Raw genomic sequence first — 72,089 nt, forward strand, 5'->3', positions numbered from 1 at the left:
AAAAGGATAAAAGTGTGGTTGGGCCAAACAGAAGAATTTCAAAGAGTTAATTTAAGGAAGAGACTTTTGGACTGTTTTAAAGAGTTATTGGGAAAAAGGGATTTAAAATAAAAATCCCAGGAAGTTTGGCTGGTTTAAAAGACATCTTCAGGCTTGCAAAAGGCAGGAACAACGGGGAGGCGGGGTGGGCCCCCGAAGTTTGGATATTGGACTGTCTAGGAATGTCCAGGGCCGCCCCAGTTTTACATAAGGACGATGAAGCCTGTTTATCCCACCAAGAAGTCGCAGAGCCAGGTATCGAGTAAACAGGACATGTCCCCAGCCATACAAAGGAAAGAACATTAGCCCTACAGGTTACCACAAACAAACCACAGTCCAAAGTCAATTAAAGAGATTGACAAACTGTAGTGTCCGCGTATCAATAACACACGGACTGCAGGAGAACGATAATAACAGGTGTTTACTGAACAGAGGGTATGCTGGAACTGAAAGTACAGAAGCCTGCTACGGCTTTATATACAGGTGTGGTCACTGCCGGTACTACAGTATAAAAGCAGTTCTCTCTTAAAGGTACATACACAACAATTCCTCCCCTTTTAGATAAACAGTACATAACATTCATTTAACAATTAAATAATAATTAATTACAATTACAATTTTCTCTGTACTATATACATCAACTGAAGTATTCATTTATAAATTCAGTCTTTGAGGAGGCTTCCTGATCCTGTCTGGATAGCGCCTTTCTCGAGTATCCTGTTCTTGCGGCGGAGTCGATTCTGGCTCATTGTCATTGGTTGGTTCGTCAGTTTCCAATACCACTGATTCTGAGGTAGACGCAATCTGTACTTTGGGTTCATCACCAGGTGCGCATGCTCATGGTATGGGTTTGACTTGTTCCTGTGACTCTAGAATCTGGTCAGCATGGCGTCTCACGGTGCCCTCTCCAACGTCCACTGTGTACATTAGTGGTCCCTGCTGTGTGCATATCATTCCTGGCTGCCATTTTTCTGTTCGGTAGTCGCGGGCCAAGACTGGTTGCCCTATCTTGAAGCTCCTGGTTGGCTTCTCATTGATGTGCTGGAATTGCTTATCCTCAACATCTCGTCTTATGTTTGGTTTGAGCAAATCCAGGCGACATCTTAACCTTCAGTTAAAGAACATTATGGCTGGAGCTTGGTTGGTGACTGCATGTGTTGCATTCCGGTAAGCAAACAAGAAATTATCCACCTTGTGTTGTAGTGGTATGTCGTCATTATACATCACCTTTATTGCTTTTTTAAAGGTCTGAACAAAACTCTCAGCCAATCCATTTGTGGCTGGATGATATGGGGCAGATGTGTAATGTTTTACCCCATTATTCCTCAAAAACCTCTGGAAATCCTCGGACACAAACTGTGGCCCATTGTCGGAGCAAATCTGTTCTGGCAAGCCATTCCTGGCGAAGATGGTCCGTAGGACTGCAATAGTTTTCTCCATGGTGGTGGAGGATATTTTGATGACCTCTGGCCATTTCGAATGTGCATCCACGGCGATTAAAAACATTGAGTCCATAAATGGACCAGCAAAATCAAAGTGTACCCGTTGCCATGGAGATGAGGGCCACTCCCATGGGTGTAGCGGGGCCTGTGGTGGAGCGTTTTGGACTTTCTGGCATCCTGTGCATCTCTTGGTCATATCCTCAATTTCTTTATCGATTCCCGGCCACCACACAAACGCCCTGGCTAGGCTCTTCATTTTTACCCCTCCCAGATGACCCTCATGAAGCTCATTGAGCACTCTATCTCTCAACTTGGGTGGAATTACCACTCGGGATCCACACATCAAGGTCCCCCGGCACACTGACAGCTGTTCTCTCCTTGGCGAGAATGCTGGCTACAGTGAGTCGCCATGTGCTGGCCATCCCTTCACCGTCAAATCATAGACCCGAGAGAGTGTCGGGTCATTTCAGGTTTCCTTCTCTATACTTGAGTTTGTAACAGGTAGACATTCGACTATGGTCAAATGGAATATCTCAACAGGGTCCACGGCAGGTGCTTCTTCCACCGTAGGCAACGGTAGGCGCGACAGCCCATCAGCGTTTCCATGCTGTTTCGTACCCTTGTACTCTATGTCGTATTGATGTGCCCCTAGAAAAAGGGACCATCTTTGCAGCCGTTGCACCGTCATCACCGGAACGCCTTTCTTTGGGTTAAAAATGGAGACCAGAGGCTGATGATCAGTCAGTAGGGTGAATTTCTGCCCGTGCAGATAGTGATTGAACTTCTTCACCCCCCACACCAGGCTGAGGGCCTCCCTGTCAATCTGGGCATAGTTACGCTCGGCTGAGGTTAACGAGCGCGACGCAAAGGCTATTGGCCTCTCTGAACCGTCAAGGAATTTGTGTGACAGCACTGCTCCAATGCCGTAGGGAGACGCATCACATGCCAACCGAATCGGTAGTGTTGGATTGTAGTGGGCCAATACTTCTTTTGAAGTGATTAGGCAGTTACATTTCTGAAAGGCACGCTTACACTCATCACTCCATTTCCATGCTACTCCAGTTTGCAGCAGGGCGTTCAGTGGGTGCAGAATTGTAGGTAAATTTGGCAAGAACTTATGGTAGTAGTTCACCAACCTGAGGAACGACCTCAGTTGCGACACATTTTCCGGTGCTGGAGCCTTGACTGCTGCCTCAATCTTGTCTGGGGACTTATGTAACCCCTCCTCATCAATCATGTGGCCACAATACGAGATTTGTCTCCTGAAAAACTCGCATTTGGGGTGGCTGGCTCGTAGCCCATATTCTTGTAATCTAGTGAGCACCTGCTCCAGGTTGGCAAGGTGTTCACTGTCATTTTCGCCCGTAACCAGGATGTCGTCCAAATAACACTGGGTCCCCGGGATCCCTTGCAGGACTTGTTCCATCGCCCTCTGCCAAATAGCCGGAGCTGATGCTACCCCGAATACCAGTCGGTTGTACTGGTAAAGACCTTTGTGAGTGTTTATCGTGAGGTATTTTCTAGATGCTTCTTCTACCTCCATTTGTAGATACGCTTGGGCCAGATCAATCTTCGTAAAGCATTTCCCTCCAGATAGTGAGGTGAAAATATCTTCTATCCGTGGAAGTGGATATTGTACTGTGTGCAGGACTGGGTTCACAGTTACCTTAAAGTCCCCACAGATGCGAACCTTCTTCGGCTCCCCAGGCGTGCTGCTCAATGATTTCTTCATTACAGGAACAATGGGTGTGGCCCACTCGCTCCAGTCCACCTTGGACAGCACACCCGAATGCTCCAGACTCTCCAGCTCTGCTTCAACGGCTGGGCGGATCGCGTACGGTATCGGTCTGGCCTTAAAAAATTTTGGGTTTGCGTTATCGTCAATTTTTATCGTTGCCGTTACTCCTTTTAGAGTCCCAAGTCCTTGTTGGAACACCTCTTTCGCGTCAGTTAGAATTTTTGACAGTCGTCCAAGTGTGACATCGTCATCCTTTTTGTCAGCCACAGTTAGCGCCTGAATGGAATGCCAATCCAATTGTATTTTTCAGATCCATTCACTTCCCAATAATGGTGGTCCTCCATCTTGTAGTATATATAGATACAGTTTCTGTGTTTCCTTGCCGTTGTATTTAACGGGCACCCTTATTTTTCCTCTGGGGTAGACTTTTTGCCCCGTATATGTCTTCAATACAATGGACGTGTCCTTCAAGGGTATGCGTGAGAATAGCCGCTCATAGTCTCGTCAATTCATGACAGTTAGGGCTGATCCTGTGTCCAATTCCATCTTTACTTGGGACCCTGCTATCATGAGGGTGAACCAAATGGTTCGGTGATCCTCCTTTGCGATCACGTTGTGTAACTTTAGACAACTTAGTCTCCTGCTCCCGGAGTCATTATCACTCTCCTGATCTTCTGAACTACTGTCTGTCATTTTTTTTACTTTCTTGTACTTTTCCTTAGTAGTTCTTTTAGTGTTGGTTTTCTTTCCCGACCTGCAGACTCTTGCTACGTGTCCCACTTTTCCACATTGCCTGCATACTTTGTCCTTAAACCAGCAGTCCTTCTGGTCATGGGTTGTTCTGCTGCAGCGATAGCACTTTTCTGCTCCATATGCCATTTCATTGGTGCTATATTCTTGTGGTTTCCGTTGTATTTCCGCAGCTCCCCGTGCTGCTGCTTCGTAGGATACTGCCACGCTGAAAGCCTGTTCTAGCGTCAGGTCCTTTTCCGAAAGTAGTCGTTTCTGGGTTCCTTCACTCTGGAGCCCGCAGACAAACTTATCCCTTAAGGTATCTGCCAGTCCTGCTCTGAACTGGCAGTGCTTCGATAACTTGCATAGTTCCGTAAGATAGTCAGCATTGCTCTCATCTTTGTGCTGGTTTCTTTTATGGAACTTGAATCTTTCTGCTATCAACAGCGGTGTAGGGTTTAGATGTTCCTGTAAGATATTGACAATCTCTTCAAGCTTTTCTCCATTGGTTTAGCTGGGATAATTAAATTCCGCAATAGGCCATACGTTCTCGCGCCCATCAAATTTAATAATACCGACACCTTCTTTCCATCAGCCACCTCATTTGCCTTGCAGTACACTTCAATTCTTTCCACATACTTGGTCCAGTCTTCTATTTCGTTGTCGAAAGCAGTGATACTGCCACTCTTCGGCATCTTGGGTGGTTTAAAATGGCGCCTCCCGCGCTTTTCCTTCTTCCCCTTGCTGCCAATGCTGCTGCTAGCTTTCTAAAGAGTAATGGCGGCACCCCGTGGCTTCGGCACATCTCTCTTTTCCTTCCCCTCGTTTTATTTTCTCTAACGCTGCCCGGCTCTTGAGCACCGACCGCGCCCTGTGCGCTCCACCCTCTCTCTCTCTTTTCCTTCCCGACGACGCTGCACGGCCCCTTTGCAGAGCCGCTCGATCGAGCTCAAGCCCGCCGCAGTCCGGAAGGGTCAGCGCACTACCTGCTACCAGCACGATTTGCTGGAACACCTTGACTGGGGAGCCAAGCCCAGCTCTCCACAGCCTCCCCTGCGATTCTCTGAACTCCGATGGATCACTGGGCGGTTGCCCGCGGTCGACGCCCGTTACTCTGACTTCGACCTCCAAGAAGCTTCTTTTCAGGGATGGATCCCCGTGAGGTGATGCAGTACTGCAGGTGAGTTCGAACCTGCTCATCGCCAGTGTAGTGTCCGCGTATCAATAACACACGGACTGCAGGAGAACGATAATAACAGGTGTTTACTGAACAGAGGGTATGCTGGAACTGAAAGTACAGAAACCTGCTACGGCTTTATATACAGGTGTGGTCACTGCCGGTACTACAGTATAAAAGCAGTTCTCTCTTAAAGGTACATACACAACACAAACATTTTGCATTTTAAACTGGTTTCAAGGCAATCCCGAAACCAGTTAAAGGCCGATTAAGTCTAGATGAGCCATCCCCTAAACTCGTTAAGTTTGGATGGGCATCCCCGAAGCTCGTTAAAGTTTTAAAAGACATTAAAAATAACGAGCCCCCCAAATTTAACAAAGGAAACCGAGATTTGGCGGTCAGATAAGCCAGGCCCCAAATTAGTATAATTGAGGCCTGCCTTTTCAGTACAGTTCGGCAGTACAGTTCGGAACACAGACAGCAGAGACAGTGAGACAGTTCAAATGGACAGCCAGTCCGAGTTCAAGTTCAGCCAACCAGCTAAAGAGAGAGACCATCATCGGAGACTCGAAGGAAGAAAGAAGAAACAGAGATCGCGGCAACCAAAGGCCTACAGAAACCAACAACCGCCAATATTACCACCAACCAGGTAATATTGGGCCACCGCGACCAACAAGGAACCAACCGCCAAAAATCTCACGAACCAAAGACTTGTTTCCACTCTACAGGCTAGTCTGACTTACCCCTGGGTAAGATTTGGACACAAAAGACTCTAAAACTAGCCCTAACCAAAGAAAATTGGCTACTTACCCGATAGATCCAACAGCGCGACTAACCGCATCAGCGGACCAAACCCAACAGAAGACCCAACGCAGGTGCAGTCTTCTACCACGTCCAAGGTACGGTAGGCCCCAACCACCACAACTAAAGAGAACCCCGAAATCGTGAACCTCTACAGTCTGTCAAGAAAGTCATTTTGGTGAGCATTTCCTGGTCCTCTGGATTCCAGCCTAGCTAGTGTAGTGGGGTTGGGAGGGTAAGGGGTTTTGTATATTGTAATTCTCCCTCGCTTATTCCGTGTGTTCCCCACCCTTTTAAAGTGTAAGTATTATTGTATTGTATATTTTCCTGTCTCAAAATAAAGATTTGAATTCTTTTTGACTAACCCAGGTGTCTGTTGCAAGTTTATTATGACCCCCAAATAAGTCCAAAGTCTAGAACAAAAGGGAGTGGGAGTGATTCAAACCACTCAAAGGAGTCAGAGGTGAAGCTGACAAACAACGCCCACACCGCCACCCCTTATATATCCCCTTTAAAGCCTGCCGGGCGCCTGATCCACCACATGCAAATGGGGTTGGGGGGCATGGCTAACCTCTTTGACCCATTTCTCCCAAATTCTGCCCAAATAATTACCACCACTATATAAGTGGCAGTAAGAGCTGCAGTAAGCTATGCCTGAGGCAGATATCACTTTGAGGAGCTATTTTGAGTACTGCTCCTGAAGATTGGTGCTACTTTATCCGCATATTGGTCTCTTTAGTACTTATAGTACTGCTCTTCTGAGCAGGCGAGATCCTTCTTTAAATATGTAGATCAGGTTCCAATGATGTCATCAGGGCAACTGCAATTTTAACCGGATGCCTGCATGCAAAAGCCATTGCAGTTTCCGCGCAAAGCCTACCTAGCAGGAGGAGGAGCTGGGCACCAAAGGGGCCTAAAAAGGTATGAGGATTTATTTTACTTTCCTTGAGGCCCTCCCGAACCACCTCCCAACCAGTTACTTGAGTGCTGGGGACTTCGGGCAGGAAACTGATGGCGCCTATGCAGGGAGTGAAAATCACCCAGGCCTCATGCTTCCGAGATCAGCACAGTTTGCTGTCCGCCTCAGCCCCTGCCTGCATGACTCTCGTCCCGAGTTAAAATTGGGAGTTTTAATCTTATTAAAGGTCACATTTTTGTTATAAATACACTGGTGAGAATCCAAGGGGCAAGTTACCAAATATTCAAATTAAATACTGCTCTGTGTCCTCCTGGTGAATACAGTCTAACTTATCCGGTTAGACCTCCCAGACATCTAAGCTGGGGCATGGGAAAGTAAGCTGTGAGGAGGACGCAAGGGAGGAAAATTCAGTATCGCCCCGTTTGGGGGGCCATTATCGGCCGTGTGCAAAATTTAGCGCCTGGCACTAATTATCGCCTCCGACAGCAAACTTGGCTTTTATCGCGCCTGGAGGTGATTGGAGCGCTAAATCAGGCGCTTCACACCTGTCTTAAGGCACAAAGGCCGAGGAGCGAGGCGCTACCTCAGAGCGTTGGCGAAGCAAGGAAGGGCAAATCAAAATAAACCTGCAAAGTGCTGCTCAGTATTCAAAACTCCTACACACAGCGTTGAATCTCTCCAGAAGTCTCTCTCTCTCTCTCAGACTGCGTGGTGCAAAAATGTCACCAACAAAAAAAGGCAGGAAGCGGTCACCTTTAAATAGCGCTCCCCTAGTCCCTTTCTGACAGCATAACGCTCCCCTTAACCTGTCATTGCTAGCGGCAGGCGGTAAGAGAGGGTCGCCACTCAATATTCGGTCCGGGGCACTAACAGGGCATTGCGCACTCGACTGACGTCACGATCTGCCGACGCAAGAGATCGTGGCAGTAGTGTTTAGCGCCGCCGCAAAATGTCTAGTTAATTTTGCGAGCGGCGCAAACATCGCCGCGTACCGGGCGCTAGATGCTTTGCGTCCCAATTGGCGCCCTTGTAAGGTGCTAACGGGAGGCACAAACTGTTAGATCCGTGGTTCAGTGGATAAATAATTACACGGATGCTGTACATAAACAAATAATAGGTCTTTACTGGAGGAGGGCAATCTCTAGACTGGAGTACAGAGGCATGCGCACAGCTTATATGCCGGTGTGGTTACTGCCGGTACTACAGTATACAGGAGCTGTAAAAAGTAGTTCTGACTTAAAGCACATACACTACAATTCCTCCCTTTTTAGATTAATAATACCCCCTTAATATTCAAATAACAATTACATTTTTACATGTACATTCAATAACAAAAGTCCATTTATAGATTCAGTCTTTGGGGCGGCTTCCTGACCCTTTCGGGATAGCGCCTTTCCAGAGGTTCTTGTTCTTGGTGCAGAGGCGATTCTGACCCCCTTTCATCGGGTAGTTCATCGGGTTCCACTGCTACTGGGTCTGAAGTAGATGCTACCGGTATGTCGGGTTCATCCCCAGGCACTCGAGACATGGGGTTGACGCCTTCCTGTGATGCTAAGATCTGGTCGACGTGGCGTCTCACAATGTTCTCCCCGACATCCACTGTGTACATTAATGGCCCTTGCCTTGTACATATTGTTCCGGGTTGCCACTTCTCTGTTCGATGGTCCCGGGCCAAGACTGGTTGCCCTACATTGAAGCTTCTTGTCGGCTTCTCGTTGATGTGCTGGAATTGTTTGTCCTCAACATTTCTTCGCACATTTGGTCTGAGCAAGTTCAGACGAGATCTCAACCTCGGTTAAAGAACATCATGGCCGGGGTCTGGTTGGTAACTGCATGTGTCGCGTTTCGGTAGGCTAATAAGAAATTGTCCATCTTATGCTGTAGTGGAATTTCCTCGTCGCACATGGCCTTTATCGCCTTCTTAAAGGTTTGTACGAACCTCTCAGCCAATCCATTGGTGGCTGGGTGATACGGGGCGGATGTGTAATGCCTTACCCCATTCCTTTTCATGAATTTTTGGAACTCATCGGACACAAACTGTGGTCCATTATCAGAGCAGATCTGCTCTGGCAACCCGTTTCTGGCAAATATGGTCCGTAGGACTGCAATCGTTTTCTCTGTAGTGGTTGAAGACATCTTTATCACCTCAGGCCACTTTGAATGAGCATCCACTGTTATTAAGAACATTGAGTCCATGAATGGACCAGCGAAATCAATGTGCACCCGTTGCCATGGAGAGGAGGGCCACTCCCATGGGTGTAGAGGGGCATGTGGTGGTGCATTTTGGACCTTCTGGCATCCTAAGCAGCTCTTTGTTAGGTCTTTGATTTGTTGATTGATTCCTGGCCACCACACATAAGCCCTAGCAAGGCTTTTCATTTTCACTCCCCCCAGATGACCTTCATGTAGCTCATTTAGCACTCTCTCCCTTAACTTGGGTGGAATCACCACTCTGGATCCACACATCACTGTCCCCTGGCATACTGACAGCTGTTCTCTTCTGGATGAGAATGCTGGCAACAGTGAGTCGCCATATGTTGGCCATCCCCTCACCGTCAATTCATATACCCGTGACAGCGTCGGATCATTGCGGGTCTCCTTCTCTATATCCGCGTTTGTTACTGGCAATCGTTCAATTATCGACGAATAAAATATCTCGATAGTGTCCACTGCTGGTGCTTCCTCCACCGTAGGCAGTGGCAGGTGCGATAGCCCATCAGCGTTCCCATGCTGTCTCGTGCCTTTATATTCTATTTCATATTGATTCGCCCCTAGAAACAGGGACCATCTTTGTAACCGCTGTGCAGTCATTACTGGCACGCCCTTCTTAGGATTAAAGATGGAGACAAGTGGTTGGTGGTCAGTCAGCAAGGTGAACTTCTGTCCATGCAGATAGTGGTTGAATTTTTTTACTCCCCATACTAGGCTGAGGGCGTCCCTGTCAATCTGGGCGTAGTTGCGCTCGGCTGAGGTTAGTGACCGAGACGCAAAGGCCTCTCCAAACCGTCCGGGAGTTTGTGCGACAGCACCGCTCCAATGCCGTAGGGTGATGCATCACATGCCAAACGAGTTGGTAGTGCTGGGTTGAAATTGGCCAACACCGCTTTTGATGTGATCAATTCTTTACACTTCTGGAAAGCTCGTCTACGTTCGTCATCCCACTTCCATGGTACCCCTGTTTGCAGTAGGGTGTTCAGCGGGTGTAATACCGTAGACAAATTTGGTAAGAACTTGTGGTAATTGTTTACCAGCCCGAGGAACGACCTCAGTTGTGACACATTTTCCGGTGCTGGAGCCTTGACTACTGCCTCAATCTTGTCAGGGGACTTATGTAACCCCTCTTCATCGATGACGTGGCCGCAATACGAGATCTGTTTCTGGAAAAACTCGCACTTGTGGCGATTAGCTCGTAGCCCATATTCCTTTAATCTGGCGAGCACCTTCTCCAAGTTAGCGAGGTGATCACCGTCATTTTCGCCCGTGACCAAGATGTCGTCCAAATAACACTGGGTCCCTGGAATCCCTTGCAGGACCTGATCCATCGCCCTTTTCCAGATAGCCGGAGCCGAGGCTACTCCAAACACCAGCCGGTTGTATTGATAGAGAGCTTTATGGGTGTTGATCGTAAGGTAATGTTTCGAAGCTTCTTCTACCTCCATTTGCAAGTACGCCTGGGCTAGATCAATTTTTGTGAAGCGTTTACCACCAGATAGCGAGGCGAAAATATCCTCAATTCGTGGAAGCGGATATTGCACCGTGTGAAGGACTGGGTTCACTGTCACCTTAAAATCCCCACAGATGCGGACCTTCTTTGGTTCCCCAGGCATATTAATCAACGACCTCTTCATTACAGGAATGATGGGTGTAGCCCACTCGCTCCAGTCCACTTTGGACAGTACTCCTGAACGTTCCAACCCTTCCAGCTCTGCTTCAACCGCTGGTCTGATCCCATAAGGCACTGGTCTGGCCTTCAGAAACTTAGGGCTTGCATTATCCTCTATTTTAATTGTTGCTGTTATTCCTTTTAATGTTCCTAGTCCCTCCTGGAACACTTCTTTTGCGTCAGTTAGCATTTTTGACAGTCGTCCAGGTGTGACGTCGTCATCCTTTTTGGCCTCCACCTTCAGTGCCTGTATGGAATGCCAATCTAAATGTATCTTCCGGATCCATTCACATCCTAGCAGTGGTGGTCTTCCATTTGGCAATACATATATATCTATTTTAGGTATTTCCTGACATTTATATGTCACTTTCACCCCTATTTTTCCTTTGGGGTAGACTTTTTGCCCCGTATACGTCTTCAAGACAATCTCTGTAGCTTTCAAGGGTATGTGTGAAAATAGCCGCTTGTAGTCTCTTTGATTTATGACTGTTAGAGCTGACCCTGTGTCCAATTCCATTTCCACTTGGACTCCGTCTATCTTGAGTGTAACCCAGATAGTCTGGTGATCCTCCATTTTGGTTACATTATGTAGTTTCAGACAACCCAGCTCCTTGCTTCCGGAGTCTGTGTCACTTTTCTGTTCATCTGAACCACTGTCCATCACCTGGTGTACCTTTTTGTACTTCTCCTGTGGAGATTTCTTACTGTTGGTTTTCTTCCCAGACCTGCAGACTCTTGCTATGTGTCCTGCTTTCCCACACTGTCTGCACACTTGGTCCTTGAACCAATAATCTTTCTGGTCATGTGTTGTTCTGCCGCAGAGATAGCACTTCCCTGTTCCATAGGTCATTTCGTTGGTGCCATATTCTTGCGGTCTCCGTTGTATCTCTGCAGCGCCCCTTGCGGCTGCTTCATGTGATACTGCCATACTGAAAGCTTTGTCCAGCATAAGGTCCTTTTCTGATAGAAGCCGTTTCTGGGTTCCTTCACTTTGTAGCCCACACACAAACTTGTCCCTTAACGTGTCTGCTAGTTCCGCTCCAAACTGGCAGTATTTCGATAGCTTGCGCAGTTCCGTTAGGTACTCAGCATTGCTTTCGTCTTTGTGTTGGTTCCTTTTATGGAACTTAAATCGTTCTGCTATCAGCAGCGGTGTGGGGTTTAAGTGGTCCTGTAGGATTTCTACTATGCTTTCAAAATTCTTGTTTACCGGCTTCTCTGGGGTTATTAGATTTCGCAGTAACCCATAAGTTTTTGCACCCATGGAATTTAACAGAACCAGTGCTTTATTAGCATCTGGCACTTCATTCGCCCTGCAGTACACCTCAATATGTTCCACATATATCGCCCAATCTTCGACTTCATTGTCGAACGTAGAGATACTGCCACTCTTCGGCATCCTTGGTTGTGCGTTAACTATCACCAATGGCGCCTCCCGCGCTTCCCCTTCTTCTCCGCTGGCACAAAATGGCATCTCACGCGCTTTCCTTCCTTCCTGCGCTCGCCCGTCTTCTCCACTGCGGCTTCGCAAAATGGCGTTTCCCGCGCTCTTCCTTCTTCTCCGCGGCTCAATGGCACCTCCCGCGCTCTCCCTGCTTCTCCGCGGCTCAATGGCGTCTCCCGCGCTCTCCCTGCTTCTCCGCGGCTCAATGGCATCTCCCCTTGCTTCGCCCCGCGGACGCTGATCAGCCTGTGATCCCTGGCTGTGCTCTGCGCGTTCTTCTCTTGATATTTGTCGACGCCGCTCAGTCTAGAATTCGGCTGTTTCTTACCCTCTCTTGCCCCGGTTTTTTGCAGTATTTTTCCTCGACGCCGCTCGGTGATCAACCCCCGGCTGCGCCCTGCTCTCTTCACCCTTTTTCTTACCCCGCCGACGCTGCCCGGCTCTCTCTCTCTGCCGTCGGTCGGCTCCGGCCGCCGCTGCTCGGGAAGGGTCTGCTCTGGACCTGTCGTCGGTCTCTTACTGCTCGTTGTGGCTGGGGAACCAAGCCCGGCTCTCCACAGCCTCCCCAGCGAAGTTGGATCTCTGCCTGACTGCTGGGCGGTTGCTCGCGGTCGACGCCCGTGTTCCTGGACTCGACTATTTATTTATTTATTTTTGTTTAATGTTGCAGGTAGATTCGCATCAACACTCGTCGCCACTGTTAGATCCGTGGTTCAGTGGATAAATAATTACATGGATGCTGTACATAAACAAATAACAGGTCTTTACTGGAGGAGGGCAATCTCTAGACTGGAGTACAGAGGCATGTGCACAGCTTATATACCGGTGTGGTTACTGCCGGTACTACAGTATACAGGAGCTGTAAAAAGTAGTTCTGACTTAAAGCACATACACTACACAAACAACTGAATTTTTCCCCCAAGGAGCCTGCAAAGGGATATAGACGGGTTAAGTGAGTGGGTAACAAGGTGGCAGATGGTGTATAATGTTGTGAAATGTGAGGTTATTCACTTTGGTAGGAAGAATTAAAAAGCAGATTATTTTTTAAATGGTGAGAAACTATTAAATGTTGGTGTTCAGAGAGAGTTAGGTGGCCTTGTACAAGAAGAGCTCACATGCAGGTGCAGCAAGCAATTAGGAAGACAAATGGCATGTTGGCCTTTATTGTAAGGGGGTTGGAGTACAAGAGTAAGGAAGTCTTGCTACAATTGTACAGGGCTTTGGTGAGACCACACCTGGGGTACTGTGCACAGTATTGGTCTCCTTATCTAAGGAAGGATAAACTTGCCTTAGGAGCAGTGCAATCAATGTTCACTAGATTGATTCCTGGGATGAGAGGGTTGCCCTATGAGGAGAGATTGAGTATGTTGGACCTATACTCTCTGGAGTTTAGAAGAATGAGAGATGATCTCATTGAAACATATAAGTGTAGTGTATGTACCTTGAAGAAGGAACTATATTCTGCAGCCCCTGTATACTGCAGTACCAGTAGTGACCACCCCTGTATATAAGCCTGTGTAGTAACTTTGTATAGTAGTTCCAGTTTTGTCTCCATTCAGTAAACACCTGTTATAACCAACTTCTGCAGTCCGTGTCTCAATTACACACGGACATTACATTGGCAACGAACAGATCCGAACTTACCTACAGTTCTGCACCACCTCACGGGGATCCATCCCTGAAGCGAAGTTATTAGAGGTCGAAGCCAGAAGGAAGAAATCCAAAAAGAAAAAACAAACAGAAGAAACGGGCGTCGACCGTGGGCAACCGCCCTCTGATTCATCGAATTCGAAGATTTGCAGGAGAGGCTGTCGAGAGCTGGGCTTGGTTCTCCAGTCTATGGTGTTCCAGCTAATCGGGCTGGTGGCGGGTAGTACACTGATCCTTCCTGGGCTGCGGCGGGCTAGAGCTCGATCGGGTGGCTTTTCAACGGGGCCGAGCAGCGTTGTCGGGAAGAAGAGAGAGAGAGAGAGGGTGGAGCACACAGGGCGCGGCCGGTGCTACGAAGCCGGGCAGCGTACAGACCCGAGAAGAGGAAGGAAAGTGTCCCATAGGGTCTGCTCTGACGACGGGAACAGTAATTAAAATAAATGAAAAAGAAATTAGAAGCGCAGAAAGCCGCGAGGAGCTGCAGTTTGCCATGGGGACCGCGGAGAGCGGCGTTGGCAGCAGCGCAGGGGGAAGCACGCGAAGACCATAGGGCGTCGCCATCAAGGCATAAAAACGCCAGCAACAGCGTTGGCAGCAGCAGAAAAGACAGAAAGCGCGGGAGGCACCATCTTAATCCAGCGGGGAAGAAGGAAAAGCGCGGGAGGCACCATTTTGTTCAATCGGGGAAGAAGGCAAAGCGCGGGAGGTGCCATTTTGTTCAATCGGGGAAGAAGGCAAAGCGCGGGAGGCTCCATCTTAGATCTCCAAGATGCCGAAGACTGGCAATATCACTGCCATCGATAATGAAATAGAAGACTGGACCACGTATGTGGAAAGAGTCGAAGTATATTGCAAGGCAAATGAAGTAGCCGATGAGAAAAAGGCATTGGTACTACTAAACTTAGTGGGCGCAAGAACGTATGGCCTATTGCGGAACCTGATCACTCCAGTCAAAGCGATGGAGAAGAGTTTTAACGAAATTGTTGATATCCTACAGGAACACCTAAATCCTACACCGCTGCTGATAGCAGAAAGATTTAAATTCCACAAGAGAAATCAGCATAAAGATGAGAGCAATGCTGATTACCTTACGGAACTACGCAAGCTATCAAAGCACTGCCAGTTCGGAGCAGGACTGGCAGATACCCTACGGGACAAATTTGTCTGTGGACTCCTGAGTGAAGGAACCCAGAAGAGGTTACTCTCAGAGAAAGAGCTGACGCTAGATAAGGCTTTCAGCGTGGCAGTATCGTATGAAGCAGCAGCAAGGGGAGCTGTGGAAATACAGCAAAAGGCACAGGAATACGGCACCCATGAAATGACACGGGGATTTGAAAAATGTTATTGCTGCGGCAGAACAACCCATGACTAGAAGGACTGCTGGTTCAAGGACAAAACATGCAGGCAATGCGGAAAGATGGGGCACATTGCACGAGTTTGCAGGTCCGGGAAGAAGACTAACGACAACAAAAAGACTACTAAGGAAAAGTACAGGTAAGTACAAAAGATGACGGACAGTAGTTCCGAAGACCAGAAGAGCGATAGTGAATCTGGGAACAAGAGACTAAGCTGTCTCAAACTACACAACGTAATCGCAAAAGAGGATCACCAAACCAGTTGGGTCACCCTCACGATAGCAGGGTCCCAAGTCAAAATGGAATTGGATACAGGATCAGCCCTGACCGTCATGAATCGACGAGACTACGAGCGGATATTCTCACACATACCCTTGAAAGACACATCCATTGTCTTGAAGACATATACGGGGCAGAAAGTATACCCCAGAGGGAAAATAAGGGTGCCTGTCCAATACAACGGCAAGGAAATACAGAAATTGTATCTGTACATTGATGGGCCTTCAATAACCACAAAACTAGAAGTTATAGACTTAAACAAGTTGGCTTTTAATCACTAAGATCAGAGCTAACATCTCAACACGCCGACTGGTTCACAGGAACGAGTCATACAGATCCTGGGATCTTTATGTAAGAGAAGTCAGGGGCGGAGCCAAGAGCCAAGACCTGGAACCTCCCAGGTTAGTCGGGAAAGAGGAAGTGAAACAATACACAGTGGGGGAGGGTAATATACATGAGTGCAAAACGAATACAGGACCAAGACAAACAGATTTCATTACATTCACCCCTTCTATAGATTTAGTCCATCAGGGTGATGTTTCTTAAAAGTTGGTATAAGTGAGTCTGTCAGGAGGTTTTGCAGTTCTCAGTGATCGGCGCAAAGCCGGTTGGGGTGCCTCTAGGGGAGTGGATTCTGGTTCCTCCGCTGTCCGGGCCTCCGCAGTGTCTTCCAGGTTATCCGCAGTGTCCTCCAGGTTAAAGTTGGGTATTGATACCTCTGGGCGTCCTGTCTCTTTGTAGTGTAGGTCTTCATCGGGTAGTCTCCCATCGTTCTCTCCGCTCCCCGAGGGAGCGAGGTCTTTTATGGAAACAGTGTCCTCTCGTCCGTCAGAGTATTCGATATAGGCGTACTGAGGGTTTGCATGGAGGAGCTGTACCTTTTCCACAAGGGGGTCCATTTTATGTCCTCTCACATGCTTCCGCAATAGTACTGTCCCCGGAGACGTCAGCCACGCGAGGTGGATTTCCGGGGGAAAACGAACATCTTTTCGTGAGGGGTAGCGTTAGTGGCAGTACATAACAGAGACCTTATGGAGTGGAGCACGTCTGGGAGGACTTCCTGCCAGTGGGAGGTCGGAAGGCCTTTTGACTTTAAGGCTAACGTGACAGCCTTCCAAACAGTAGCATTCTCCCTTTCCACTTGCCCATTACCCCGGGGGTTGTAGCTAGTGGTTCTGCTAGTGGCTATCCCCTTCGAGAGCAAGAACTGGCGCAGTTCGTCACTCATGAATGACGTCCCCCTATCGCTGTGTATGTAGTTCGGCATGCCAAACATGCAGAATAGATTACAGAGACACTTGATGACCGTGGCACTGGTCATGTCTGGGCAGGGAATGGCGAAGGGGAAGCGGGAATATTCATCAATGATATTGAGGAAGTATACGTTACGGTCGGCAGAGGGAAGGGGTCCCTTGAAGTCCAGACTTAGGCGCTCGAATGGCCGTGTGGCTTTGATAAGGTGTGCACGGTCAGGCCTGTAGAAACGAGGCTTGCATTCCGCACAGATGCGGCAGGCTCTGGTCATTGCCCTGACCTCCTCAATGGAGTGGGGCAGATTGCGGGACTTTATAAAATGGTATAGTCGCGTGACCCCTGGGTGACAGAGGTCGTTGTGGAGACCCTGTAATTTGTCCGTATGAATGCTGGCACACATTCCCCGCGATAGGGCATCTGGGGGTTCATTAAGGGCTCCCGGCCTGTACATAATATCATAGTCGAACGTGGATAGTTCGATCCTCCACCTGAGTATTTTGTCATTCTTGATTTTCCCCCTTTGTTTGTTATTAAACATGAAAGCCACCGACCACTGGTCGGTGAGCAGGGTGAAACGTTTGCCGGCTAGGTAGTGTCTCCAGTGCCGCACTGCCTCCACTATAGCCTGTGCCTCCTTCTCGACAGAAGAGTGCCTGATTTCAGGTCCCTGAAGGGTTCGGGAGAAGAAGGCCACAGGTCTCCCAGCCTGATTGAGGGTCGCAGCTAAGGCAAAGTCTGACGCATCGCTTTCGACTTGAAAGGGAATGCATTCGTCCACTGCACACACTGCAGCCCTTTCAATGTCCTGTTTAATACTGGTGAAAACCTCCCGAGCTTCAGCTGATAGTGGGAAGGACGTCGATTTAATGAGGGGTCGGGCCTTATCAGAGTAATTGGGCACCCATTGGGCATAATACGAAAAAAATCCCAGGCACCTTTTTAAAGCTTTGGGATTGTGTGGCAGGGGCAGTTCCTTTAGGGGCCGTAATCGGTCAAGGTCCGGTCCAAATACCCCATCTTCCACCACACAGCCGAGGATACAGAGACGGGTTGTGTTGAAGACACATTTGTCTTCATTGTAGGTTAGATTCAGCTTTAGGGCAGTTTTAAAAAATCTCGCAAGATTTAGATCGTGGTCTTGCTGGTTGTGCCCGCAGATAGTGACATTGTCCAGATAGGGGTAGGTAGCTTGTAGTTTATTCTCGTCAACCATGCGGTCCATCTCACGTTGGAAGACCGAGACCCCATTTGTTACCCCGAAGGGCACTCTGAGAAAATGGTAGAGGCGCCCGTTCGCCTCGAAGGCGGTGTATGGGCAGTCCCCCGTTCTAATGGGGAGCTGGTGATACGCGGATTTGAGGTCGATAGTCGAGAAGACTCGGTATTGCGCAATCTGGTTGACCATTTCTGATATGCGGGGTAAAGGGTAGGCGTCCAGCTGGGTATAAATATTAACAGTCTGGCTGTAGTCAATTACCATCCGTTTCTTTTCGCTATTTTTAACTATGACTACTTGGGCACGCCACGGGCTGGTACTGCATTCAATAATGCCTTCCCGCAGGAGTCTGTCCACTTCCGCCTTGATAAAGTGTCTGTCTTCCAGACTGTACCGTCTACTTTTGGTCGCTATGGGCCTACAGTTCGGAGCGAGATTAGCGAATAAAGAGGGCGGGCTGATTTTTAAGGTTGATAGGCCACAGACTGTGAGTGGCGGCTGGGACCCGCCATATGCTAGCGTGACACTTTCGTGGTGGCACTGGAAGTCCAGGCCCAAGATTACATTAACACAGAGTTCTGACATCACGAGGAGTTTAAAATCCTTGTAGTCCGTGCCTTTTACAGTCAGTGTTGCCACACAGTAGCCCAAAATGTCCAAAGTGTGGGGCTTAGCAGCCATAGCAATTCTGCTCCGTGTAGGGGTTACCGTTAATGAGTGCCGCCGTACCAGGCTAGGGTGGATAAAACTCTCGGTACTCCCACAGTCAATTAAACATTTCGTTAAATTCCCGTTTACCTGTATGTCCATCATGGATTTTGTCAACGGGTGTGGCCTGGATTGATCCACTGTGATCGAAGCCACTGTTGGGCCCTGGGCGGACGTTGAGTCGGGAAAAGATGGCGGATCCCAAGATGGCGGCCCGCACGGCACGCACGAGGCGGTGACGGAGTTGGAAATCGGATTCCCCCTGCAGACTTTGCTAAAATGCCCCTTTTTCTTACATTTGAAGCATGTAGCGTCCTTCGCTGGGCATCGTTGTCTGGGGTGCTTGGCCTGGCCGCAGAAGTAGCATTTCGGGCCTCGAGACATTGCCGCTGTAGTCGGACTCCTGGGTGAACTTCTGTGTGGGGACTCCGGCTGCGTAGAGCTGGTCTGAGACCTGGATGGGGAAAATGGCTGATTCCAAGATGGCGGCCCCCTCGGCGTGCATGAGGCGGTGAGGGCCGCATGGCCGGAAGAATAAGAGTCAGAGTTTTTCTGGGCCACGTCCAGCGATCGCGCAGTGGCCACTGCCTTTTTTAAGTCCAGGACCTCCTTCTCCAGCAGTCTCTGCCGGATATAATTCGATTTGAGGCCCGTGATGAAGGAATCGCGGACCAATTCGTCAGAGTACGCGTTGGCCGTCACGGCCTTGCAGTTACAGTCCCGGACCAGGTCCTTTAGGCCCTGTAAGAAATCGTCCATTGATTCCTCTGGTCGCTGCCTGCGTGTAGCCAGCAGATGTCTGGCGTACACTTCGTTTACCGGCCTCTGGTATTGGGCTTTCAGGATAGTGATGGCCTCCATGTAAGAGGTGGCGTCCCGGATGAACGAATAAATCCGATGACTTACGCGAGTAGTCAGTAGACTCAGTTTATCTACCTCGCTAGCGGATGAGGCCCCCGCGAAGAGTTCGAAGCATTTGAGCCAGTGTCCAAATTGATTTGATGCTTCAGCAGAATGTGGATCCAAGTCCAGACGCTCTGGTTTTAGGAGTCAATCCATCCTAGTATTCTTTAGTGATTAAAATTGATGGGCCTTCAATAACCACAAAACTAGAAGTTATAGACTTAAACAAGTTGGCTTTTAATCACTAAGATCAGAGCTAACATCTCAACACGCCAACTGGTTCACAGGAATGAGTCATACAGATCCTGGGATCTTTATGTAAGAGAAGTCAGGGGCGGAGACAAGAGCCAAGACCTGAAACCTCCCAGGTTAGCCGGGAAAGAGGAAGTGAAACTATACACAGTGGGGGAGGGTAATATACATGAGTGCAAAACGAATACAGGACCAAGACAAACAGATTTCATTACATACATACTGCAAGATGGTGGACCACCGTTATTGGGACGTGAATGGATCAGAAAGATAAGTTTAGACTGGCACTCCATTCAGGCACTGACTGTGGCTGGTAAAAAGGATGACGACGTCACACCTGGACGATTCTCAAAAATCTTAGCTAACGCTAAAGAGGTATTTCAACAAGGACTGGGAACTCTTAAAGGCATAACCGCCTCGATAAAAATAGAAGAGAATGCAATTCCCAAGTTTTTCAAACCAAGACCGGTACCGTATGCAATTTGCCCAGCCGTCGAGGCAGAGCTGGAGAATCTGGAGAATGCAGGCGTGTTATCTAAGGTAGACTGGAGCGAGTGGGCAACACCCATCGTTCCTGTCATGAAGAAAACGTTAAACAATAAATCTGAGGAGCCAAGGAAGGTTCGCATCTGTGGGGACTTCAAGGTGACTGTGAACCCAATCCTTCACACAGTACAGTATCCTCTTCCGAGGATAGAAGATATTTTCGCCTCACTATCTGGAGGGAAACATTTTACAAAAATTGACCTAGCACAAGCATATTTGCAGATGGAGGTTGAAGAATCCTCTAGGAAATATCTCACGATAAACATTCACAAAGGTCTTTACCAGTATAATCGACTGGTATTCGGAGTAGCATCAGCTCCGGCTATATGGCAAAGAGCGATGGAACAAGTCCTGCAAGGGATTCTGGGGACTCAGTGTTACTTGGACAACACCCTAGTGACAGGTGAAAATGACAGTGAACACCTTGCCAACCTAGAGCAGGTGCTCACTAGACTAAGAGAACATGGGCTACGAGCCAATCGCCCCAAGTGCGAGTTTTTTAAGAAAAAAATATCGTATTGTGGCCACGTGATTGTTGAAGAGGGGTTACATAAGTCCCCTGACAAAATTGAAGCGGTAGTTAAGGCTCCAGCGCCTGAAAATGTGTCGCAACTGAGGTCATTCCTCGGATTGGTGAATTACTACCATAAGTTTTTGCTGAATTTGTCCACAATTCTGCACCCACTGAACGCCCTGCTACAAACTGGAGTAGCATGGAAATGGAGCGATGAATGTAAGCGGGCCTTTCAGAAGTGTAAAGACCTGATCATTTCAAGAGAAGTATTGGCTCACTACAACCCATCACTACCGATAAGACTGGTGTGTGATGCATCTCCCTACGGCATTGGAGCGGTACTGTCACGTAAATTCCTTGATGGTTCAGAGAGTCCGATAGCTTTTGCGTCATGCTCGTTAACTTCAGCCGAGCGTAACTACGCCCAGATTGACAGAGAGGCCCTCAGCCTGGTGTGGGGGGTGAAGAAGTTCAATCACTACCTGCACGGACAGAAATTTACTCTACTAACTGATCATCAACCTCTTGTCTCCATTTTCAACCCTAAGAAGGGCGTCCCGATTGTTAGATCCGTGGTTCAGTGGATAAATAATCACACGGATGCTGTACATTAACAAATAACAGGTCTTTACTGGAGGAAGATAATCTCTAGACTGGGGTACAGAGGCATGCGCACAGCTTATATACCGGTGTGGTCACTGCCGGTACTACAGTATACAGGAGCTGTAAAAAGTAGTTCTGACTTAAAGGCAGATACACTACAATTCCTCCCTTTTTAGATTAATAATACCCCCTTAATATTCAAATAACAATTACATTTTTACATGTACATTCAATAACAAAAGTCCATTTATAGATTCAGTCTTTGGGGCGGCTTCCTGACCCTTTCGGGATAGCGCCTTTCCAGAGGTTCTTGTTCTTGGTGCAGAGGCGATTCTGACCCCCTTTCATCGGGTAGTTCATCGGGTTCCACTGCTACTGGGTCTGAAGTAGATGCTACCGGTATGTCGGGTTCATCCCCAGGTACTCGAGACATGGGGTTGACGCCTTCCTGTGATGCTAAGATCTGGTCGACGTGGCGTCTCACAATGTTCTCCCCGACATCCACTGTGTACATTAATGGCCCCTGCCTTGTACATATCGTTCCGGGTTGCCACTTCTCTGTTCGATAGTCCCGGGCCAAGACTGGTTGCCCTACATTGAAGCTCCTTGTCGGCTTCTCGTTGATATGCTGGAATTGTTTGTCCTCAACAGTTCTTCGCACATTTGGTCTGAGCAAGTCCAGACGAGATCTCAACCTTCGGTTAAAGAACATCATGGCCGGGGTCTGGTTGGTAACTGCATGTGTCGCGTTTCGGTAGGCTAATAAGAAATTGTCCATCTTATGCTGTAGTGGAATTTCCTCGTCGCACATGGCCTTTATCGCCTTCTTAAAGGTTTGTACGAACCTCTCAGCCAATCCATTGGTGGCTGGATGATACGGGGCGGATGTGTAATGCCTTACCCCATTCCTTTTCATGAATTTTTGGAACTTGTCGGACACAAACTGTGGTCCATTATCAGAGCAGATCTGCTCTGGCAACCCGTTTCTGGCAAATATGGTCCGTAGGACTGCAATCGTTTCCTCTGTAGTGGTTGAAGACAGCTTTATCACCTCAGGCCACTTTGAATGAGCATCCACTGCTATTAAGAACATTGAGTCCATGAATGGACCAGCGAAATCAATGTGCACCCGTTGCCATGGAGAGGAGGGCCACTCCCATGGGTGTAGAGGGGCATGTGGTGGTGCATTTTGGACCTTCTGGCATCCTAAGCAGCTCTTTGTTAGGTCTTTGATTTGTTGATTGATTCCTGGCCACCACACATAAGCCCTAGCAAGGCTTTTCATTTTCACTCCCCCCAGATGACCTTCATGTAGCTCATTTAGCACTCTCTCCCTTAACTTGGGTGGAATCACCACTCTGGATCCACACATCACTGTCCCCTGGCATACTGACAGCTGTTCTCTTCTGGATGAGAATGCTGGCAACAGTGAGTCGCCATATGTTGGCCATCCCCTCACCGTCAATTCATATACCCGTGACAGCGTCGGATCATTGCGGGTCTCCTTCTCTATATCCGCGTTTGTTACTGGCAATCGTTCAATTATCGACGAATAAAATATCTCGATAGTGTCCACTGCTGGTGCTTCCTCCACCGTAGGCAGTGGCAGGTGCGATAGCCCATCAGCGTTCCCATGCTGTCTCGTGCCTTTATATTCTATTTCATATTGATTCGCCCCTAGAAACAGGGACCATCTTTGTAACCGCTGTGCAGTCATTACTGGCACGCCCTTCTTAGGATTAAAGATGGAGACAAGTGGTTGGTGGTCAGTCAGCAAGGTGAACTTCAGCCCATGCAGATAGTGGTTGAATTTTTTTACTCCCCATACTAGGCTGAGGGCCTCCCTGTCAATCTGGGCGTAGTTGCGCTCGGCTGAGGTTAGTGACCGAGACGCAAAGGCTACTGGCCTCTCCAACCCGTCTGGGAATTTGTGCGACAGCACCGCTCCAATGCCATAGGGTGATGCATCACATGCCAAACGAATTGGTACTGCTGGGTTGAAATGGGCCAACACCTCTTTTGATGTGATCAATTCTTTACACTTCTGGAAAGCTCGTCTACGTTCGTCATCCCACTTCCATGGTACCCCTGTTTGCAGTAGGGTGTTCAGCGGGTGTAATACCGTAGACAAATTCGGTAAGAACTTGTGGTAATAGTTTACCAGCCCGAGGAACGACCTCAGTTATGACACATTTTCCGGTGCTGGAGCCTTAACTACTGCCTCAATCTTGTCAGGGGACTTATGTAACCCCTCTTCATCGATGACGTGGCCGCAATACGAGATCTGTTTCTGGAAAAACTCGCACTTGTGGCGATTAGCTCGTAGCCCATATTCCTTTAATCTGGCGAGCACCTTCTCCAAGTTAGCGAGGTGATCACCGTCATTTTTGCCCGTGACCAAGATGTCGTCCAAATAACACTGGGTCCCTGGAATCCCTTGCAGGACCTGATCCATCGCCCTTTTCCAGATAGCCGGAGCCGAGGCTACTCCAAACACCAGCCGGTTGTATTGATAGAGAGCTTTATGGGTGTTGATCGTAAGGTAATGTTTCGAAGCTTCTTCTACCTCCATTTGCAAGTACGCCTGGGCTAGATCAATTTTTGTGAAGCGTTTACCACCAGATAGCGAGGCGAAAATATCCTCAATTCGTGGAAGCGGATATTGCACCGTGTGAAGGACTGGGTTCACTGTCACCTTAAAATCCCCACAGATGCGGACCTTCTTTGGTTCCCCAGGCGTATTACTCAACGACCTCTTCATTACAGGAACGATGGGTGTAGCCCACTCGCTCCAGTCCACTTTGGACAGTACTCCTGAACGTTCCAACCCTTCCAGCTCTGCTTCAACCGCTGGTCTGATCGCATAAGGCACTGGTCTGGCCTTCAGAAACTTTGGGCTTGCATTATCCTCTATTGTAATTGTTGCTGTTATTCCTTTTAATGTTCCTAGTCCCTCCTGGAACACTTCTTTTGCGTCAGTTAGCATTTTTGACAGTGGTCCAGGTGTGACGTCATCATCCTTTTTGGCCTCAACCTTCAGTGCCTGTATGGAATGCCAATCTAATTGTATCTTTCAGATCCATTCACATCCTAGCAGTGGTGGTCCTCCATTTGGCAATACATATATATCCATTTTAGGTATTTCCTGACCTTTATATGTCACTTTCACCCTTATTTTCCCCTTGGGGCAGACTTTTTGCCCCGTATACGTCTTCAAGACAATCTCTGTAGCTTTCAAGGGTATGTGTGAAAATAGCCGCTTGTAGTCTCTTTGATTTATGACTGTTAGAGCTGACCCTGTGTCCAATTCCATTTCCACTTGGACTCCGTCGATCTTGAGTGTAACCCAGATAGTCTGGTGATCCTCCATTTCGGTTACATTGTGTAGTTTCAGACAACCCAGCTCCTTGCTTCCGGAGTCTGTGTCACTTTTTTGTTCGTCTGAACCACTGTCCATCACCTGGTGTACCTTTTTGTACTTCTCCTGTGGAGATTTCTTACTGTTGGTTTTCTTCCCAGGCATGCAGACTCTTGCTATGTATCATAAGAACATAAGAACATAAGAAATAGGAGCAGGAGTAGGCCAATCGGCCCCTCGAGCCTGCTCCACCATTCAATAAGATCATGGCTGATCTGATCCTAACCTCAAATCTTCTATCACTCTGCATCCACCCGAACCCATGTGATCTCCCGGGAGAGGCGAAAAACCAGATAAAGACCCAATGGCCAATTTGGGAGAAAAAAATCTGGGAAATTCCTCTCCGACCCATCTAGGCGATCGAAATTCTTCCAGGAGATCACCCTGTCCCTATATTTTCTACAGTACTTACCTTCTGTAAAGGCGATCTCCACCCCAGCCAGGAACAGGAATAAAACCATCTCCTGAAATCTAACAGAATTAGAACACAGTAGGAGCAGAACAAGGCTACACGGCCCCTGGGCCCACTCCACTACCCACAGGGCCATGACCATTCCGAACCTAGACTCATGTCCAATTTCCTGCCCGCTCCCCGTAACCCTTAATTCCCTTTACTTCTAGGAAACTATCTATTTCTGTTTTAAATTTATTTAATGATGTAGCTTCCACAGCTTTCTGGGGCAGCAAATTCCACAAACCTACCACCCTCTGAGTGAAGAAGTTTCTCCTCATCTCAGTTTTGAATGAGCAGCCCCTTATTTTAAGATTATGCCCCCTAGTTCTAGTTTCACCCATCATTGGGAACATCCTCACCGCATCCACCCGATCAAGCCCCTTCACAATCTTATATGTTTCAATAAGATCGCCTCTCATTCTTCTGAACTCCAATGAGTAGAGTCCCAATCTACTCAACCTCTCCTCATATGACCACCCCCTCATCCCCAGGATTAACCGAGTGAACCTTCTTTGTACTGACTCGAGAGCAAGTATGTCTTTTCTTAAGTATGGACACCAAAACTGTATGCAGTATTCCAGGTGCGGCCTCACCAATACCTTGTACAACTGCAGCAATACCTCCCTGTTTTTATATTCCAACCCCCTAGCAATAAAAGCCAACATTCCATTGGCCTTCTTAATCACTTGCTGCACCTGCATACTAACCTTTTGAGTTTCGTGCACCAGGACCCCCAGATCCCTTTGTACTACAGTACTTTCCAGTTTCTTGCCATTAAGATAATAACTTGCTCTATGATTTTTCCTGCCAAAGTGCATAACCTCACACTTTCCAGTATTGTATTCCATCTGCCAAATCTCTGCCCACTTACTTAGCCTGTCTATGTCCCTTTGCAGGTTTTTTATGTCCTCCTCACTCACTACTTTCCGTCCCATCTTTGTATCATCTGCAAACTTTGATATGTTACACTCGGTCCCCTCCTCCAAATCGTTAATATAGATTGTAAAGAGTTGGGGACCCAGCACTGACCCCTGCGGAACACCACTAGTTATTGGTTGCCAATCTGAGAACGAACCATTTATCCCAACTCTCTGCTTTCTGTTAGAGAGCCAATCCTCCACCCACGCCAGAATATTACCCCCAATCCTGTGATTTTTTATCTTGAGCAATAATCTTTTGTGTGGCACCTTGTCAAATGCCTTTTGGAAGTCTAAATACACTATGTCCACTGGTTCCCCTTTATCCACCCTGTATGTTACTTCCTCAAAAAACTCAAGCAAATTTGTTAAACATGACTTCCCCTTCATGAAACCATGCTGAGTTTGCCCTATTAAATTATGTTTATCCAAATGTCCCGTTACTGTCTCCTTAATAATGGACTCTAACATTTTACCAGCCACAGATGTTAGGCTAACAGGTCTATAGTTTCCAGCCTTCTGCCTACTACCCTTTTTAAATAAGGGTGTTACATTAGCAGTTTTCCAATCTGCCGGGACCTTTGCTGAGTCCAGTGAGTTTTGGAAAATTATTACCAATGCATCCACAATCCCTACCGCTACTTCCCTCAAGACCCTGGGATGCAAGCCATCAGGTCCAGGGGATTTATCCGCCTTGAGTCCCATTATTTTACCAAGTACCGCTTCCTTAGTGATTTTAATTGTATTTAGTTCCTCCCCCGCTAGAGCCCCCTGTTTGTCCAGTGTTGGGATATTCTTAGTGTCCTCTACTGTAAAGACTGATACAAAATAATTGTTCAGTGTTTTTGCCATCTCCATGTTTCCCACCATTAATTTCCCGGTCTCATCCTCTAAGGGACCAACATTTACTTTAGCCACCCTTTTTCTTTTTATATAACTATAGAAACTTTCACTGTCTGTTTTTATATTTTTTGCTAATTTACTTTCATAATCTATCTTCCCTTTCTTAATCAATCTTTTTGTTATTTTTTTGTCTTTTAAAGACTTCCCAATCTTCCATCCTCCCACTAGATTTGGCTACCTTATATGCCCTTGTTTTTAGTCGGATACTATCCTTAATTACTTTACTTAGCCACGGATGGCTATCTTTTCTTTTACACCCTTTTTTCCTCAGTGGAATATATTTTTTTTGGAAGTTGTAAAATAACTCCTTCAATGTACACCACTGGTCATGTACCGTCTTACCCTTTAATCTATTTTCCCAGTCCACTCTAATTAATTCCGCTCTCATACCTTCATAGTCTCCTTTATTCAAGCTCAGCACGCTTGTTTGAGATCCAACCTTCTCACCCTCTAATTGAATATGGAACTCAACCATGTTATGGTCACTCATTCCAAGGGGATCCTTTACTAGGACATTTTTAGTTAATCCTGTCTCATTACACAGGACCAAATCTAAGGTTGCTTGCCCCCTGGTCGGTTCAGTTACATACTGCTCAAGAAACCCATCCCTAATACACTCAATGAACTCTTCCTCAAGGCTGCTCTGCCCAATTTGATTTGTCCAGTTAATATGATAGTTAAAATTCCCCATAATTATAGCTGTTCCCTTATTACAAGCCTCAACTATTTCCTGATTAATACTCCGTCCAACAGAGTTGCAACTGTTCGGAGGCCTATAGACTACACCCACTAGTGTTTTTTTCCCCTTATTATTCCTTACCTCCACCCAAACTGTTTCACTATCCTGCTCCTTTGACCCAATATCATTTCTCTGTATTATAGTGATTCCTTCCTTTATTAACATAGCCACCCCACCTCCTCTCCCTTCCTGCCTGTCCTTCCTGATTGTTAAATAACCTGGTATGTTTAATTCCCAGTCATGGTCACCCTGCAGCCATGTTTCTGTAATGGCCACAAGATCATACCCATATGTAGTTATTTGTGCCGTTAACTCATTCATTTTGTTACGAATGCTACGTGCATTCAGATAAAGAACTTTCAAATATGTTTTGTAACACTTAGTTCCTGTTTTTTCCCTTTTTAGTACTTCACTTTTTACTCCATACCTTCTGTCCCTTCCTGACACATTCGGTTTTTTAATTCCCCCACTGCTACCTAAGTCTATGACCTTCTCTGTTGTCATTTCTATTATTTGCTCTCTAGAAACCTCCCCCCCACTAATTAGTTTAAAGCCCTCTCTACAGCCCTAATTATATGATTCGCCAGGACTCTAGTCCCAGCACTGGCCAAGTGGAGTCCGTCCCAACAGAACAGCTCCCTCCTGTCCCAGTACTGGTGCCAGTGTCCCAAGAAGCAAAACCCATTTCTCCCACACCAGTCTTTGAGCCACGCATTTAACTCTTTAATTTTATTTATCCTAGCCAAATTCGCTCGTGGCTCAGGTAATAACCCAGAGATTATTACCCTTGAGGTTCTGTTTTTTAATTTGACCCCTAGCTGCTCATACTCCTTTAACAGAACCGTCTTCCTTGTCCTATCTACGTCGTTTGTACCAACATGGACCACGACAACTGGATCCTCCCCCTCCCACTGCAAGTTTCTTTCCAGCCCAGAAGAGATGTCCTTAACCCTGGCACCAGGCAGGCAACACAGCCTTCGGGACTCCCGCTCTTGACTGCAGAGAACCCTATCTATCCCCCTAATGATACTATCCCCTACCACTACAACATCCTGCTTTCCCACACTGTCTGCGCACTTGGTCCTTGAACCAACAATCTTTCTGGTCATGTGATGTTCTGCTGCAGCGATAGCACTTCCCTGTTCCATAGGTCATTTCGTTGGTGCCATATTCTTGCGGTCTCTGTTGTATCTCTGCAGCGCCCCTTGCGGCTGCTTCGTGTGATACTGCCATACTGAAAGCTTTGTCCAGCATAAGGTCCTTTTCTGATAGAAGCCATTTCTGGGTTCAAACACTTTGTAGCCCACACACAAACTTGTCCCTTAACGTGTCTGCTAGTCCCGCTCCAAACTGGCAGTATTTCGATAGCTTGCGCAGTTCCGTTAGGTACTCAGCATTGCTTTCGTCTTTGTGTTGGTTCCTTTTATGGAACTTAAATCGTTCTGCTATCAGCAGCGGTGTGGGGTTTAAGTGGTCCTGTAGGATTTCTACTATGCTTTCAAAATTCTTGTTTACCGGCTTCTCTGGGGTTATTAGATTTCGCAGTAACCCATAAGTTTTTGCACCCATGGAATTTAACAGAACCAGTGCTTTATTAGCACCTGGCACTTCATTCGCCCTGCAGTACACCTCAATACATTCCACATATGTCTCCCAATCTTCGACTTCATTGTCAAACGTAGAGATACTGCCACTCTTCGGCATCCTTGGTTGTGCGTTAACTATCACCAATGGCGCCTCCTGCGCTTCCCCTTCTTCTCCGCTGGCACAAAATGGCGTCTCCCGCGCTTTCCTTCCTTCCCACACTCGCCCGTCTTCTCCGCTGCGGCTTCGCAAAATGGCGTCTCCTGCGCTCTTCCTTCTTCTCCGCGGCCCGCGCTCTCCCTGCTTCTCCACGGCTCAATGGCATCTCCCCTTGCTTCGCCCCATGGACCCTGATCAGCCTGTGATCCCTGGCTGTGCTCTGCGCATTTTTCTCTTGATATTTGTCGACGCCGCTCAGTCTAGAATTTGGCTGTTTCTTACCCTCTCTCTCTCCGGTTTGCAGTATTTTTCCTCGACGCTGCTCGGTGATCAACCCCCGGCTGCGCCCTGCTCTTTTCACCCTCTTTCTTACCCCGTCGACGCTGCTCAGCTCTCTCTCTCACTGCCGTCGGTCGGCTCCAGCCGCCGTTGCTCGGGAAGGGTCTGCTCTGGACCTGTCGTCGGTCTCTTACTGCTCGTTGTGGCTGGGGAACCAAGCCCGGCTCTCCACAGCCTCCCCAGTGAAGTTGGATCTCTGCCTGACTGCTGGGCGGTTGCTCGCGGTCGACACCCGTGTTCCTGGACTCGACTATTTTTTATTTTTTTTTATGTTGCAGGTAGATTCGAATCGACACTCGTCGCCACTGTTAGATCCGTGGTTCAGTGGATAAATAATCACACGGATGCTGTACATTAACAAATAACAGGTCTTTACTGGAGGAGGGTAATCTCTAGACTGGGGTACAGAGGCATGCGCACAGCTTATATACCGGTGTGGTCACTGCCGGTACTACAGTATACAGGAGCTGTAAAAAGTAGTTCTGACTTAAAGGCACATACACTACACCGATAATGACAGCACAACGGCTACAGAGGTGGTCCCTTTTCCTAGGGGCACACCAATATGACATAGAGTACAAAGGAACTAAACAGCATGGGAATGCTGATGGATTGTCGCGCCTACCGTTGCCGACGGTGGAAGAAGCACCTGCAGTGGATCCTGTGGAGATATTCCACTCGACCATAGTCGAATGTCTACCTGTGACGAATGCAACCACAGAAAAGGAAACACGAAATGACCCGACACTCTCCAGGGTCTATGATTTAACGGTGAAGGGATGGCCAGCACATGGCGAACCACTGTTGCCAGCATTCTCGCCGAGAAGAGAACAGCTGTCAGTGTGCCGAGGAACCTTGATGTGTGGATCCAGAGTAGTAATTCCACCCAAATTGAAGGATAGAGTGCTCAATGAGCTTCATGAGGGTCATCTGGGAGGGGTAAAAATGAAGATCTTAGCCAGAGCATTTGTGTGTTGGCCGGGAATAGATAGAGAAATCAAAGAGATGACCAAGAGCTGTACAGGATGCCAGAAGGTCCAAAACGCCCCACCACAAGCCTCTCTACATCCATGGGAGTGGCCCTCATCTCCATGGCAAAGGGTACACATTGATTTTGCTGGTCCATTTATGGACTCGATGTTTTTAATTGTGGTGGATGCACATTCAAAGTGGCCAGAGGTAATAAAAATGTCCTCAACCACCACAGAAAAAACTATGACAGTCTTACGAACCATATTCACCAGAAATGGGCTGCCTGAACAGATTTGCTCCGACAATGGACCACAGTTTGTGTCTGAAGATTTCCGGAGTCTCTTAAAGAACAATGGTGTTAAGCATTACACATCCGCCCCACATCATCCAGCCACCAATGGATTGGCTGAGAGGTTCGTTCAAACATTCAAGAAGGCTATCAAGGCAATGTGTAATGAAGACATACCCCTACAACACAAGGCGGATAACTTCTTGTTTGCCTACCGGAATGCGACACATGCGGTTACCAACCAAACTCCAGCCATGATGTTCTTCAATCGAAGACTATGATGTCGCTTGGATTTGGTTAAGCCAAACATCAGAAGAGATGTGGAGAACAGGCAGTTTCAGAATATGAATGAAAGGCCAACCAGGAGTTTCAAGATAGGTCAACCAGTTTTGGCCCGGGTCTACCGCACAGAGAAATGGCAGCCAGGAACGATCTGCACACGGCAAGGACCTCTAATGTATACCGTGGAAGTTGGAGAGAGCATTGTAAGACGCCATGCTGACCAGATTCTAGAGTCACTGGAAAATGTCAAATCTACACCATGATCCTATACACCTGGTGATGAAACCGAAGTACCAATTGCATCTACCTCAGAATCGGTGATATTGGAAGCAGACGAACCAAACAACGGCGTTGATCCCGAATCAACTTTGCCAGAAGAACCTGATACCCCAAAGAGGCGTTATCCGGACAGAATCAGGAAGCCTCCTCAAAGACTGAATTTATAATTGATTAACTTCAGCTAATGTATATAGCAACTGTAATTGTAAATATGTTATTTAATTATTAATCAAATGTTATGTACTGTTTAGCTAAAAGGGGAGGAATTGTAGTGTATGTACCTTGAAGAAGGAACTATATTCTGCAGCCCCTGTATACTGCAGTACCAGTAGTGACCACCCCTGTATATAAGCCTGTGTAGTAACTTTTGCATAGTAGTTCCAGTTTTGTCTCCATTCAGTAAACACCTGTTATAACCAACTTCTGCAGTCCGTGTCTTAATTACACACGGACATTACAATAAGATTCTAAGGAGGATTGACAGGATAGATGCTGAGAGATTGTTGGAGAGTCTAGAACTAGGGGACATAGTCTCAGGATAAGGGTTCAGCTTTTTAAGACAGAGATGAGGAATTTTTTTACTCAGAGGCTTGTGAATCATTGGAATTCTCTGCCTCAAAGAGCTGTGGATGCTGAGTCGTTGAGTATATTCAAAGTTGAGATGGATAGATTTTTGGACTCTAGGGGAATCAAGGGATATGGGGATCGGGCAGGAAAGTGGAGTTGAGGTCGAAGATCAGCCATGATCTTATTGAATGACGGAGCAGGCTTGAGGAGCCGTATGGCCTACTCCTTCTCCTAATTCTTATGTTCTTATGTTCTTACATCTTGCGCAGAGCTGGTTCTAAAATGGTTCTAGTTTTGTTGCAAAGCTCTAAGGTCTGGAGTTTCCATTCGGTTGCACTGGTTTTTTCAGTGCAATTCACCCAAAATCGGCCAAACCAACGCAGAAAACCGTGGGGTTCAAGCACACATTATGTCCAGTACAAATCAAGTTTCCGCAATCTTTTGTGCTTGTTTAAAAAACATTGTGCTAGAAGCTGGCCAACCCCCAGATCGAATGAATTACCATTGCGAGCATTCGCTAATTGCACCCATTTGCGGGCCTTCGAGGTGGCTGTTAAAATTAATCTTTTTTTTAGGCACAAGGACACCAATAGGCACGTTTTAAAAGCTTATGAATATAATTTTCTTTTATTTACTAAGAACGGTACACCAATGAAACTAGTAAATGGTCCTGTATAGTTTTTTAAAGTCAGTTATTTAAAATTGGGTTACTCACAGGTGGTGGACTAGACACTCTGATTAAAATGCTTACTTTTTGTGATAAACCCATTTTCAGCTGCATTAATCAAACTGCACTTAAATATATCAAGGAATATCTTTTAAAGCAAAACATTTTTTTTTTTTAATTACATTCCAAAACACTGCCCGGTTGCGCTGGTTCATGGCAGATTTTACGTTTGGTGATATGCAAATGAGTGTGAGTGGAAACTTGAGGAAAAAAACCACTTCTTTCCAAACAATATTTCATTGGTGTTGAAATCACTTTGGTCATTAAAATTTTTCACATACAAATGGTCATAAAAGGTACCGCAATGAATCCAATTCCTTAATTTGCAATCTTGGTTCATCAATTTCTTAGATTAAATATAGCTTGCTAGTTAGTTTCTTAGATGAACGGCCTATTATTCTGTCAGTTCTGTAAACTACCTTCTGTTCATTTAGCAGTTTCTGCTCAACTTCTCATGAACTAACAGCCTGTCAGTCTCCTGATAAATACTCTGACTCTCACAAACTAACACTTACCGTTGCAGGGCACTCAGCTTCTCTAACACTGTCAGTATTGAAGACTCTCCGTTTCAACCCCAAGCACCAGGCAAACTCATACTCAGTCTCTGCAAATTAATCTTCTGCCACTTTCAAGTGAACTAATCGCTCTCACCAAATCTCCCAGGTAGGTTTGTACTAAAGACATCTCTGGAATCTCTGGGCAGATTTGGACTTGATGTGGGTTAAGATTTCCCTGAAATATCCGTGCAGATTTGGAATGGGAGTCTGTTCTTTAATTTCAATCTTACAAGTCAGTGCTTGTGATGGTAGATTTTACACCTTGAAATATCTCTGGTAGCCTGGGCACCAAAAGGCTTTTCCTAAACACTGCCTTTATTTGCATTTGCATAGGCTACCTGTTTTGACAGTCTGTAAGGCTCGCAAAATTACATAATTTCCCCCAAAAATAAGAAAGAAGAGATATTAGACTGTTTGAAGGAAATATTGGGCCAAAGGGATTTAAAAATCAAAACCCCAGGAAGATTTAGCTGGTTTAAAAGGCATGTTTAGACCTGCAAAAAACTGTGAAAAGGAAGGTGGGATGGGCCCCCGAGTTTGGATATTGGGCCATCTGGGAATGTCCTGGGCCACCTCAGCCTTTACATAAAGACAATAAAACCTGTTCCCGCTGAAAATCGCAGAGCCACAAAGTACATGAATAAATCAGTACATGCCCACAGCAACACAAAGGAAGGAACATGGCCCAACAGGGAACAACAATCAAACAGCAGTCCAAAACCAATCAAAGAGATTTACAAAAGGTTTTACATTTTTAAACTGGTTTCAAGGCAATCCTGAAACCAGTTAAAGGCCAATTAAGAATAGATGGACCATCCCTGAAGCTCGTTAAAGTTAGATGGGCCATCCCCGAAGCTTGTTAAAGTTTTAAAACATATTAAAAATAACGAGCCCGCCAAATTTAACAAAGAAACCAGAGATTTGGCGGTCAGATAAGCCAGGCCTCAAACCAGTATAATTGAGGCCTGCTTTTTCAGTGAAAAAAACACAGTTCAACAGATCATCATCAGAGCACGAGTTCAGTACAGGAGAGAAAGTCGGAGAATCGGAGACTTAAAGGAAGAAGAAGGAAAAGAAAGTCGCGGCAACCAAAGGCTTCAAGAAACCAACAACTACCAATATTACCACCAACCAGGTAATACTGGGCCACCGTGACCAACAAGAAACCAACCACCGAAAATTTGAAAATCAAAGACTTGTTTCCACTCTACAGGCTAGTCTGTCTTACCCCTGGGTAAGATTTTGACACAAAAGACCCTAAAACTTAGCCTAACCAAAGAAAATTGGGTACTTACCCGATACATCCAAACTACGCAGCTAACCACATCAGCAGACAAACCCAAACTGAAGACCCAACGCAGGTGCAGTCTTCTACCACGTCCGGGGTACGGCAGGCCCCAACCGCCACAACTAAGGAGAACCCTGAAATCGCGAACCTCTACAATCTGTCAAGAAAGTCGTTTGGTGAGCATTCCCTGGTCCTCTGGATTTCGACCTAGTTAGGATAGTGGGGTTGGGAGGGTAAGGGATTTTGTTGTCTATTGTAATTCTCCCTTGCATATTCTGAGTGTTCCCCACCTTTTAGAGTATAAGTTTTATTGTATTGTGTATTTTCCTATCTCAAAATAAAAAGATCTCAGTTCTTTTGACCAACCCAGGTGTCTGTTGCACTTTCATTACAACCTCCAAATAAGTCTAAAGTCTAGAACAAAAGGGAGTGGGAACGATTCAAACCGTTCAAGGGAGTCAGAGGTGAAGCTGACCGAACCCACACCACCCCTTATAGTCATGTAAAGCATGACACAATTTCAAGCTAAGCACATCCTTTTCACTTACTTTCAAAACTGTCTGAACAAATTCATTAGAACCTTCAGTTAGTCTCCTTATATTTCCACCAGTTTGTGTTATCTGTTCCATATTAAACAGTGTGGAAGCTTTTCGCTGCACTGTCATGAAATCTACCAACTAATCCAATTATCAGGTCGAAATTACATTAGATTCGACCCAGTCATCCACTACAAAGTCAGCACTTTCACATGTGCAGAATTGAAAGCAAATGAAACATGGTCCAAAACCGCACTACCCACAAATAAGAGTAGAAAAAAATATTTTTCTCTCAAATATAAATTAATATTCAGAATACAGTGCACTGTACAGCAGTATTTTTTCATTTCAAATCGTGCTAGAGATAAACAAATGGGTGACGGTCCGGATGACGGCAAACTGGCAGCATTGTCCGCCTTTGAAACTGACCGTAAATTCGAGATTTGGTGTATGTGCAGGCATGTGCAGAAATCCCAATGTTGCGGCCTGTCATTCATTGCTCCTCCACAGGCTGCGCTGTGCTCCTCCTCCATCCCACCCCGCCCCTCGCCCCACGGAGCTGGCATTCAGTGAAATCTTATAATCAGGGAAACTGATGAAAACTTGGCTCTTCAGCAGTGATTACCCTGTTAAATTCCCCACTAAAAGTTAGACCCAAAGGCTTTAGGTGTAACTGGGGCTTTAACAGAGTATTGACTGCTAAGCAAAGGTTGTGGGCCTGAAAAACTAATTTTAATTTTGTGCATTGTCAAATTTATCCATTTGAATTAAAATTTAAAAAAATTTTAAACATTAAATTTTTAAAAAATTTTGTTCATCTTTATTTCAGGTTTGCCTTTTCCACGCATGAGAGCCCCAATCTTTTGTTTTGCTCTCTTTAACATTTTTCAAAAGTTTGAATTTTAAGAGCTTACTCACTTCCTGGTTTGCTGTCTGTAAGAATTCTGCATTTTGATTGGCTGCTTAGACAGCTTGTTGACACACACTATGGGATTTCCACTATACTCCGCTGATTTCAATTACGAGTCAGAAAACCCGAAATTCTCGGCACAAAGTTTGCGAGATCTTTGTGAGAAGCCTACTTTGGGGCGGGAGGCAAATGCCTTTGCTTCACCGCTGACAGCAAATTCCGGCCCAATATAATTGCACTGCATTACAACAACAACAACTTGCATTGATATAGCGCCTTTAATGTAGTAAAACATCTCAAGGCACTTCACTCGAGCATTATTAGACAAAATTCAACACCAAGCTACCTGTAGAGTTATTAGGACAAGTAACCAAAAACTTGGTCAAAAAGGGGTTTTAAGGAGCGACTTAGAGGAGGCGAGAGAGCTAGAGAGGTGGAGAGTTATAGGGAAGGAATTCCAGAGCTTAGGGCCTAGGCAGCTGAAGGCACGGCTGCCAATGGTGGAGTGATTAAAATCGGGGCTGCGCAGGAGGCAAGAATTGGAGGATTGGACAGGCACAGATTATGCAGAAAGAACTGGGCTTGAGAAACTTTATGCTTGTGATATATTCATGTATATGTATTTCTGAAATGATGTAATCCATATCATATGTTACATCAATTTGTAAGGGAATCTAAAGGTAATAAGATCCAGAAGATCATGAAACCTGCACCTCACCTTGCATTACTAAGTTGGAGCGCAGATGTAACTGATACTGGAATTGCGACTAAGCACCCATCATAGCCAAGAAACAAGAGAGAGAAGACAAAGAAGTGGATCAGGTAGAACTTTTATATCACCAAAGGTGCATTTAAAATAATGTTATACTAGCTGAAGTGCCCGGCGGTGCCGAGGCTTTTTCGAGGGCATGTTGTTGTTGGAAGAGAAAGAGAGAGCGACTGGGGGGAAGAGAGAGAGCGACTGGGGGGAAGAGAGGGAGGGGAGGGGAGGGGGGGAGGGAGGGGAGGGGGAGGGGAAGGGAGGGCGGGGGGGAGGGGAGGGAGGGGGAGGGGGAGGGGAGGGGGGAGGGGGAGGGGGGGAGGGGGAGGGCGGGGAAGGGAGGGAGGGGGGAGGGGGAGGGCGGGGAAGGGAGGGCGGGGGGAGGGGAGGGGGGAAGGAAGGGAGGGAGGGGGGGAAGGGAGGGCAGGGGAGGGGAAGGGAGGGCGGGGGGGAGGGGAGGGGGGGAGGGGGAGGGCGGGGAAGGGAGGGCGGGGGGGAGGGAGGGCGGGGGGGAAGGGCGGGTGGAGGGGAGGGGGGGATGGAGGGCGGGGGGGAGGGAGGGGAGGGAGGGCGGGGGGCGCCCCCCCGAGGGTCGCGGCCCCCCCGAGGGTCGCGCCCCCCTCGAGGGTCGCGACCCCCCGAGGGTCGCACCCCCCCCCGAGGTGAAGACCGCCGATTGCGCGCGCAGCAGGAGCTGAGATGCGGCGTCTCTCTCGGCCGGCGGGCCCGGTTGCCAGGGCAACCGTGACGCTGACCAAGCCATAGAGAGAGACGCCGCGTCTCAGCTGCTCCTGCTGCGCGCGCGGCCCCCCCCCCGAGGGTCGCGCCCCCCCCGAGGGTCGCGGCCCCCCCCCCCCGAGGGTCGCGGCCGCCCCCCCCTCCCCCCGAGGTGAAGACCGCCGATTGCGGCTGTGCGAGACGTCCGGCGGGCCCGGTTGCCAGGGTAACGCTGGACGCTCAGCAAGCCCCGGCAGAGAGACGTCTCAGCTCCTGCTGCGCGCGCACCCTAGCAGCGCTGGGCTGAGGCTCGGCCCTCCAGCCTTCGAGTGGGGCGGGGAGGTGCCTAGCTCGGGCGTGGGTGCGGAGGAGACGTCGAGGCTTCTAGGCCTACCTGGAAAAACGGGGAAAGGTAGGAAAATTAATGAGATTAGATAAGTTAATTACTTTCTAAATCATTTTTTAAAAAAACAATATGTGTTTTAAAAGCAACGTTTTTTTTTTAAGACGCAGAAAGCGGGAAAAAGAAAGGAAAAGTTTGGAATCAAGATGGCGGCGACTCACCTCGGTTCAGAACGATAAAGCCCGGCCACACGCGCACCGATTGGCCCGGCGGCACACGCCAGCAACCCGGCGTACGATTGGTCGAGCTCGAGGTCACTCTGTCGCTAATGAGCGGATAATGAGATGCTAATGAGCGGAATGTTGAAGGTTTTTGGGATACCGCGGGCGCAATTTTAGCCCGGCCGAAACGTAAATACGCTTAAAACCGTCTCGGAAGCGTAAGCTTTCTTTGGAGGTAACGCGCGCGTAGGTACGCCCTGTAACTTTCGAGTGCATACCCGCAACGCACACGCGATGACAGACAGGCAGATAGACAGATAGACAGATAGACAGAATGACAGAAGTACCGATTTATATATATAGATGCAACATGTATGTTTGAGATTGATTAAAAATTACACAAGGTTCCATTCACTATATTAATATCATTTTAAGCAATAAATTGTGTAAAGTATAACCTGAAATAATGAATGGTCCTTATTTTAAAATATGGACAGATGGCAGAAATGTAAGACAGTGAACTACTGAAGTAGACAATATATTGGGCTGAACTTTCCTTTACAAAGCCACCTGTTTTTGGCTGGTTTAGAGACGGTGGAATTAGTAAGATGGAGCGGATTGGCTTGCCATCACAATCACACCCTAACAAATAATAACCAAAGTTTTCCTCTTAAATACCTGCCAGTAACCATAACCATCCACTGTGAGCTGTCTCACCGCATGTAAATGGGTTTCCAACTTTTCAATACTCACTTTATAGTGTTTATAGACTAGAAGGTCTGCCCATCAATGTCTCAGAAGGCTGCACTTCCCCTGGAGGCTATTGGGAAGATATGACAGTTGTTGGTTGAAGAGTTGCAGCCCACTTCAATAAGGAGCACAGCATTATCTTTGGCAGCCTAAGTGACCACTGCCCTGAACATTTTTACCACTAGATCTTTACAGGCAGCCTTGGGTCACCTTCAACATTAGTCAGGCAGCAGCGCACCACTGCATAAAGAATGTCATTAAGTTTCTATTAAGTTTGGTCTCCTCATTCATTACCTTCTCACTGGAACCAGCAAAGCAAAAAAAGCGAGGAGTCCAATTCAATTTGTTGACTGGGTTCCCACATGAGCAAGAAGTAATTGATGGAACACCTGTAGCATGAAAGCCCCATATAGCAACTCCCTCTATGTTATTAATAGGAAATAATTAATTCCATCAACGTCCAGCTAGTGTGTGATGCCAATCACCTTATCCTGCATGTTGATGCTCGCTGTCCTGGAAGTTGTCATACTTTTATCATGTTGCAATCCACCATTACTCCAAACCATGGCCCAAATTTCCTGCGGCTGGAGATGATGTAAATCACATATAGGACCATGGGGCCCAGAATATGGGCCTTCTGAAGGTGCCAAACCTTTACTCGAGTAAGGTAATTGATCCTGGAGGGGATTGATTGTCTTGTCTCATCAGGGTGGCTCGAGTGGCAAGGGTGGATTGGCTCAGACCAGGCCTGCTCCTGATGCACCTTTGCAGATGACAGTAGCCCACACCAGTTAAGCAAATGACCCTGGGCGCGATCTTGCCAGCCCTGGGGAGGTGGGTATGGAGGCGGGACTGCCGGAAAAATGGCAGAATCTGGGGGCAGGTGCCCATCCCGCCACCAACCCGCCTCCGTGCCATCTTGCCAGGAGGCGGGTAGCTGACCCGCGCCAGGTCCCGTCTCCTGGAGGCGGGAAGGGGATTACAGCCACTTAACTGCCTGTTAACAGGTAGTTAACAGGCAGTTAAGAGGATTATCCCCATTTTTCCAAAAGAGACGCAGAGAGCAGTGGGTCTGTGGGGGTCGGAGGGGTCCAAAAGTGCACTGTGAAGGTAAGTGATGGGTGCAAGTATGGAGAGGTAAGTATGTGAGGTAAGTGGAAGGTGATAGAAAATGCTTACTTACCTTTGTTTCTTCCTGCAGGCTTCAAAAGTTGGGGATGCGGAGAGTCTCGCATCTCACCAGCAGAGATGACAGATGGCTGCTGCATTCTCCGATGCAATAACGATCTAATTTCTGCAAAAGAAAGAGGTTTGATGAGTCTTGAATGCAAGGACTCATCAAACAATAGAGAATGTCAGTGTTTGGCAACTTCACAGAGCTGTCAAACGATGACAATTCACCTGTCAAAAATTTTTGATAGATGAAACGTCATACGCTGACTTTCTCTGTAACCGGCTTTCCCTTAATTGGCCTGCTAACCCCGCTGGGCGGGCTTAACATGGTCAATCAAGGGAAAATAGCATAGGTTGGCGACAAGTCAATGGAAGTGGGACTGAAACCTGACAAGCAGCAGTCCCGCCTCCAACGTGCCCCCATTGGCAAAATCGCCCCCCAGATCTCTGGAATTTGAGATGGTGTATCTGGCCTTATGTGAGAAGAGGCAGACTTATGCCAGTGGAGTAGGGCCCCATGAATTTCCAGGCCCACATATTAGGATAGCGATTGGTGATCAGGGTTATCCGCTATAGTCAAGGCTGATGACTCCAGTACGACATCCACAGACAGAGGGAGAACAAATATAAAGAGACTCATGGACCTACAAGAAGTGTGATACAACAGATCAATTGCATTCTGAAGCTTTGCTTTAGGCGCCTGACAATTCAGCCCTGCAGTACAGCCCAGCAAGAGTGTCCAGAATTATTTCAGGGTCGTAGTGTAAATTCAGAGGCAAGCACAACCTGGCTTCACTGCACATCACCCTGGAATAAGGTTCAGATTCCAACTCTGGATTTACAACAACTTCTTAATGTTAGTGCAAAGCAAAACCACGTTGCACAGACACTGCAATTGTAGCTTAAATGTGGCTGGCCACAATGTATCATCAGATTGCTAGCTTGTATTAATGATCCTTATCTAATTAAAATCAAATTGTAGCAGCCTCAATGCACTTGGAAAATTACACAATAGAAATATTCAGTGTATGCTGTTCACTTACTATTACATTACCCAGAAAGCTATTAGTCTTCTGCTTCAAAATTACCAGTTTCACAGTAGAAGCCATGTTGTAAGGTCTCTGATTAAAAGCCAGCATCCCAAAGTGTGTGTAATTTGTTTTTTAAGGCATCAAGTTATTTAGCAGGATTGAGAAATTTGCTTGTGACAAGATTTAGTATAATGCAGTTGTGTTAATCTGCTTTAAATTGTTCTGTCATGTACCACATCTGAACTGCAAGGTAAAAGAGCTACTTATAAAAAGATTTAGGTTAAAAATTCCAGTTTAAAATGATCCAATAAAAGTGACGTATTTACAAGAGACACATAGTGGGGTTTGCAGTTGTTCCAAGTATAAAAGGTTTAACCTATGGATAAGAAGCTGTAAGCTTTACTAATGAGTAGGATAATCTGAGTATTACACACTACCCACTGTGAATTCTGTTTATAATGTAGAAATACAGGCACAAAATCAAATTCTAAATTCTAAAACAGCTGGAGTGCCAGCTAATCATTTCACATAATTGGCTGAAGTGAGTAATCATCTTATACTTACCAGAATCCTCTATGGCACTTACTCACCAATAACCTGTTCGCCAATGCTCAGTTTGAGTTCCACCATGGACACAAGAGCTGTATTCCAGAGGTGAGGTGTGAGTAACTGCCCTTGCTATCAAGGCAGCATTCGACCGAGTGTGGCACCAAGGAGCCCTAGTAAAACTGAAGTCAATGGGAAACAGGGGGAAAACTTTCCAGTTTCTGGAGTCATACTGAGCACAAAGAAAGATGGTTGTGGTTGTTGGAGGAAAGGACATCGCTGCAGAAGTTCCTCAGGGTCTGACCTGCTGGTGGGACAGGACATACCCAGTGATGGTGATGGAGGAGTTTGGGACATTGGCTGAAAGGTATGATTCTGTGAGTATGACTATGTCAGGCTTTTAGAAACATAGAAACATAGAAAAATAGGAGCAGGAGTAGGCCATTTGGCCCATCGAGCCTGCTCCGCCATTCAATATGATCATGGCTGATCCTCTATCTCAATACCATATTTCCGCTCTCTCCCCATACCCCTTAATGCATTTTGTGTCTAGAAATCTATCCATCTCCTTCTTAAATATATTCGGTGACTTGGCCTCCACAGCCTTCTGTGGTAGAGAATGCCACAGGTTCACCACCCTCTGAGTGAAGAAATTTCTCCTCATCTCAGTCCTAAATGTCCTACCCCATATCCTGAGACTGTGACCCCTCGTTCTAGTCCCCCCAAGCCAGGGGAAACATCCTCCCTGCATCCAGTCTGTCTGGCCCTGTCAGAATCTTATATGTTTCAATGAGATCCCCTCTCATTCTTCTAAACTCTAGTGAATACAGGCCTAGTCTACCCAATCTCTCCTCAATACACAGTCCTGCCATTCCAGGAATCAGTCTGGTGAACCTTCGCTGCACTCCCTCTATGGCAAGTATATCCTTTCTTAGGTAAGGAGACCAAAACTGCACATAGTACCCCCAAGGTGTGGTCTCACCAAGGCCCTGTATAACTGTAGTAAGATATCCTTGCTCCTGTACTCAAATCCTCTTGCAATGAAGGCCAACATATCATTTGCCTTCCTAACTGCTTGCTGCACCCGCATGTTTGCTTTCAGTGACTGGTGTACAAGGACACCTAGGTCCCTCTGTACATTAGCATTTCCCAATCTATCACTATTTAAATAATACTCTCCCTTTCTGTTTTTCCTACTGAAGTGGATAACTTCACATTTATCCACGTTATACTGCATCTGCCATGTATTTGCCCACTCACTCAACTTGTCTAAATCGCCTTGAATCCTCTTTGCATCATCCTCACAACTCACAATCCTACTTAGTTTCATGTTGTCAGCAAATTTGGAAATATTACATTTGGTTCCCTCATCCAAATCATTGATATATATTGTGAATAGCTGGGGCCCAAGCACTGATCCCTGCGGTACCCCACTAGTCACCGCCTGCCACCCCGAAAAAGACCCATTTATTCGTACTGTCTGTTAACCTATTTTTAATCCATGCCAGTATATTACAGCCAATCCCATGTGCTTTCATTTTGCACACTAACCTCTTATGTGGGACTTTATCAAAGGCCTTCTGAAAATCCAAATACACCACATCCACTGGTTCTCCCTTATCTATTCTACCAGTTACATCCTCAAAAAACTCCAGTAGGTTTGTCAAACATGATTTCCCTTTCATAAATCCATGTTGACTTTATTTAATTCCGTTGATATTTTCTAAGTGTCCTGTTATCACATCCTTTATAATAGACTCTAGCATTTTCCTTACTACTGATGTTAGGCTAACCGGTCTGTAGTTTCCTGTTTTCTCTCTCCCTCCTTTTTTAAATAATGGGGTTACATTTGCCACCCTCCAATCTGCAGGAATTGTTTCATAATCTATAGAAATTTGGAAGATGAACTATTTCCGTGGCTGCCTCTTTTATTACTCTGGGATGCAGATTATCAGGCCCTGGGGATTTATCGGCTTTCAGTCCCATTAGTTTCTCCAGCACTATTTTTTTACTAATACTAATTTCCTTTACTTCCTCCTTCTCACTAGACCCTTGGTTCCCTAGCATTTCTGGGAAGTTATTTGTATCCTCTTCCGTGAAGACAGAACCAAAGTATTTGTTCAATTGCCTTGCCATTTCCTTGTTCCCCATTATAAATTCTCCCGTTTCTGACTGTAAGGGACCTACATTTGTCTTCACTAATCCTTTTCTTTTTACATACTTGTAGAAGCTTTCACAGTCTGCTTTTATGTTCCTTGCAAGTTTACTCTCATACAATATTTTTCCCCTCTTAATCAATCGCTTGGTCCTTTTTTGCTGAATTGTAAACTTCTCCCAATCCTCAGGCTTGTTACTTTTTCTGGCAACTTTATATGACTCCTCTTTGGGTCTAATACTATCCTTAATTTATTTTGTTAGCCATGGTTGGGCCGCTTTTCCTTTTGTGTTTTTGCGCCAGAAAGGAATGCATAACTTGCAATTCATGCATTTGTTCCTTAAATGTTAGCCATTGCCTATCCATCGTCATGCCTTTTAATGAAGCTCCCCAATATATCATAGCCAACTCACTCCTCATACCATCGTAGTTTCCTTTGTTTAGATTTAGGACCCGAGTTTCAGATTGGACTACTTCACTTTCCATCTTAATGAAGAATTCTATCATGTTATGGCCACTCTTCCCTAAAGGACCCCGCACAACAAGATTATTAATTAACCCCTTCTCATTGCACAATACCCAATCTAGGATGGTCTGTTCCCTAGTTGGCTCCTCAACGTACTGGTCTAAAAAACCATCTCGTACACACTCCAGGAATTCATCTTCCACAGTATTATTGCTAATTTGGTTTGGCCAGTCTATATGTAGATTAAAGTCACCCATGGTTACTGTAGTACCCTTGTTACATGCATCTCTAATTTCCTGTTTGATGCCATCCCCTACATTACCACTACTGTTTGGAGGCCGATAGACAACTATATTATCTTCTATGTATCTATATTAAATATATTCAAGAAGGAGTTAGATATATTTCTTATGGCTAAAGGGATCAAGGGATATGGGGAGAAAGCAGGGACAGGGTACTGAATTTATATGATTAGCCATGATCTCATTAAATGGCAGAACAGGCTCGAGGGGCCAAATGGCCTACTCTTGCTCCTATTTTCTATGTATCTATATATTAAATATATATTAACTCCCATCAATGTTTTCTGCCTCTTGGTGCTTCTTAGCTCCACCCAGACTGATTCTACATCTTTATTTTCTGAGCCAATATCCTTTCTCACTATTGCTCTGATTTCATCCTTTACTAACAACGCCACCCCACCTCCTTTTCCTTTTTGCCTGTCCTTTCTAAATATCGAATATCCTTGGATATTCAGCTCCCAGTCTTGGTCACCCTGCAGCCATGTCTCCGTAATCGCAATTATATCATATCCGTTTACATCTATTTGCGCTGTTAATTCATCTACCTTATTATGAATGCTTCGTACATTCAGATACAGGGCTTTTAGATTTGTCTTTTTAACATTTTTAGACATCTTAACTTTTTTGTACTATGGCCCTATTTGTCTTATTACCATTTTTTCTTACCCGGACCCTATTTGTTAGTGCACTCCTTTGTTTGTACGCTCTGTCCCTTCCTGACACAATCTGGTTATCCTTACCCCCAATCACTTTCCTGCACTGCTTCCTTGTCTTTTTTCTTTAGCATTCTAGATTTCTCTTCACCGGGACCCTCTCCCCCCTTCTCACCTCTTTAGTTTAAAGCCCTATCTACCTCCCCAGTTATTCGATTCGCTAGAACTCTGGTCCCAACATGGTTCAGGTGTCGTCCGTCCCAACGGAACAGCTTTCTCTTTCCCCAGTACTGGTGCCAGTGCCCCACGAATCGAAACCCACTTCTCCCACACCAATCCTTGAGCCACACATTCATCTCCCTGATCTTATGTCAATTTGCTCGTGGCTCAGGTAATAATCCAGAGATTATTACCTTTGTGGTTCTGCTTTTTAATTTAGTCCCCAGCTGCGCAAACTCTCTGAGCAGAACCTCTTTCCTTGTCCTACCTATGTCATTGGTACCTACGTGGACCACGACAACTGGATCCCCCCCTCCCACTCCAAGTTCTTCTCCAGCCCGGAGGAGATGTCCTTTACCCTGGCACCGGGTAGGCAACATAGCCTTTGGGACTCATGTTACTGGCTGCAGGGAACAGTGGGGGAAAAATTCAGTTGGTAGCGCCACCCGTTAGCGCCTTACGAGGGCGCTAAGTGGGGCGTAAACCAACTAGCGCCCGTGCACGGCGATATCTGCGCCTCTCACGAAATTGACCAGACATTTTGCGGCGGCGCTAAACAATACAGCCCGATCTCCTTCGCACGCAGATCTTGACGTCATTCGAGACTGCAACGCCCTTGGCGCACCCCGGACCGGAAATTCAGTGGCGCTCCCCTCCTTTCCACCTGGCGCGACCAACGACAGGTTGACTGGAACGTTTCCCAGTCACTGTGGGGCTGGGGGGGCGCTATTTAAAGGGGGCCTCTTCCTGGCTTTTGTGTGGTAGCCATTTTTGCACCACTCATTCTGAGAGAGAGAGATTTGGAGAGAGACAAAGAGAGAAAGAGAGACTTCTGCATTGAGTCAACACTGTCTAAGGTAGTTTTGGCTTCTGAACATAACTTTGCAGGTACTTTGCTTTTTGACCGTCATAACTTTGATTGCCCAGATACTATGGGGGTTGCAATGGATGGGAACGTCGTCCTTCTCCATCACATTCAGAGGGCACAGAGACGCAGAGAGAGAGTGGCCATCATGGCCAGACAGAGAAGGGCCAACAGGTGTCGGTACAGGAGACCTTACCCTCCCAGGGTTTTTCGCCAACAGTTCTCATACATTAACATGTCTGAGGAGCAGTGTTTGCGAAGGCTGCAATTCAGCAAGGAGGTGGTCACTGAGCTCTGCCACCTGCTTCAGCCAGATCTGCAGCCTCAACTGAGGAGCAGGACATCTCTGTCGGTGGCAGTGAAGATAACAGTGGCTCTCAACTTTTATGCCACCGGCTCCTTTCAATCCACTACTGGGGACATCGCCAATATCTCCCAGTTCACGGTGCATTGCTGCATCTGTCAGGTCACAAATGCCCTCCTTAAAAGGAGACGAGAGTACATCTCTTTCCCCATGACTCCGGACAAGCAGCAAGAACGCGCAGCGGGCTTTGCTAGGATAGCGGGCTTCCCCATGGTGCAGGGCGCCATTGACTGCACCCATGTGGCTTTGTGGGCGCCGCAAGAGAATGCCGAGGATTTCCGCAACCGAAAGGGCTTCCATTCCTTAAACGTTCAGTTGGTCTGTGACCACAGACAGCTGATACTCACTATCAATGCCCACTTTCCAGGCAGCAGCCACGATGCCTTCATCCTGCGCCAGACTTCTGTGGCAGACCTTTTTGAGGCACCACTTCACCCAGGAGGTTGGCTTCTCGGGGACAAGGGATATCCTCTATGCACCTGGCTGATGACCCTGCTCCGTTTGCCCAGCACCCCTGCTGAGCTACGATACAACGAGAGCCATCAAGCTACCAGGAACATTGTTGAGCACACAATCGGTGTGCTCAAGCAACGGTTCCGCTGTCTGGACCATTCTGGAGGAGCCCTGCAGTACTTGCCTGAGAGAGTCTCCCACTTCGTTGTTGTGTGCTGCATGCTGCATAACCTGGCAATCCTCAGGACCCAGCCAATGCCACCAGACACTGGAGCAGCAGCAGAGGAGGAGGAGGAGGAGGAGGAGGAGGATGAGCATCAGCAGCACCAAGGTGGGAGGGAGGCACAAAGTGGAAGGGCCGTCCGTCAAAGACTCATAGCAAGTCGCTTCTAGGCCCCCTCTGAGGGAATGGCTTCTGCCATTCAAACAACATGAATGAAACCATCCCGCAACCCCTAAGCCGGTCAAGGCAACAATGAGTGCAAAGACCAAACATGCACATTTTGAATACAGACACTTCTTTATTTCCCAAACTGTGTCTCATTTCCGCATGACAAAGTAATAGAAAGAAACACCAAAAAAAACAGTCATTCACATAACTGGCTCTCACAACCTGGAGACAATGTCCAAAACAGTAACAAAAATTTGACCACGACCCTCGGCCTTCAATAAAGCAATGAAATACATTTTGCCACACCTCCTACTTTTACCCTTCGAGGGTGATCTGCCTCCCTTGCGAAATTGCCCCCTTCCCACCCTGCAGCTCCTCCGTAATGGGACCCCAGTGGCTGCAGCAAGGCTGGGGGAAGGCTGCTGAGTGTCAGAAACTGAGACTGCAGATGCCCTTGAGGGATGGCCTGGACCAGCTCTGGGCCTGGAGGGCCCGACTGCTGACTGCTCCAACTCTGCATGGGCGGCAGCAGTCTGTCCTACAGGTGGTGGCAACTGCAGTGGAGAAGTGACAGTGTTGGCAGCAGGAATGCTGTCATCTTGAGAGAGGACAGCAACTCCCTGCTCGACCGACACACTGGCACTCCCAGGGGGCAGCACTTCAGCATGCGGAGCAATCTGCTGGAGCACAGATTGCTGGCCTGCTGCGGCGCGGTGAGAGCCCCGGGGAAATCTGCCCAATCCAGCGAGGGTGGCAGCAGTTAGTGCTCGCATGGCCTCAATCTGTGTCTGCATGAGACCAGCCACTGACTGCATTGCAGCACTTAGCATTTGCGTGGCAGCCGCCTGTGCTACAGCAAAGTGATCCACACTCCTTGCCAGTGATTCAATGGATTTGGGCATCCTTGCCACTGCAGCCATGAGCTCAGTGTGCCTTTGCACCGCCTGGACACTGATTTCAGTGCGGACCCACTTCTCGTCTGCATTCAGTGCAGCAGGACTCGAGGCCATACTCTCCGTCCGGGGAGAAGGCCCCCAAGCTTCCCTAACCCCCTCGCGTTGCTGCAGCCCACTGGGTCCTGGAGCTTCACTCATCAGACCATTCCCCCCCGCTCCCCTCCAGGGAAGGCGTGTCCCCAGTATGGGCATGGACTGCCTCGGCAGAGGGTTGCGCTGATGGTCCAGCTTCCTCTTCCTCCTCACCTTCAGCTTCACTCCCAATGGCAGCTTGAGGGCCCATCTCCTCACCTGGTGAATCACCATCTGAAAGCAGGGAGGTACAAGAGTGGCTTTAGCATGAGGACAGGGTGGCAGCAAGAGAGACATGAGTGCAGCGATGTACTGATTTGGATTGAAAGTGTCAAAGGCTGCTGTTGTGAAGAACAAGTGGAAGGAGAGAGGACAAAAAGGTGATGACTTTGCCATTGCTGGCCAGAACGGGGTCGGCGTCTCCAGTGGCGACGGGACCAAGCATCCGGCTTACCACAATCCTGTGGATGCACTGCTCAAGATCGCTGAGGGCTTGAAGGTGAGGCCGCCCTCCACCGGTCCATTGCTGCTGTCTCCTATTATGAGCCAGCTTGGCCTGCAAGAAAAAGGACGGCGACTGAGCAAATATGCAGACATGACCTTACCTGAAATGCCTCCCATGGTTGAATAGCCCTTACTGTATGCAGCCATGATCTTGCCTGAAATGCCTCCCATGGTTGAATAGCCCTTACTGTATGCAGCCATGATCTTGCATGAAATGCCTCCCATGGTTGAATAGCCCTTACTGTATGCAGCCATGATCTTGCCTGAAATGCCTCCCATGGTTGAATAGCCCTTACTGTATGCAGCCATGATCTTGCATGAAATGCCTCCCATGGTTGAATAGCCCTTACTGTATGCAAAGTGTGGAATGTGCATGTGTGTTTAATGAAAGGGCCATAGGTGTTGGATGAGTGCTGGGCATTGGGGTTTTCAGGACCCTCTGGCCATAAAGTGAGGTGGAGATGGAGGGATGAAGAGGTTTTGAAAAAAGGCACTTACCCTGATGACCCGAGTGAGGTCATTGAACTTTTTTCTGCATTGCACAGGGGTCCTAGGCACCATGCTGCTTGAGGTCAGTCTGTGAGCCACCTCCCTCCAGACTTTTCTGTATTCGCTTGGCAAAGGCCTCTTGCCACTCTCTGGGTACAGTAGAGGTCTTCTGCGCTCCACCGCGCCAACCAGAGCCTCCAAGGCACGTTTGCTGAAGCGCTGTGCTTGCTCCCTGGCCCTCTCCGTAGTCCTTGGCTGGAAGATTTTGCCACAGGTCTGTCCAGGCCGAGATTCAAGGCTCCAGTGAGCAGGGTGTGGCTGCAGAGCAAGATCAACCCTCCCCTTTAAGAACTGACCGGCGCCAGTGTGTCTGTGTTCAATCGCTAACTGATAGCACCTGCGCTGTGCCCACCCTCTGAGGTAGCGCCTTGCTCCTCTGGCTTAGCGCCTTAAGAGAGTTCTGCAGCACCTGATTTAGCGCTCCAATCACCTCCAGGAGCGATCGAGGCGAATTTTGCAGTCGGCGGCAAGAATTTGCACCGGGCGCAAAACTTTGCAGCCGGCCGATATTCGCGCCTCAAAATGGGCGATACCGAATTTCTCCCCCAGTGGCTATCCCCCTAACTATACTGTTGCCTACTACAACCACCTTCCTTTTTACTCTCCCCATTTGAACGGCATCCTGTACCACGGTGCCATGGTTCATTTGCTCATCCTTTCCGTAGTCCACCCACGTGTCCACAAGGGTTGCAAGAACCTCGAATCTATTGGACAGGTGCAGGGACTGAGGTGTAGGGGGTGGCGGGTTGGTGCGTGTGCCCAGTCAGTTATGCCCCTGACTGCTGGTGAGTGGTTCGAATCGCTCCCACGCCCCTGGGTTCTAGACACCGGACTTAGGTGCAGGCGGCGATACAGAAAAATCGAGTAGACAAGTGGTTTGGTGTAAGAAAACCAAGATTTTATTAAAACAGAAAATAAAACACAGTCTTATGAGAAATTACCGGTAAACAATTACAGGCATAAACAAAATAACTATATACTTATACAGGGAATGGGGAACACACGGCACATCGAGGGAAAAACAACTACTTTAACAATCCCCTTATCCTTATCCCACCCCCTATACCTAACTAGATTAAGCTATGAGGGGCCAGGAATTCATGCTCACCAATCCAAGGCTTGTTGCCTTAACCGTTGCGAGTTTTGAGGTTTAGTCTCCTGTCCTTTGGGGTGCTCCGTCACCACGTGGTCTCAGGGCACGGTGCTGGAGCTGTTGCTGCGGCACACCTTTCCTTTCCTCAGCTATAGTCGTCATCTCGTCACGATGGGTTCTCTTCTTCTTCTCCCTCGGGCGGTTGTCGGCGGTAACGTCGCGTCTAGGGGACGGTTGGCGGTTTTCACTGCTTAGATTTTTCTACCCAAGCGTTAAAACGCCAGCATGTTCGTATATGAATTTTTCCCCAAGCGCCAGCTTATAAATAGGCGCTAGGTCTTTATCAATGCATCTTCGCTGCCCTTCTCTGCTCTTATCGGGTCTCTACCTTGTTCTTCATCTCGTTTTGTTTCGCCTCATTTCCTCTGCCCTCTTTCGTGGCCCGGGTGTCCTGGGTGACTTTGGATTCAGGTCTCGTTCCCCTCCTCTACGCTTGGTATGGATGTCCTTGGTTGCAAAACTCATGCGGGGAGCGAGAAGAGAACCCGCCACGAGGCCAGGGCAGCAGCAGCCCATGAGTCAAGAGTAAGAGCAAGAGTAAGAGAGACAAGAGAGTGATTGGTACTGATGGGCCTACAATTATACTCCTTCGGCAGGCCCTAATCTGCGCACCAAATCAGGTCAGTCCATTGTTTAACTTTTGGCGGGCTGTTTTAAATGATTACACCAATCTAAACTAATTAGTTTTAGATGGCCGTTTATCGCACCTGATGGCCTGATGTCCGAGTTGTATTGTTATTAATGCATTTTAATCGGCCTGTCCAGCCTTGGTATCTTCCTTAAGCTGTTTCCGATTATTTATGCGGACAAACTAATGGCTTTCTGCTTAGGCCTAACTGGGTTGATCTATTCCAATCTGACGAAATGCATATTCAGTGTTTGCTTAACTGTCTGGTTTTTCAAACACAAAGTCCTTTTCACAGAAATGCATTTTAAGTTTCGATTTCCCGAAACTGCCTGTTCTGTGCTACAGAGTCCAAGCTTTTAAAAGTCTCACAGGCTTTTGGTCATGAGGTGCGGACGCCATCTTTTGGGTACCCTTTTTAAATTGTCCATGCAGGGTCCCTTTTATTAATAACCTTGGGGGAATTTGGGAATTTTGCGAATCTTACACTCCCCACTGTGATGCTAAAACTTGCTTGAAGTATCATCCTTACAAAATGAGCAAAATTTCTGACCTTCCATAGTCAACCTTCCCCTGTAATTACCTATCTAATATATCCACGACACATGCACTTCCCATTCTGCGAAAATGTAGTGTACATAAATATACATAGAATAACTACAGTCTTTTACACACATCCAAGCATGGAGGGGGTCCAACACCCCTGCACCACTTGGTACACATACATCTTTATTAACAACGTGTCGCAAAATCTTTATTGAAAACAACAAACACACAAAAAACAATAATCTTTGATCAAAAATACAAAAACTCAAACAGTCGTATCTCCCTCCACCTTTACAAAATGTTCCTTCCAGATCCTCTGGTTTCGGAATTCTAGCATCTGACCCTTTCCCTTACATTGAATGCATAATAGATACAACACTATCCCTAACTGGCAAACCACGAGAATGTGGGAAGCCAGTCTGATCCACGAAGGGACCTCTATGTTATTGAAAATGTCCCACCAGGGTGGAATCACAATATCCAATATCTTAGTCCCTACCTCTACTGTTTTCTGCTCTAGAGTGTAAAAATGTTTCTGTGAAACTATAACGGCTTTGAGTATTTTGGTAAGGTGTTCTGGGAGAGGGGGAATTTCGTAGCCAAAATGCGCTACGTACTTTTGCAAGTTGGTAAAATTCTCCTTCACAGTGAGGTGAATAGTGGAGGATTCAGGAATGGGGACAATTCGCTCCTGGGCCACTTGAACTTCTGCCTCGGGTTTAAAACAGAAACTGCTGTCACTTACCAGACACCAGCTATGCTGTCCATGCTGGTAGTGGGACGCACCTGTGGTGACACAATATGTTCCACCTCCTATATATGCTATCTGCGGGGGAACATGGCCTTGTGCCATTGCCTCCATGGTACAATTTATAGGTTTCGCACCAGCAGCTCTGAACCCGCACTGCAGTTTTGAATCGGCATTCAAGTGCTGGGGACACAGGATTATGTGTGCTCCCCAGCTCCGGCACCCTGAGAGGTCAGTACCTGTCATAGCGTGCTCCCACTTTATGACGTAAGGCAGGACCACTGTGAAACAAATGTGTGCACCCCCCTGAATGACTCCAATGTTCTCCACCCTGTATACCAGCGCAGGTTGGGCTATCCTACCCATGACCGGCATCCTAACTACTACTCCCATGATCGTGTGGTTGGACCGCCCACAATCCACTGGGACTGGGTAGGCCTCGGAAGCTAGCCGGAGTTGGCACGGGCTTAATGCATTCTCAAACGGGTGGAGGGCTGCGAGGTGTTTGTTGCTGATCCAGGAGGGGACTAAACCCTGTTTTAAATCCTCCAGATTACTGCGGCCTTCGCCCAGCAACCACACCCCATATAGCACGCACACCTCGTTCTGCGCAGCCTGGTCAGAAGCATTTCTGTCCTCCCTAATAAGGGCATTTACCGTCTTTGCGAGCTTTTCCAACTCCGCTATAATCTCCTTTAAATGGACCGTCATGGCCTGGTCCTCATGTAACTCCGAGCCCACTACCTTGTTCTCATCCATTAATATCTTCCTTAACTGTGTTTTTAAACCGTTTATCTAGGTCTGCAGCTCTATGTCATCCAGACTGTTGATGACAGAGGACGCAGTAAAAACATCATTCCATACTCCCCTTCTTTGTCTCCCTGCATTACCCAAAAACTCGTGGTGTGTGGTGTACAGTTCGGTTTTGTCAATATTGGTGAAATCGAACTCATAAAACTTCTTGAACATGTCCTTTAATAGGGCCTGGTATAGCTGCTCTGTTTCTTTGGGACACCACTCTGGTAAATGTACCTCGGTGAGATTTAAAATCACAGAGGCTACCGCGTAGTATACCCCCTGGTACAACATCTGATCGGTAGGCACTAGTACCAGTCCATTCCCTGGTCCCTTGGTGGTGGTGGGGCACCCTTCCCTGGGTAACCTTGCCGCCTGCGCCGTGGGCAGGGGCTTTCGGGGGCGGGTAACAAGCTCAGTGGCATTGACTGGGATCGGGGAGTATGGGACCGCGCGCACCTTCCAGCTGGTATCCCACTTCAGCCCCTCCCCGGTGTCTCGCCACTGTCGGTGGAAAACAATGGATATGCCTGAGGGGCAGACCTTCTCTGACCCCCACATACAGATGTAAATCCCTTGATCCGGTTCCAACCACTTGTCCCAACACACACTTAATCCCCCGTGAGTCCCTGTAATCGTCCAGTGGGTATTGTTCCCCAACCATTCCCATTCAACTGCGGGGTTTCTCATATCCTTGCTCAACTTTCTGAGCCACCACCACCTATCCAGAGGAATGTGTCCCTTGCACGTTAAACATACACGCTTCCCTACAGTGACGCTGACCCTTGTGGTAACGACCCGTACCCTGGGGCACAGGAGGGAGGCCTCCCCATACGTGAACCCGGTCTGGCTGGAGTACGGAGACGAATTGGACCCCAGCCACCCTGGCCACCTTCCCTCGTGGACGTAGACGGCGGTCTCCTCGGCATCCTGTCCGCCGCTTCCGTCGGTTGCTATTGGCGCTCTATCTCCGGAGTACCCATAGATGTGGGAGTCCTTTACGTCGCCCCTCTTTCCCAGGCTCAGTCCCATCAGGGCAAGTAGGATTATGATCCCCTTCATCCTGAAAGTCTTTCTGCAACAAATACAAAAACATGCAGCCAGGTCCCCAAGAGATTCTCTGGCTTGGGTGAAGCATAGTCGAGCCTTGCGGCCTCGACTCAAATACACACACTCTTAGCAGATTCCTACTTAATTAAAACTACCCATCACCTTACTTAACTTAAGCTAAAACACCCAAACTTAAGCTAAATACCTAACTTAAAAATATAAACATACATTACCTAAACTATATACATCTGCCGCCCGTCTCCAGGCGGTCAGGCTAATTCCTGGTTGGACTGCGGCACACCGCTTCCTCCGGCGTGGCCACACCGTCCTGCACTGTTGGTCCCTCACCGCCCGTGGCTGCTGGCTGGGGACCTCTGTCCTTTGACCTCCCCCTGACTCAAGGGGCGGCCCTTGGTAACTGGGGAGCTGGTGACCATGGCTTCCTTGGCTGGGGCGTCCGTGGGGACCTTCTAGGGGCCTTGGCGGGTGGGGCTTTCTTGGCTGGTGGGCCTTTAAGCTGAACCGCTGCTCCCTCAGGCTTGACCTCTCCCGAACCTGGGCTAGGGGCAGGTGACTCTTCGCAGCCTGTTGCTGCAAGCCGAGAGTCCCCGCCCCCAGGTCCCATGGCTGGGTCCGGGGCGGGGTTTTCGACCTCAGGTCCCTCCTCCTCTATACCTGGGTTAGGGGCGGGGTTTTCGACCTCAGGTCCCTCCTCCTCTACACCTGGGTTAGGGGCGGGGTTTGTGACCTCAGGTCCCTCTTCCTCTACACCTGGGTTAGGGGCGGGGTTTTCGCCCTCGGGTCCCTCCTCATCTGGATCGCAGAAGAGCGGGGGAGTGTCTCAATCGGTGGGCGGGATGGCCTCTCCCTTTAAGCAAGCCACAGCGCCTGCCTGTGCAGTCTGTGAACTCGCTCCTGCTGCAGGCTGAGGATCTCTATCCTCAGACCTTACCCCAACTGGCTGTTTTCCCCTCTCAGGATTAAACAGTTTGCACTGGTTAATGTGAAACCATTTTGTGCGCCGAGGCATCTTAACGGCGTATACCATGGGGCTGGCTTTATCTACAATGCTGTAGGGCCCCATGTATAATGGTTCCAAACTCCCTACTCGGGCATAGTTTCTCACCATGACCTGATCACCTACCTCCCACTCGTGGTGCTTTCGGGGTTCGAGCAGCAATCGGTTGCTCCGATGCTGCTTTCCCATGTTCCCAGCCGCCTGCTCGTGGACCTGCTTCAGGTGCTCAAAGAGGTTTTGGGCGAACCTGTCCCGATTTACCTCCCTGAGCTGACCCTCCATGAGCACCGGGGCTAGTACATGGGTGGGGGTCCGCATAACCCTGCCAGTCATCAGCTCGTACGGGCTTTTAGACTGGCTGGCCCAGATCCCCATCAGAACCAACGGTAGGACCTCGGCCCATTTTCGAGGCAAGTCCACCGTCTCCTTCCTCAAACTTTCTTTTAGGGTCCTATTCATTCTTTCCACAATCCCCGATGACTGTGGGTTGTGGGCCACCTGCCATTTCCCCTCAATGCCTAGCAGCATAAGGGTGTTCTGCATCACCTGTCTGGTGAAGTGACTCCCTTGGTCGGACTACACATACTGTGGCAGTCCCCACCGCGAGAACACTTCCCGGACCAGGATCCTGGCAGTACCCAGAGCTGTGGCTGATCTGCAGGGGAAGGCCTCTACCCATTTGGTGAACACATCCACCAGGACTAGGCAGCACTTATAGCCTCCCTGGGCGGTGGGCAGGGGCCCGATGTAGTCAAATTGTATCGACTGCCATGGTCCCTCTACCCTCCTGACGTGTCCCATAGGTACCTTCCTTTTGTGGGGGTCAGGGTTGTTAGCAGCGCACACAAGACAGCCTGCACAGAACTCGCGGACATCTTCCCTGAGTCCCAGCCACCATCCCGCCTGTTCCACCCGCTGCCAGGTGGTCTCAGGCCCGGGGTGTCCTGCTCCTGGACCCTCATGGGCCAGTTGAAGTTCCCCCCGGAACAGCATGCCCTCTTTTACGGAGAGGGCTGCTGTGCCGTACGGACCCTCTACTCTTTTTCCCTCAGTCACTGCGCTGAGGACTGCTTTGAGGACGGGGTCTTGGGCTTGGACCATCTTAAGGTCTGGGGCTAAAGCTACCCCTACACTCCCTTGGGTCCCGTCCCTACCTCTGACTGCCGCCATGGGTCTGGACCCAAATGGGTCCCAGAAAGTGCCTATGCGGGCACCCTCCTTGGCGAGCATGTCAGCCTGTTGGTTGCCTTGGCCGCAGGGTTCTGTGGAGGAATGGGCCTTCACCTTGTGGATGAAAACCTCCCCTTCCACCCCCACGGCTGTCAGAATCTTTTCCAGCAGGGGGTTTTACTGTGGGGGGTCTCCCGTCGGCGGAGGTGTATCCACGGTGGGACCAGATGGCCAGGTACTCCGTACACGAATTGCACGTGCACATGCTGTCCAAGCAAATCATGTAGGGGGTGGGGAAGATTTCGGTGTGTAACGACGTACACTACTGCAGACAGTTCAGCCTGCTGGGCGCTCATGGTGCTGGGGAGCTTAATCGCCAGGGCAATGTCTGCCGCTGGGTCGTAAACTCCACACCCCGTGAGATGCTCGCCAGCAGATACCGTGCTGGAACCGTCTACATAGATCTCGCGGCCTGTGGGATATATCCCAGCCCGTAAACCTATGTTCACTTCCCAAACCCCTTCTATGGAACACCGGTGGGCTGTTCCAGGATATACCAGGTTGGTTGCGAGCTTTGGCTCACAGAGACCCTTCACCTTAAGATCCATCTGTGAGAGGAGCAAGGTCCAGCGGGCAATGCGGGCACTGTTCACTGTCCCATCCTTCATCCTCCCGTCCAGAAGCATCTGGGTGGGTGTGTGATGGGTGAGGAGGGTGATGGGAGAGGTGCCTGTGAAGATCAATGATCTTTTCACAGCCCAATGTGTGGCCAAGAGGTGTCACTCACAGTTGGAGTAGCTCCTCTCCACATCCGTGAGTATCCTGGAGCAGTAGACCACTGGCCTCAGCCTGCCATGCCGCTCTTGGAGCAGCACAGCACTCAGGCTGTCCCCGCTGGCTGCTACCTCCAGGAAAAACTCTTTCCCCCCATCTATGGCCCCTAGAGCTGGCGCGGTCTGCAAGTCCTTCTTGAGCCTGACAAATGCTGCCTGGCAACCCTCATCCCAAAGCCACTCCACTCCCTTGTGTAGGAGTCGGAGCAGAGGGGCCGCTGTGGCCGCATAGTCCTCTGCAGTACCCGGTTAGCCCTAGAAACGACCTCACACCCGTCACTGTGTTGGGGACCGATAACTCTTGTACCGCTTCTCTCCTAGCCTTATCTATGGCCCTTTCTCCAGCGCGCACGGTCAGGCCTAGGAATTTCACCTCCTGCTGGCCGATCTGCGCTTTCTTGGGGTTTACCTTAAAACCCTTCTGCCTGAGCAGCTCCAGCAGTTCAGCCAATAGTGGGCCGTGCTCCTCTCTCGAATCGGTGAAGAGAAGCAGGTCATCCACATATTGTACCAACTGTCTGGGCTGGCTGAACTCCTTTAAACTGTTTGCCATGCACTGATGGAAAATGCTGGGGCTGTTGTGGAAGCCCTGAGGCAAGCAGTTCCACGTGTACTGTTGCCCTTTGAACGTAAAGGCAAACTTGTACTGATCCTCCCTCCTTAAAGGGATGGACCAAAATCCATTGGAAATATCCAGCACCGTGAAAGTGGTCGCGGATGCTGGAATACTTCCTATCAGGTTGGCAACTGCTGCTACTGTGGGTGCACAGGCTGGGATGTTATTTTTAGCACCCGATAGTCCACCGTGGCCCTCCAGGAATTGTCCGGCTTTCTAACCGGCCACAATGGAGAATTCATGTGGGTAGCTATTGGCCTCAGAACTCCCTGCTGTACTAATGAGGACATGGCTGCTTCCATGTCTGGCTCTGCTTCCCTAGGGAAGTTATACTGTTTCTGTGGTCGGGCCATGGGGTCCCTGTCTACGCTGACCTCAAACCCTTTGACCCTCCCGCAGTCGTGTTTGTGAGTGGCAAATGTGGCCAGGTGGGCCTGCACAAATGCCTGGAACTCCTGTGGGGTGTTACTGACCATAAGCTCGAGGTTATAACCCTATTTGGGCTTCATGGTGCACAGGGTCCCCTTCCCTTCCTTTCCTGGGATTACTACTACCTCACCGTTCTTTCCTTTACCTGCCCCCCCATAGGCAATGATTTCTCAAATCTACTAGGATCCCGTGGCCTGCAATAAAGTCGGCTCCCAGGACCCCTCTTCCACCCTCCACTTCCCATTTCATCAGGACACAGGTCCACTTAGAGCGGAGCGGTCCTAAATGAATGGCGAGCGGGATGGAAAACGAGCCAGCCTGTTCTTTACCTGTGAACCCCGACAGACTGTATGGGACCCCGTTAGATAGAGGCAGGGTGGTGGGGTTAGCTGAGTAGACCACGGTGCATGATGCCCCCGTGTCCAACAGATAGGTCCCCGTCACCTTTTCTACCTCCATCTCCAAGAGGGGTCTTTGCCATTCATCGTACCGGAGAGAACACAGGTAAACAGGCTGCGCTGGCTCCAGTCAGGGCTGCGGGTTGGATGGGGCTGGCGGGTTGGATAGGGCTGACAGGGTCAGAGCACCGGTAGCGGCTGCTACTCTCCCCTGGCCAGTCAATAAGGACCTCATGGTGTCCAAAAATGACTCGACCGCTGCGGGAGTGATTCCTGCCTCCGCCTTTTGTGGGGCTGTGGAATTCTTTCCCTTGTTATCTTTCCAAGGGTTTTTGCACTCCTTCCGCCAGTGACCATCCTTCCCACACCTGTAACAATTCGTCTTTGTGTTGGGGGGGTTATTTCCTTCCTGGTGCCACTCTTTCCTACCCGGCCCAGGTTTTACCTCATGCACCTTTCCCTTAGGTAGGTGTGCATCGGCTCCCCTACCGCTTTTATAGGCCAGAGCCAACTGTCTGATCACCGTAAGTTCGGTGGTCTGCTGGTTTTTGGGATCGAACCAGACTTCTGCTTTGGCCCGGACCTGTGGCAAGCTGTTCGCCACCAGGCAATGGAGCCAATGGGCCAGGGGATCCCCATTCAGGAACACCCGGTTCGGCGTTCCCGGGCAGGCCCTCCGGTACACCGGCCATAACCGGTCCGCGAAAGCCTGCGGAGTTTCCCCTGCGAGCTGGACCGTCTTCTCCACATGGGAGAAAGGACTTCCCTCATTCATCCCCATGGCCTCCAGAACCGTATCTCTAAGCTACTCATACCCACTCTGCCCCCTCTTACACTCATCAGAGAGGGATTGGAGGAGACTACTCTCCAGGGAGAATAGCAGCATCTTGGCCTGCTCAGCGCCATCGAAGTCGTTGACGCTGGCTGCCTGCTCTATGTCCCTGAAGTGGATCGAGGGGTCTCCCTTTTCGGAGAGCTTTGGGATATGGTTCACCGTAGCCCTAAGCTGTTGGGTGCTTTAGGGTAATACGAACTGGTTTTGGAGCGGTCCCTCATCGTCTCCATTGACGGGTGGGCCGAACCTCCGATGCCGTGCTGGGCACATCGGTCCCGACTCCGACCTCTCTGGCGGGGGTTGCTCCACCTCCGCTCCCACCTCTGGCTCCACCCCCCGTTGCTGCCAGACCTCGCTGAAGCTTGGCGCTACGGGTGGTGGTCGTGAGACCTACTGTCCCTCAACCGGGTCGTCCCTGGGCACTACCGGTAACGTTGGAACTGTCCTCCCCTCGTTCCCCATAAAATCCGCCTGACCTGCCTTCGGGCTTATGAGGCACACCATGCCCTTTCCCTTCCTTAGGGCAAGGCTCAGATTCTCTATCTGTTCCTTGCAGGGGCCATGATCCGCATCTTCAAACCCCTGTTCGCTCGCAAACTTATAGGCTGCCTTTACTTCTTTTACTTTCTCCTCCTGTTCCCTAACTTGCCTTGCTAAGCGGGCGTTCTTTTCCCGCAACCTCAACTCATTTCCCTTGGCTTTGGTGGCTTGGCACTGTAGGTATTCCAACTGGGCCTTTTGTTCTCCCATTAAATACACTCTCTCCTGATTCAGGGCCTGCAATGCTACCAATAACTTCTCCCCTGCTAGAGCCTTATGCTGGATCTCCAGGGCTGACTCCTTTAACTCAGCAGCCTGTGCTGCAACGAGCCTGTCCAAAAGCTGGACCTGCTTTTTGAAACACATCAGCCAGACTGCCTTCTCTAAGGACTTCTTGTGTTCCTTTCCCTCTGTCCACTTAGCTGCTGCATCTATCGGATGCCCAGCCCTTAACAGAGTGGTGATCCACTTCTTTGTGATATTCACCTTGCTAAACGCATAATCAGAAATCCTTTCCTCCATCATGGTTTGCTCATCCGAACCATTGGCTACTGTATCGCAACCCTGCTGCCGGTGTCCTGCCACGGTCGCCATTTTCTGTAGGGGGTGGCGGGTTGACGCGTACGCCCAGTCAGTTATGCCCCTGAGCGGTTCGAATCGCTCCCACGCCCCTGGGTTCTAGACACCGGACTTAGGTGCAGGCGGCGATACAGAAAAATCGAGTAGACAAGTGGTTTGGTGTAAGAAAACCAAGATTTTATTAAAACAGAAAATAAAACACAGTCTTATGAGAAATTACCGGTAAACAATTACAGGCATAAACAAAATAACTATACTTATACAGGGAATGGGGAACACACGGCACATCGAGGGAAAAACAACTACTTTAACAATCCCCTTATCCTTATCCCACCCCCTATACCTAACTAGATTAAGCTATGAGGGGCCAGGAATTCATGCTCACCAATCCAAGGCTTGTTGCCTTAACCGTTGCGAGTTTTGAGGTTTAGTCTCCTGTCCTTTGGGGTGCTCCGTCGCCACTTGGTCTCAGGGCGCGGTGCTGGAGCAGTTGCTGCGGCACACCTTTCCTTTCCTCAGCTACCGTCGTCGTCTCGTCACAATGGGTTCTCTTCTTCTTCTCCCTCGGGCGGTCGTTGGCGGTAATGTCGCACCTGGGGGACGGTTGGCGGTTTTCACTGCTTAGATTTTTCTACCCAAGCATTAAAACGCCAGCATGTTCGTATATGAATTCTTCCCCAAGCGCCAACTTATAACTAGGCGCTCGGTCTTTATCAATGCGTCTTCGCTGCCCTTCTCTACTCTTGTCGGGTCTCTACCTTGTTCTTCGTCTCGTTTCGTTTCACCTCGTTTCCTCTGCCCTCTTTTGTGGCCCGGGTGTCCTGGGTGACTTTGGATTCAGGTCTCGTTCCCCTCCTCCGCGCTTGGTATGGATGTCCTTGGTTGCAAAACTCATGCGGGGAGCGAGAAGAGAACCCGCCACGAGGCCAGGGCGGCAGCAGCCCACGAGTCAAGAGTAAGAGCAAGAGTAAGAGAGACAAGAGAGTGATTGGTACTGATGGGCCTACAATTATACTCCTTCGGCAGGCCCTAATCTGCGCGCCAAATCAGGTCAGTCCATTGTTTAACTTTTGGTGGGCTGTTTTAAATGATTACACCAATCTAAACTAACTAGTTTTAGATGGCTGTTTATCGCACCTGATGGCCTGATGTCCGAGTTGTATTGTTATTAATGCATTTTAATCGGCCTGTCCAGCCTTGGTGGCTTCCTTAAGCTGTTTCCGATTATTTATGCGGACAAACTAAAGGCTTTCTGCTTAGGTCTAACTGGGTTGATCTGTTCCAATCTGACGAAATGCATATTCAGTGTTTGCTTAACTGTCTGGTTTTTCAAACACAAAGGCCTAGAAATTCAGTATAGCCACGTTTGGGGCGCTACAGCATGGCGTTCGCTAACTTTTGCGCCCGGCGCAACTTAGCGCCACCTTCGCCGATATTCAGTTGCATCGCCCCAAGAGGTTGCTGCTGCGCTAAAGCAGGCGATGCATGACTATCATTAGGCGCTAAGCCGGCGATCCGGGGCGCAAACACCAAAGGCGGGCGCAGCGCAGGTGCGGCGAGTTGCTCATTGAGGGCAGACGGTCAGCACTTAAAGGGGGAGGGTGGAATTGTTTGGCTGCCACGCCCTGCACACTGCAGCCCTAAGGCAAGGCCTGAACACTGCTTCTGGAACTGCTCCACGCCCAGGAGAATGGAGAAGGCCAGGGAGAGAGCGCAGCGCTTCGGCGAGGGTGACCTGAGGCTGCTGGTTGGCGCAGTGGACCGCAGGCGCCATATCCTCTTCCCTGAGGGTGGCAGGAGGCCGCTGCCCGCCGAATATCGGAAAGCATGGAGGGAGGTGGCAAACAGGGTCACGTCCAACAGTGTGGTTGGCAGGACACCAACCCAATGCCAGAAAAAATTCAACGACCTCATTCGGGTTGTCAGGGTGAGAACCCTTTCCAGTATCCTCCTCATCCCTGCATGTGCACCTCACTTTATGGCCAAAGGGGCCTGAAAGCCCTCATGGCCAGCCCTCATCCAGCAGCTATGGGACTGTCATGAAAAGCACTTGCACATTCAGGACTTTAGACACTGTCAGGGCTATTCAACCATGGGAGGCAGTGCGAGCAAGATCAGGGCTTGGCACTGTACTTAGAGGCCATCCTTTCTCTTGCAGGGCAAGCTGGCGCATAACAGAAGACAGCAGCAACAGACCGGGGGAGGCCGTCCTGACCTGAAACAGCTGAGCGACCTCGAGCAGCGAGTGGAGCGGATCATGGCAGGCCGGCTGAGTGGCCCCGTCACCACTGGAGATGCTGACCCTGTTCTGGGCACCAATGGTAAGGTCATTACCTTTTTGACCTCTCTCTTTCCACTTGCGCCTCACACCAGCATCCTTTGCCACTATCGAACCAATGCAGTGCACAGCAGCACTCATGCCTCCCTCGTTGCCGCCCTGTCCTCACTCTAAAGCAATTCTTGTGCCTCCCTGCTTTCAGATGGTGACTCGCCATGTGAGGAGGCGGCCCCTCAAGCTGGCACTGTGTCCGAGTCAGACATAGAGGAGGAGGAAGAGGAAGCCGGCCCATCAGGGACACCCTCAGCCGAGGCAGCCCATGGCCATGATGGTGACACGTCTTCCCTGAAGGGGAGCAGGGGGGAAGGGTCGGAGGAGAGTGAAGCTCCGGGGACCAGCGGGCTGCAGCAACGCGGGAGGGGTGGGGAAGCTCGGTGGCCTTCTCCCCGGAGGGTGAGTGCGGCCTCCAGTCCTGCTATGGTGAGCGCAGAGGAGGTGTGGCTCCTAGCGGAAATGGGCGCCCAGGCTGAGCGCAGGCACACTGAGCTCATGGCTGCAGTGGCAAGGATGCCTGACTCCATTAGAGTCACTGGCAAGGAGTGTGCAGGAATTCAGGGCAGCACAGGCCAGGAGTCTGCAGGACTTCGCGGCAGCACAGGCTAGGAGTCAGCAGGACTTTGCTGCATCACAGGCGGCTTCTAGCCAAGTGCTCAGTCGTGCCGTGCATTCACTAGCTGGTGTCATGCAGACACAGGCCAGGGCCATACGGGCACTAACTGCTGCCATTCTCACTGGATTGGCCAGGCATCGCCGGGGCACTCGCCGCACCGCAGCAGCCCAGCAGTCTGTGCTTCAGTAGATGGCTGCGCATGCTGCAGTGCTGGCCCGTACGAGTGCCAATGTATCAGCCGACCAGGGAATGCCTGTGATCTGTCAGGTTGGCAGCATTCCTGCAGCCAACACTATCACTCCTCCATTGCAGCTGCCACCAGCTGTTGGACAGACTGCTGCCACCCAAGCAGAGTTGGAGCAGTCAGCAGCCGGCCCCTCCAGGCCCAGAGCTGGTCCAGGCCGACCCCCAAGGGCATCTGCCGTCTCACCATCTGACCCTCAGCAGCCTTCCCCCAGTCTTGCTGCAGCCACTGGGGTCCCATTGAGGAGGAGCTGCAGGGCGGGTAGGGGCCAGTCACGGAAGCGAGACGGATCACCCTCGCAGGGGAAAAAGTAGAAGGTGTGGCCAAATGTTTTGTTTTATTTATAAAGGCCGAGACTGCTGTATTTGTTTTAGATATAAAGGCCGAGACTGGTATATTTGTTTTATATTTAAAGGCCGAGACTGGTGTATTTCTTTTATATATAAAGGCCGAGACTGGTGTATTTGTGTTTTTGTGGGGGGTTTCTCTCCATTAGTTTGTCATGTGGGAAGGGCACAGAGGTATCACAGTAAAAAAATGTCTTAAATCACACTGTCCATGTTTTCTTTTGGCATCCTGGTTGCCCTGCTCGGCTGAGGGCTTGTGGAGCGGCTACATTCATCTTCTGCCATTGGCACAAGCCATTCCCTGAGAGGGGGCCTAGAACCGAGTTGCAATAAGCCACCAACAGGCGGCCCTTGCACTTTCTGCCTCCCTCCCGTGCTGGTCCTCCTCCTCCTCCTCCTCCTCCTCTGGTGGTCCTCCAATGTCGGCTGGCAGTGGCTGAGTCCTGCGGATAGCCAGGTTGTGCAGCATGCAGCACACGACAACGAAATGGGAGACTCGCTCAGGTGAGTACTGTAGGGCTCCCCCGGAATGATCCAGACAGCGGAACCATTGCTTCAGCACGCCGATTGTTTGCTCAATGATGTTCCTGGTTGCTTGATGGCTGTCATTGTATCGCTCTTCAGCAGGGGTGCTGGGCGCACGGAGCGGGGTCATCAGCCAGGTGCACAAAGGATAGCCTTTGTCCCTGAGAAGCCATCCTCGTGGGTGAGGCTGGGCCTCGAACATGTCTGCCACAGAAGTCTGGCGCAGGATGAAGGCATCGTGGCTGCTGCCTGGAAAGCGGGCATTGACAGCTAGGATGAGCTGCCTGTGGTCACACACCAACTGCACGTTGAGCGAATGATAGCCCTTCCGGTTGCGGTAATCCTCAGCATTCTCTAGAGGTGCCCGCAAAGCCACATGCGTGCAATCAATGGCGCCCTGCACCATGGGGAAGCCCGCTAATACTGCAAAGCCCATTGCACGCTCTTGCTGCTTATGGGTGTAATGTATGTACCTTTAAGGGGGGGGTACTACTTTCTACAGCTCATGTATACTGTAGTACCGGCAGTGACCACACCTGTATATAACGCCTCAGTAGTAATCTGTTGTTTCAGTTGCAGTTTGAACCACGTTGAGTAAACACCTGTTGTACCGTTCTCTGCAGTCCTTTTCTTATTATTACACGGACGTAACAATGGGGAAGGAGATGAACTGACGTCTCCTTCTGAAAAGGGCATTGGTCACCTGGCGGATGCAGCAATGTACCGTAAACTGGGAGATGTTGGAAATGTCCCGAGTGGCGGATTGGAAGGAGCCGGTGACATAGAAGTTGAGAGCCACCGTCACCTTCACTGCCACCGACAGAGACGTCCTGCTCCTCAGCTGTGGCTGCAGATCTCCGCGAAGCAGGTGGCAGATCTCAGTGACCACCGCCCTTCTGAATCGCAGCCTCCGAACACACTGCTCCTCAGACATGTTCAGATATGAAAACTACTGGCGGTATACCCTGGGTGGGTAAGGCCTCCTTTGCCGACGCCTGTTGGCCCTTCTCCGTCTGGCCATGACTGGCACTCTCTCACGGCATCTCTGAGCCCTTTGAATGCAATGGAGAAGCCCAACGTTTCCACCCATTGCAGCCCCCATTATATGTTTCCAATCAATGCTGTGACACTGAAGTTAAAGACAAGTGCAAAGCTCTGGCCTGAAGCCACAAGTACCTGTGCGAGTGTTGAGCCAAACCAGAAAGCTCTCTACCTTTGTCTCTCTCCAAATATCCATCTCTCACAAAGGAGTAGAGCAAAATGGCTGCCATTTATACTGCAGGAGGAGTATCCTTTAATTAGTGCCCCCCGCGCCCCGCAGCGACTGGGAACTGTTCCCCTCTACCAGTCGCGGGGGGCGCCAGGCGCACAATAGGCCGGCGCCACTGAATTTCCGGTTCGGGGCGCACAAAGGGCGTTGCACCATGAAATGACGTCAGGATCTGCGCGCGCAGCTGAGCGCGCGCAAAGGTTTTGCACCGCCGCTAAATCTTAACTGAATTTCGCGAGAGGCGCAGATCGCGCCGCGCCCGGGCGCTAGCCGCTTAGCGCCCCACTTCTCCTCCTCCTAAGGCGCTAGCGGCTGGCGCAAACAACTGAATTTCTAGGCCAAAGTCCTTTTCACAGAAATGCATTTTGAGTTTCGATTTCCCAAAACTGCCTGTTCTGTGCTACAGAGTCCAAGCTTTTAAAAATCTCACAGGCTTTTGGTCACGAGGTGCGGACGCCATCTTTTGGGTATCCTTTTTAAATTGTCCATGCAGGGTCCCTTTTATTAATAACCTTGGGGGAATGTGGGAATTTTGCGAATCTTACAGAAGCTCCTGCAATACTACCTCCTGGATTCCCGTACCTGCCTCACTCGCAGTCACACCCTCCTGTCCCTGACCAAATTTCAATTCTAAAGTATTTAATATAAGGGGTGTGGCTGCCTCCTGGAGCAAAAGGTCCAGGTAACTTTCTCCCTCCCTGATGTCTCGCAATGTCTGCAGCTCAGACTCCAGCTTCTCAACTTGCAGCCGAAGTCCCTGAGCCACAGACACTTACCACAGAATTAGTCGCCCTGGACAAAAATGTCCACAAGCTCCCACATATTGCAGCAGCAACATATCTCCCGTTCTCCCATTATTTTATTTATTTAATTAATTAGTTTAATGTTAATCAAATTATTTACCTTGTTTAGTTTATTAAATTAGTTAAAATAAGTTTCATTTTTTAAATTTAGTTATATGCTAGTTAACTTAAAACTTAGCCCATGGTCACTACCAATCACTTACTTACCTGTGACATCACACTGCCGTTTTCTCTTGTTGTTGCAGGTCTGCTGCTGCTTTTATCCCCGCTCTCGGGCCTCGGTCTGCTCCCGCTCAGGTCTGCCGCCGCTCTGCGGGAGAAGTTAGGAAAAGCAAGGCAAAGCAGCACCTCCTTCTCCCACTTCACCAAACTCCCACACTTACCAGTAGGAGAGCTTGCTTGTTTGTTTCTGTTTAAACCTGAAAGAAGCTTAAAAATTTAAAGTTTAAAATTTAACTTATACAGGCCTAGAAATTCAGTATAGCCAGTTTTGGGGCGCTAACGTTAGCGCCCGCCCGACTTTAGCGCCCGCCCGAAAGTTGCGCCCCCTTCGCCGAAATTCAGTTGCTTCGCCCTAAGAAGTTGCTGGAGCGCTAAAAGAGGCGTTACACGACTATCTTTAGGCGCTAAGCCGGCGGTGCAGAGGGATAGCGCCGAGGTGGGGCGCAGCGCGGGTGCGGTCATTTTTTGATTGACAGCAGACCCCGTGGCGCCAGCCAGCTCTTAAAGGGGGAAGGGACGATTTGGTCTGCTGCCACGCCCTGCACACTGCAGCTTTCAAACTAGGCCTCAACACTGCTGCTGAGGCCAAGGAGCCATGGCAACGCATGATAAGGCCCGTGAGCGTGCCCTGCGCTTCTCAGAGCGTGATCTGGATATCATGCTGACAGCATTGGAGAAGAGGCGCAGGATCTTGTTCCCAGACAATGGCAGGAATCCCACCCACCGCGTCTACACCAAAGCCTGGAGGGAGATCGCCACCAGGGTGTCGTCCTACGGCGATGCCCCCAGGGACAAGGTGCAATGTCGGAAGAAATACAATGACCTGACCAGGATTGTCAGGGTGAGTACCCTTTCCACTCTCCTCCTCATTCTTGCATGTACACCTGACATGATGGGCAAAGGGACCTGAAAGGCCTAATGGGCAGCCCTCAGCCAGCAGCTTTGGGACAGTCATGAGCATCAATTGCACATTCTGCACTTTACACGCTGGCCAAGCTATTCCACCATGGGAGGCAGTGCACACTAGATCAGGGCTACACTCTGACCAAGCTATTCCACCATGAGAGGCAGTGCACACTAGATCAGGGCTACACTCTGGCCAAGCTATTCCACCATGGGAGGCAGTGCACACTATGTCACGGCTACACACCGTACTTAGAGCCCGTCCTTTCTCTTGCAGGCTAAACTTGCGAATAATCGCAAGCGCCGCGACATCACCGGGGGAGGCCGCGCCAAGTTCCAGAAGCTCACTCCCCTGGAGGAGCGCGTGAGTGGCCTCATGGGAGGCCGCGTGATTGTGCCCAGAGCGTGCGGAGAAGCCGACCCTCCGCTGCCCGGCAATGGTAAGGACCTCGCCTTTTGGCCCTCTCTCGTCACACTTGCGCATCCAAGCTAACTCCTTTGCCACTGTGCCACCAATGCGCTGAATGCCACCAGTCATGACTCCCTCGCTGACGCCCTCTCCTCACTCTGAAGCTACTCTTGTGCCTTCCTGCTTTCAGCTGGTGACGAAGAGCTCCCTGAAGCTGCCAGTGACAGCCCCTCCGAACAGGAGGAGGAGGAGGAGGAGGAGGAGGAAGAGCAACCCGGACCATCAGGGGAGGACTCAGGTCCCGCAGCAGAGGGCGAAGTGTTGGACACGTCTTCCCTGGACGAGAGCCTGGAGCAACTTTCGGAGGGGAGTGCAGCTGCTGGGACCAGTGGCGTCCAGCCACCCAGGAGGGCTGCGGGTGGGCCGCGGCCTTCCCCCCAGGGGGAAGGATTGGAGGGGAGTGCAGTTGCTGCGGACATTCGGCGCCAGCAACGTGCCAAGGGTCGCCTAGCTCGGACCCCTGCTCCCCAGCGGGAGAGTCCCGCCTCCAGTCCGGCCACCTTCACCTCGGAAGAGGTGCGCCAGCTGGACCAAATGGCCGAGGATTCGGACCGCCGCCACACAGAGCGCATGCAGGTGGTGGGACGGATGCCTGAGGCCATCGAGTCGCTGGCGACCAGTGTGCAGGAGTTTGGGGCATCAAATGCCGAGAGTGGCCGGATGATGATGGAGGTAGTGGAACGGATGCCTCCGGCGATGGAGTCGCTGGCTGATGCCATCAAGTCAGTGGCGGATGTGATGCGGGCGCAGACCAGGGCAACAGGGGCACTCACTGCTGCCACACGCGCTGCCTCAGCCAGGCATCGCCAGGACACCCGCCGCGCTGCAGCAGCACAGCGATCCGCCCTTCGGCTGATTGGTGCGGATCGTGCAGTGCGTGCCCGGGCGAGTGCCAGCATGCGACATCACCAGCCAGCGCCTCCAATACGCCAGCTTGCCCACATTGCGCCATCCGTCGCCGCCACTCCCCCAGTGGAGCGTCAACGGCAAGCGGCTGGAGCTGATGGTGGCCATGCACATGTGCGCCAATCAACAGCCGGCCCCTTGAGGCCCAAAGCCCGTGTAGGCCGCCCCCCAAGGCCATCTGGCGGAAGGACATCTGACCCTCAGGCGCCTTCCCCCAGCCTCGCAGCAGCCACTGGGCAGAGCTTGCGGAGGAGCAGCAGGCCGGGCAGGGGCGCCAAAAGGCTGGACAAGGTCTCGCCCTCGCGGGCCACTAAGTAGAGGGTGTGGCCAGCTTTCATTTTATATGGCGGTGGACATCTTTATTTTGCCCATGGTTGTTTTGTTTATGGGTATGTTTTTTGCGTTAAGGCCGAGGTTGAGGCCTGGTTTGTTCAAATGTGGAGTTACTCCTCCCCAGGTTGTGGGAGTGAGTCGTTTGTTGCACTTTTTGTGGGGGCCGTTGATTGTTTTTGGGATTCATGTGGGAAGGGGTTTCATTTTTGTCAAATATAAATTTATCTTTATTCAGACAGTGTCCATGGTTGTTCTTGTTAGTCTTTGTTGCCTTCGCCGGCTGAGGGCTTGCGGAGCAGCTGCATTCATCTTGCTTCATGGCCACAAGGCATTCCCTGACAGGGGGCTTAGAAGTTACGTTCAATAAGCTGGCGACGGACGGCCCTTGGACCTTGTCGCTCCCTCCTGGGAATGTACTCCTCCTCCTCCTCCTCCTGCTCCTCCTCCTGAGGTGGTGGTCCAACGTCAGGTGGCAGTGCCTGAATCCTGCAGAGAGCCAGGTTGTGTAGCATGCAGCAAACTACGACAAATTGGGAGACCCGTTGCGGCGAATACTGCAGAGATCCGCCGGAACGATCAAGGCAGCGGAACCGCTGCTTGAGGACCCCAATAGTTTGCTCGATGATGTTTCTGCTCCTTTGATGGCTCTCATTGTATGCCTCTTCAGCAGCGGTCCTGGGCGCGCAGAGCGGGGTCATGAGCCAGGTACACAAAGGATAGCCTTTGTCCCCGAGTAGCCATCCTCTTGGGGGAGGCTGTGCCTCGAACATGTCATGCACAGTACTCTGCCGCAGGATAAAGGCATCGTGGCAGCTGCCTGGAAAGCAGGCATTGACAGCCAGGATGCGCTGCTTGTGGTCACACACCAGCTGCACATTGAGAGAATGGTAGCCCTTCCGGTTGCGATACTGCTCGCCATGCTCCAGAGGTGCCCGCAAAGCCACATGCGTACAGTCAATGGCGCCCTGCACCAAGGGGAAGACCGCGAGTCTAGCAAATCCCACTGCATGCTGATGCTGGCTCTCCAGGGCCATGGGGAAGGAGATGAATTGGCGTCTCCTTCTGAAAAGGGCATCGGTCACCTAGCGGATGCAGCGATGCACGCCGAACTGGGATATGTTCGCTATGTCCCCAACAGCGGATTGGAAGGAGCCGGTGGCATAGAAGTTCAATGCCACCGTCACCTTCACTTCCACCGACAGAGACATCCTGCACCTGAGCTTTGGACGCAGATCTCTGCGAAGCAGGTGGCAGATCTCTGCAACCACCTCCTTTCGGAATCTCAGCCTTCTTACACATCACGCGCCACTCATGGTGAGGTAGGAGTGCTGCTGGCGGTATACCCTGACTGGGTAAGGCCTATGTTGCCAACGCCTGTTGCCCCCTCTGCCTCTAGCCAGGGCTGCCCCTCTGACCCCGCGTCTGCGAGCCCTACGCACATGGCGCTGAAACTCCGCGTTGGCACCCCATGCAGCCCCCATCAAATGCTGGCAAACAGTCAAATTTCCAACAGGGCACTTGCAGCGCTTTGGCCTGAGTCCAAAAATACCTGAGCTATTGCTGCACGAAACCAGTTAGCTCTCCTCCTTGTGTGTCCAGAAATCCGTTGCACAAGAGTGTTTGCTGCAAAATGGCTGCCCTTTATACCGCAGGGTACGTGCCCTTTAATTTGCGCTCCCCGGGGCCCGCGTCGGCTGTGTTGCGTTCCATTTTACAAACGCTCTGGCCGCCAGCCGCACAATGGGGCGGTCCGACTGAAGTTTGGAATCGGGGCGTGCAAAGGGCGTTGCACGAGGATGTGACGTCATTTTCTGCGCGCGCAGCTGGGCGGGCGCTAAACTTTACGCCGGCGCTAAGGGTCCACTTAATTTGGGGCGAGGCGCAAACTGCGCTGCGCCCGGGCGCTACACGCATAGCGC

Source organism: Somniosus microcephalus, chromosome 7 (assembly GCF_052327205.1).
Source record: "Somniosus microcephalus isolate GS21.2 chromosome 7, FLI_Smic_1.0, whole genome shotgun sequence".
Taxonomy (NCBI): domain Eukaryota; kingdom Metazoa; phylum Chordata; class Chondrichthyes; order Squaliformes; family Somniosidae; genus Somniosus; species Somniosus microcephalus.